A 70,860-nucleotide genomic window follows, 5' to 3' on the forward strand; every position below is an offset into this window, starting at 1 on the left:
CACACCCCCCGCAGCTCCTCCTCACATCGTGGTCGCCTCCTTTACCGCCGGCCGTGCCTCATCGCGCCGCGCCGTCCTCCTCCACCACCGGATGAGCCTCTCGCGCCAGTCCGGTTTCCTGCCATCGGCTGTGCCTCTCACGCCATGCCGGCCTCCTTGCCACCGGCCATGCCTCTCGCGCCTTGCCGACCTCCACTGCCAACAGCCGTGCCTCTCTACGCCAAGCCGGCCTCCGACCCCTCCAATCACTGCCGCACCGGCCAGGTGCGGCCGTCTGCCACGCCCCCGGCTAGCCTTCCGAGACCGCCATGCCTCACCACCATTGCAGCCACTACTGCCGATGGCCACCTCGCCGCTACCGCGACCGTCGCCACGAGCTCCGCGCCGTTGTCGCCGCCGTGAGTGCGCCCCGTTGCCACAGCAGCCGGCAGTGCCGTCTACCAACCACTGTGCTGTCGCCATCGTCCAGCCGCTACCACCACCTTCGCCACGAGCTCCACGCCGTTGCCACTGTCGTTGTCGCGACGTGCTCGACGCCATCGCCGCCGACGCCGTCGCCGCGAGTCCCGTAGCCCCACCACCGCCGTGAGCTTGCCCCGCACTGGATCGGCCCTCGGGGGGGGGGGTGTCCGCCTCCGGAGCGACCGAGCCCTGCCCGCCGTTACCATCCTCGCCGCCGCCTTCCATCCCCGCCGCCACCACCGCCAATCGCCACCGCCTCACCACGCTGACCCATCGCCGGCGGTCTCCCTGCCAGATCCGGTCATGATGGCCTCGAACTGGGCGGCCTTCGCCGTCCCGTGCGGCCCCCACCCCTGGCGGGAGGGAGAGACGAGACGAAGCCCCTCCATCACCATCCTTGCGGCCGTGCGGCTTTGCCGGCGGCCGCTCGGGCGGCGGCGAGGCGGAGGAGGAAGGAGGGGGGGAGCGGGCGACGGTGGTGGTTTCCACCTCCTGTGTCTTCCGTGAGGGAGGACGACGCGGGGGCGAAGAACTGATAATGGACATTTCTTAATTCGAACAATAATGATATCAACGGCATTTCGGTGCCTTGTGTTTAATACCCTGATAGATAAACTTCTATTAAAAGCAATCCCTTCCTTCCAGCAATCAATGCCAGGGTGAATACGTGTTGTTTATTGGCTAGCTAATAATCTAGTGCTATAATTAGCGCACCAATAAAAGCCAGAAGCTCTCGTCACCACCTGTTCGACCGGAGTCAGATTGCGCGCGCCGTCCTCCCCCACCGCCATGGCGCCGCCGTCACGGCATGTGGACGCGGTCGCCGCCGTTCTCCCTGTCCTCCTCACGATCCTTCTGCCTTCCGCCGCCGCAATCGGCGTCAACTACGGCACCAAGGGAGACAACCTGCCGCCGCCGGCCACCGTGGCGAAGTTCCTCGCGAACCGCACCCGCATCGACCGGGTGAAGCTGTTCGACACCAACCCGGACATCGTCAAGGCCTTCGCCGGCACGGGCATCACGGTCATGGTCACCGCCGGAAACGGCGACATCCCGACGCTGGGCACCAAGGACGGCGCCGCCGCCTGGGTGGCGGCGAACATCGCGCCGTACTACCCGGCGACGGACATCTCCCTCGTGGCCGTCGGCAACGAGATCATCAACACGGCGGACAACGCCCTCATCGGCGGCCTCGTCCCGGCCATGCGCACCCTCAGGGCGGCGCTCGTCGCCGCCGGCTTCCGGCGCATCCGCGTCTCGACGCCGCACTCCCTCGGCATCCTGTCCGTCTCCTCGCCACCGTCGGCGAGCCGGTTCCTCGACGTCCTCGACCGCACCTTCTTCGCGCCGATGCTGGAGTTCCTCCGCAAGACCAAGTCTCCGTTCGTCGTCAACCCGTACCCCTACTTCGGCTACAACGGCGACACGATCCCGTACGCGCTGGCGCGGCGCCCCAACCCCGGCGTGCTCGACCCGGGCACGGGCATCACCTACACCAGCATGCTCGAGGCGCAGCTGGACTCGGTGTTCTCGGCGATGAAGAAGCTGGGGTTCGAGGACGTGGACATCACGGTGGGGGAGACCGGGTGGCCGACCAAGGCGGAGCCCGGACAAGCCGGCGTGAGCGTCGCCGAGGCGGCGGAGTACAACCGCTACCTCATCGGAGAGGCCAGCTCGGGGTCGGGGACGCCGCTCATGCCGAAGCGGACGTTCGAGACCTACATCTTCGCGCTCTTCAACGAGAACCTCAAGCCGGGTCCCATCGCCGAGCGCAACTTCGGCCTCTTCAAGCCCGACCTCACGCCCATGTACGACGTCGGCCTCATGAAAGACACGGTACGTACGTCCGTCCGTCCGTCCGTACGCCGCGCCGCCGGCGAGTGCAATGAACGTTGTTGCGTAATGCAGGGGAAGTCATCAGCGTCGGCGCCGGCGCCGGCGAAGGGCGGCAATGCCAGCGGCGCCGCCGTGACGAAGCGTGACTCGGAGTCGGAGGCCGCCGCGCCGGCTGATGAGGCGAGTGCGCCCGCGCCGTCGTCGGTGGGGAAGAAGGTCTCCACGAAGGCCACCGCGCCGGCACCGTCGGACGACGGCTCGGCCTCGCCGGAGCCATCGGAGGGCGAATCGGCCGACGAGAAGAATCCGGTGCGTGCCGCGCGTCCGTGCTCGACACGATCGACGCTCATTGTCGCCATCACCATGCATGGTTTTTGTGGCTGCCGACACTGACTGACATATCGTTGTGAAACTCCTTTGTGGCGCATCTTGCAGGAGGAGGAGGAGGAGGAAGAGGGGGATGATGCCGCCGCGACGACGACGCCGGGGGGCGACGGCGACTCGCCGGAGACGGAAGCCGCGGTACGTACACGCATTATTCATTCATGATCCATGTGTCCATGCTCGTGGACTGCATCGAAACGAGACCATTGAGAAAATGAGAGAGATGCACGCTTGATAATTTCTCTTTGCCACCTATTTCGACATCCTTTTGAATTTTCATAGACATATATATTCAATTTCTATAGTAATGGAAATTTTTCATGGATATCTTCAAGAAACCCTTAGTTCATTAACTATTTTTCTTTTGTTGATCTTGGGCAGGGTGATGATGCTAAAGAGAGCGAGGGAAAAAACAACCCCCATGGCCATGGAGATTCTTCAGAAGCTATCAGTGTTATGTTCTCTGTACCTTCCATGCTTACAATTGCTCTGTCTGCAATACTTCTTCATCTCTAACTTCTCCTCAACTCATGGTGTAACAATAGTGCAAATACTAACATTGGTTTTTGCCAAACACTGAAAAACTGCTTCTGTTATTCTCCTCTGTGACTTCTCCTCTGTTCTAAATTATAGGGTGTCCTTATTTTTAGAAAACTCAAACTTAAAAAAAATTCACTAATAATTACATTAGCTTATTTATACTAAGTATTATGCATGTTATATAACTAGATTTATATTTTAAAATAATTTTATGTGATACTAATTTCGTAGGTGTTTGATAACATAACATGAAATAAATTTAGGTCAAAGCATGTCATTGAAGCCAGTGTAAACTTATAATTTGGGACGAGAGGAGTAGTATAGTGTCCTTTATATATACTCCTATGAAAGACACAAATGATGGTGGTGGTTCTACTGCCATCACCCTCTGCCCAGTGTGACAGTGAGGCCCATATACGGTAAATGTTAGTTAGACATTTTACATGCCATTTTATCAATTATATAAAAAAGAACCAGGCTATAAAAGTAAAAAGAAATCTGTAAGAAAATTTAATATCAACTTTAAATTATGATGATGATTAGCAATCATTTTATAGCTAACCAATAAAATTTGATTGATGAAAGTATAGTTTCATGAATAGACAATGAGAAATGATTTTATAAAGATGAATATCTCTTTTACAACTCTATTGTAACGCATGTGCATTTAGCTAGTGATATAAAATAATTGTAGCACTTATTGTTAATCTATTATATTTTGCAAAAACGATAAGGTCAATACAAACACACATGGTACTAAGTTTGTACATATATAATTTAATTATTATCGAAGCTTTCATGGAGCAATTTTAAATGCAAGCCTTCCTAATTAACTAAACCATCACAAGTTTAGAAGCTTTCAACCTCCATCAGTTGTTTTAGATGAAACACACCAACCCTATGTTAGGGTAACTATCATTGACCATGAAACTCATCTAGTATTTTACTCTACCAATTCAGCAAACTAAAAGCATTTTACCGATAATTTCTATAGGATAATTCGTTCTTGTAGTCTATTTTGATCGGTCGGTTGTTGAAGCATCACCATCGCTACTCAAAATCATATACTAACATACAAAACCATCCAGTCACATTGACCATTACAAATCCAAGAAGCCAGCTAAAAAAAATAATTAAAACATACAAAAATCCCCCTAAAATCCAAAAACCCATCCTCCTCGTGTGCAATTTGACCAGAAGTCAGCCAAAACGAGAAGAAACCCCCACTTGCAAAACCTCCACGTCACTTGGCCCCACCTGTCACCCACCCATCCGAAGCCCCCACAAGGCAACAAAAAAGGGGACGTGGCCCCACCTGACAGCCTCACGCGCGACGCCTCGCCGGAGGTGGGCCCCACGTGACAGCCTCACACGCGGCGCCTCTCACCCGTCGCTACAAAACGCCCCCGAAAAACCTCACGATCCGCACGCACGCACGCTCCCCTCCTCCTTCGCGCCGCGCCGCCGCCACTCGCCACCAATCCCCCTCCTCCACCAACCCCTCCACGCCTCACCTCCTCGCGCTCAAATCCCCCACGATAAATCGAACCTAATCATTCACCGGATTTTGTTCGGAGTTTTCCGCGATCCGTCGCCTCCTCGTCGAGCCGCAATCAGGTGCGGGCTTCTCCGATTTTTTTTCTCTGATTTTTTTGCGGTTTTTGTGGCCATTTCCAATCCAATCTGACCATTTCTGTAGTGGTGCGTGGGTGGGCGAGCATGAGCATGGCGTTCTCGTGCGCGGGCGCGCGGCTGCAGCAGGGGCGGGTCGGCGTGGGGAAATGCCGGGGTGGTGGTGGTGGTGGCGGTGGCGCCGCGGTGGTGAGGCGGAGCGGCTGCTGCCTCTACCCGGGCGGGAGGAGGGGGCTGGGGGTTAGGGGGATCCGCGCCGAGCTGCCGCCGCGGGCCTGCGCGGATGGGGGCGGCGGCGCCACCACCTCCGGTTCGACCGTCGCCGTGCCTGATGCTGGGGAGGTTGCTGACCACGTGAAGGAGGTCGGCGCGGTTGCACCTCCGAGCGTGCTCCCGAAGGGGGAGCGTGGCGAGGTGGCTGATGTTGACGGCTCGGGTGGGAATGGGAAGTTACCCTCCAGTGGCGGCGGCGGAGATGGGGATAATGGTGGTGGCGGCGGTGGTGGTGATGGTGGGGACGGTGGGGATGAAGGGGATGATGAGTTTGGGCCGATCCTGAGTTTTGATCAGGTGGTCCAGGAGGTGGAGAAGCGAGGGGTCAGCTTGCCCAGCTTGCCCGCGGATATGATTGAGGCCGCAAAGAGCGTCGGGATTCAGAAGCTACTGCTGCTGAGATACTTGGACATGCAGGTATATTGTTAAGAACTCACTCATGATGAGATACTTGGACTTGTGTATGATGTGTGTAGAATTGGATTGAGATTGATATTGTTTTTTGTTTGAATGTGGAAGGCATCGGCTTGGCCGTTGGGTCCAGCCATTAGGTCCTGCTCACTTCTCCGGAACAGGATGCTAGTTGACCCTTCATTTCTCTTTAAAATCGGGACTGAGGTAGGTTTTGTTATTTATGCTGACTAGTAGCATTCATTGATATATCCCTATTGGCAAAGTTGTTAATCATTTGTTGTTGGGTTGAATTGATTGCAGATAGTCATTGACACATGTTGCGCGACATTCGCGGAGGTACAGAAGAGAGGGGAGGAGTTTTGGTCGGAGTTCGAGTTGTATGCGGCGGATATGTTGGTAGGCGTAGTTGTTAATGTAGCTTTAGTTGGGATGTTGGCGCCATATGCTCGATTTGGTGGGGGATCTGCATCTCCAGGTCTTCTTGGGCGTGTTAGGCATGCTTATGACTCTCTCCCAAGCAGGTGGGTCACGAAAGATAATAATTTGTTGAGAGAGTGCAGTGTTTATAATATTATTTTCTGTCATTATCTGTTTCAAATACATCTCATTTTAGCCTTCTAATTTTGTTTTTAAACACAGAACATTCTATTATTTTCTTGAGAATTTTAACTTGAGCCCCATCCTTGCTTATACCCTTCCCATATTTGATCACTGCCATTTTCCTTTATTACTTCATACATTAGTTCCTGCACTAGAGTCTAAAATGGCATCTACTTTTGAGTGGTATGGACTATATTATACTGTGGCACTGAATACTTTGTAACATATGTTTCAGAATGTTCTAGATGTTAATGAGTCAATTAATTGCCTTGAACTGCTGTGAAATACAATATTACCAAAAATAGATTGAATCTTTTGATGTTAGCTCTTAGTTTTGAAACACCATACAGAATTTGTTAATTACATCTGCTTATGAGAACTTTGTTCAGTAAAAAATAATAATAGTGCATCTGACCATCTGTCCTAAGTAATGCTGATGAAACTGATGTTTTGCAGCGTGTTTGAAGCTGAAAGGCCAGGATATAGTTTTTCCATTCAACAACGGATAGGAACATACTTTTTTAAGGTAATTTTCTTTTGTGTTTGCTGCATCTCTTTTTTAATTTCACCTCGTGTTTGGATGCTGACTTATATTGTATATTCTAATATCTAAAATACCTTTGCGAACAGGGTATTTTATATGGTACAGTTGGATTCTTTTGTGGTCTTGTGGGTCAAGGAATTGCGAACTTGATAATGACTGCCAAAAGGTATCTCACTTTTCTTTATGTTCTGGTACTTTGACCAGTTTTATGGGTGTAAAAACAAGAACATTTCATGTCCCTGAAGCTAAGAAAACGAAAGACTTAAGCTCCTAGTTTATTGACATATTTTACTGTAATTCCATGCATGGTAAGGTTATATTTATATACTTCTCTAGTTACAATTGATAGTAACATGAAAAATTGTTATGCGTCTAAGTAGAGGGCTCAGAGCCTCAGACAAGGTCTGTAAATCATCAGGAGATATAGGAAGACTTAATAATTACTATGCGGCTGCATTTTGTGATTATCCATCATAACATTTAGATCACGATGTATCACATATTGACATGAGCAAAATTAGAGTTTAACAGAATAATCATATACATTGTATGGATCCCCTTGGTACTTAATTATTAGTTCATAATCTGGAATGGTACTAATAAAAACAATCTCACTAACATATGCAAATGCTCATATTAACACCAACGCATTTCTATCAAAGCTTATTAATTGCTGTGATGCATACATCAGTTATTGAGAAGTTCGTAAGATCAAATATGCAAGTCAATTTCTGTGCACAAGTTCATTTAGTTGTTATTCTTACATTTGACAATCGACACTGGATGTTATACTAATCCTTTTCAAATGCTGGTTGCTGGATATCTAAGTTGAGTTCTGATTTAAATGTACATGATACACTCATATTATTCCTCCCAAAAATGCAGAATATGTTTTTGACCTGATTGTATTTTTGTACTGTTTAGTCTTTATGCATCTCGAATATATTATTTTCCTTTGAATTTCAGGAGTGTAAAGAAGTCAGATGATGATGTACCTGTCCCACCTCTGCTCAAAACTTCTGCATTGTGGGGTAAGCGTATTTTTGTGTTTAGCCGTTTTATTTGAAGTCTATATCATTATTTTTTCCCCTCTGTTGCTGTGCAGTATACTAAAACAAATTAGTTTTTGTACCGGGAGGATGTGGATAAATAGGTAGTCATGCATGTAATGAATACATTGTGGGGTTCATATTTATTTTTCTTACAATGAACATAAGAGTTAACTTTCACCTAGTTTTGTGTTTTGTGGTTAGCATATGATATGGCAATGTGTGGATTAACCTTCAAAGCTGCTTTATATGTGCTATATATATTCTGTTTTCAACGTAAGTTTGTCTGCAATAACTTGTATCATAAGATGAGAAACCATTTACTGTGCTTATTTGTATGTGGCATTAGACATGATTTTCCTAACCAATAGCATGATAGTATTATATAACAGCTATGCTTGATAGTTGATATACACCATGTAATTTATGTGTTTTGACCATGCTGTCCGTAGAAGCTAATGTCAGCATGGGGAAGTATCCGGTGCAATCTCCCCATTCAGTGCAATCATGCAATCTCCATCTTCCACCGTTGGATCGAGAAATGGACGTCCGAGATTCATCCACGTCACCATGAGTTAAAATTTAACTCGCAGATTCACCCATGAGTTACAATTTACTGAGAGTTAAATTTTAACTCATGGTGACGTGGACGAATCTCGGACGTCCATTTCTCGATCCAATGGTGGAAGATGGAGATTGCATGATTGCACTGAATGGGGAGATTGCACCGGATACTTCCCCATGTCAGCATACTGCTATTGGGTTGTTTAAAGTGGGCCTGAATGAAATTGCCAATCGTTAAGATTCTGTTTCTAGCCAAAACCTGCAGTACTTCTGAGCTTAGGTATCTTCGCTATATGCTAACTAACTCAAAAGTTTTTAAGTTCTGCTCACAATATAATATTTGCATGATTCAAAGAATTCTAACTGTTTATTTCTGTTACATTTACGGTACCTTTTAAGTATACTTGATTATATATATTGATGCTCCCTAAACAGAAATCGTGCTCAATGTTTCAGGTGCATTCCTTGGTGTGTCTTCCAACACCCGTTATCAGATTATTAATGGGCTTGAGCGTGTGGTTGAGGCTTCACCTGTTGCCAAGCGTGTCCCAGCTGTTTCTCTGGCATTCACTGTCGGTGTGCGCTTTGCAAATAACATTTATGGAGGAATGCAGTTTGTGGACTGGGCTAGAATGACCGGTTGTCAATGAGGTGAAGGCATTCTTATTTTCATGGTGAGGTGATTTCCATTTCTCACATATGAATGTGATTTTGGTAAATGTAGCCATCTCTTCTCGTTATAATGTTCTGGAAAAGGACTTTCTTTTGAGTAACCGATGGTCAACATAGTTACATTATCAATGGTACGACTAGATGACATGCTTCTAAGAACTATTCTTTTTATTGCAGTTATCATTCACAGCGATGTGGAGTGTTGCCAGCCATAGACTCCCAAAATTTGTCGAATTTGCTCCGTCTCTATTTAAAGATGTGATGCTATTACCAATAATTGCATTGCTGCAGAGCTCCAAAATAAATGAGGTCGTATGTTCTGTTTAGAATGCAACAGGATTCATTGTAAAATCAGGAAAGTTTCAGCATGTCATAGTGCTTAGCCTTCCATATGCGCAAATCAGTAGCTCCAAGATTTAGAAGATTGGATGTATATTGAATTCGGTTGTTTCTCTTGTCGAATAAATTCGGTCATCTTGGTTTGGGCTAATCAAGTCCGAGTCCTGTGCTGGTTTTACATTGCTTCGCCTCTGTTGTTTGCTGTTATAGCTGAAATGGCTGAAAGACTGAAAGTAACTCGTTTCATCAAGCTCTCCTAGAGTGTCCAGTTTTTCCTCGTTTCACCATATCCTTCTCAGACAAGGTAGTAAATATATCATGTCCATGGAAATTATACTTCTCCAACTCAACTAATAACCAGACAAAAAAAAAATTTCTAGACTCTGTAGTATAAACTCTTACTACAGTGGTACAGCCACTTCTAAATTCTGATTTACAGATAGACCTCAGATAACAGCCACTTCTAAATTCTGATTTACAGATAGACGTCAGATAACCTACGGAACCTTATGAATGGATGGCTTAATCATCCACATCTTATCCGGTTATGCCTTTACTCATGCACAGGTATACTGAGAAATATAGTATACAGAAAACAAAGAAACTATATTAATCTGGGAAGCTTGAAATAAAAAAGAGCATAGGATTAATCTAGGAAGTTGGGAAAAAGAGCATTTTTAAGAGAATGAAATTTAACTAAAATCCAAAAAGAAAAGGTCACCTAGATAGAAATTTAACTTAAATCCAAAAAAAAAAAATCGGCTCAAAAGAAGTAGAAAGAAGATAGTGTTAGAAAACAGGGGAAAAAAAAACTCTACTGATTATTGGGAGATATGAGAACTAGTGCTTTGCTCTGAACTCTGGGTCTGCCTGAGTTTTCTTGGTATCCTGTTGAATATCCTATTCGAGTCATGCCACAATTCTTAGTGTTTTGAGCCAGGATGTTTTAGTAGCTGTGTAACTCAACTTGTTTTTTCTTTCTTTCAATCATTTGAAGTATTTTAGTAGGTGGTAAAGAGAGTAACAAGAAACAGAACCATGAATGATGAAAGCAGTGAGATTTCCTGCAGCTGAATCAAACCACAATAAGCTCATTTGCCGACAGAGTAAGTAACAAAAACCAAATATTTCCTGAATCGAAGAATCTGAGCTGGTATCATTTCAACCAGCAGCTGGCACTCAAGTTTCATCACTGCATGACTTCAATCTTCTTGGTACTTGACCAAACACATCACAACAAATCTATCAACTTGCAAGGAAGAAATAAAAAACATCGAACATATTAATTAGGTAATTAGCAGGTAACTCCAAGAACACACAAGCTGCATACACTTGCATAGTTGTATATACAATGTCGCCGTGTCGGCAGCAATGCAGCATCATCTAGATCTCTCAAAATCACAAGCAAAAAATCAATACTAGCATTGCTGCGCTTCAGTTGTTGATCCGGTGGTTGGGCTAGCGGGTGAAGGCGTAGAAGACGATGCCGATGTAGATGAGCATGGCGGTGGGCACGAGCGAGACGAGCGGCACGACGGCGCCCCACGCGGCGGCGCCGCCGGCGCCGCAGCCGAGGCGGCCGAGCTTGACCTGCACGACGTTGACGAGCGCCATCATCAGGAACCCGCACCCGCACACGGAGCCCACCGCCGACGCCAGGATCCCGACGCGGAGCGCCACCCGGTTGATCATGGCCGTGCGGCTGACGGCGGATCCGCCGCCGCCGCCGCTCCGGAGGCGGTAGTGCGGGTGGGTGCGCACGATCTGCTTGAGGCAGAGCGCGACGATGCTGGAGAAGAGGAAGCAGGCGAAGGCGAGGACGTGGAACAGGACGAGGTCGGACTCGACGCGGTCCCCCGCGGCGCAGGCGGAGCCCAGGCGGTCGGCGCCGCCGGCGAGCTCGGGCCCGTCGGCGGAGGGGCGCCACGCCAGGCCGATGAAGGCCGCCAGGGTGAAGAGCGAGTTCACGTTCACGATGCCGTCCAGCGCCGTGATGTGGATGCTCGTGCCCCCGCCGCCGCCGCCGCCACCGCCACCGCCGCCGCTGCCGGTGTCCATGATTCGCGGTGGTTTCTTGGATTGGTTTGGGTGGGGATCGAATCGAGCTGCGAAGCGAAGCGAGGGCGGTCGGTGAGCTGAGCACGTGTGAGCAAATCGAAGGAGGACAGGACAAGGCGTGGTGTGTTGGGCTCTATCACTCTGCAGCTTAGAGCAGGTACAATAACGGGCGATACTGGTTCCACGTAAGATTTTGTGATGATCTGGAGGAGAGAGGGAATGAGAGAGAGAGTGAGCCGGCGACTAATTTGTCGCTGGGCTGCACGCGCCGCTCGAGGAGTTCGTGGGGCCCGCCTAGATGCTTGCGCTGCCTGCCTCCGTCGCCAACTCCCGCGGCCACCGGACCACCGCCCTCGCCGGCGCTGACGCATGGCCACCTTCGTCCTGCGGCCCAGCCGCCACCATCTCCGATGCCCGCCGTCCTCTTCCGCCTCCGCCGCTCGGCCCGGCCGCCGCCGTCTCCGACGCCCGCCGCACGGCCGCCGCCCTCTTCCGCCCGCCGCCGCCCGGTCTCCTGTGTCCGCTGCCGCTGTTTTCCCCCCGCCCGCCATCTCTGTTGCTCAAGAACCAAACAAAGAACAGAAGACATGAACGGAACAACGGATGGGAGAAAGAGAGAGAGAATGGGAGGTAGGAGAAGATGGTGGGTCCCATGAAACAATAAAATATTTGTGTTATAGTATTTCTATTGTAGACATTAGCTATACTGCTTACTATAGATGACATGGCTATTTTTTGGAGCCAACAGCGGGCTATACTATTGACCTTGCTCTTAGCTGTGCTGTGCTACAATCGGTGTAGATGTCCTTTATCTCTTCTATTTTGATGTTCCTCTATCAAGAAATATTTTGAGAGTTTAGGGTGGTTTTGAGTAGTTAATATTTCTGGGGTCCACCGTTTGGTTTTATCAGAATGTTTAGAGCGAAAACGATTTACATAACCAAAATTAGTGAAAGCGATGGAACGAGTTACAAATACTCCCTCCATCTAAAAAAAACCCAACTATTACTTTGATATGATATAATCTAGTATAATGTATCTGGACAGGCAGTCTGTCCAGATTCGTTGTGCTAGATTATGTCCCATCGAAGTGATATGTTGGGTTTTTTTAGACGGAGGGAGTAATATTTTATTATTTACACTCCCATGAGCATAAAAAATCATCTAGAAATTGTTTACTATGAGAATTAGACGTTTACTATGAGAATTAGACGTAGTACGAAACACATAACTTTTCATTATTCTCTTCCTCTCTATCAAGTCCCTTTTATATTTCGTAGGAGGAATCATCTCCTACTATTGTTCTAGAGTTATGTGCTAATGTCCATGCTTTGCTTAGGCAGTGGCGAAGCCACCGTGGGGGCCGGGGAGGACCAGCACCCCCCTCCCCAACCCTTATGCGACCTCCCCTCCCCTCTCTTCTTCTAAGGGTGATTAACCCGTATAATCTAGCCATTAATTACACCATTAGTTGTAGATGAGACAAACTATATAGAACAGCTGCATAGCTATATAGGACTTCTAAAATGACTTAGGCTATGTTATTGGGTGAGGGTTGGGAACCCTCACCTCCTGCACGGAAAACCGAGCGATGGATTAGTGCACGATTAATTAAGTATTAACTAAAATAAACTTAAAAAATGGGTTACTATGAGTTTTTAAAGCAACTTTCCTATAGAAAATATTTTAAAAAATACACTGTTTAGCAGTTTGGGAAGCGTGCGCGCGAAAAACGAGGATGGAAACAGGCAATGCCGAACACAACCTTAGCTAACTAATTCATCATTTCAGAAGTGATTGCAAGACTCCAATTAAAAACATGGAACAAACCGTTCAATCATCCATATATTAAAAATATTACTGGATTTTAAATTGGCGAATCATGATCTATGGGTTCTCGTTCTCTCTTGTAGCTAATCGCTGTAACATGCATGATGCCAAGTTGCCAACCACGCATCAACGCTACAAAGTACTGTTCATCGAACCGTAAGTGAGTTCTCAAATCTCGTAGATGGCACCCCCAATCTCTAAATCCTAGCTTTGCCATTGTGCTTAGGTGTCTCCACCATTTTTTACCAACGGGTCTATCATTATCATGCTCGATTAAGTGAGTTCCCACATCTCATAGATGGCACCCCCAATCTCTAAATCCTGGCTTTGCCATTGTGCTTAGGTGTCTCCACCATATTTACCAATGGGTCCCCCAATCTCTAAATCCTGGCTTTGCCATTGTGCTTAGGTGTCTCCACCATATTTACCAACGGGTCTATCATGCTCGATTGAGATCAGGTGTCTCCACCATATTTACCAATGGGTCCCCCAATCTCTAAATCCTGGCTTTGCCATTGTGCTTAGGTGTCTCCACCATATTTACCAACGGGTCTATCATGCTCGATTGAGATCTTTGGTTAGTAGGTCATTTAATCAAATTGATTAAAATTGCTTACATAGAACTTGATGCATCCGGCCCAGGTGGGGTTGGCCGAGGCCCAACAAATTAAGGTTACCCGGACCCCAACAATTCTTAGGCACACTCACTCGGGGAAATGCCTAATCTCCCTAAAAAATAGTCCAATAGGGGAATGATGGCTTTCCCTTTTAAGGTGGCTTCCTCCTCTCAAGCTAAGCAAGGTGGGATTATTCAAAGGCTCACATGGTTGCCCCTCCTCCCAAGCTAAGCAAGGTGGGATTATTCAAAGGCTCACACGGTTGCCCCTCCTCCCAAGCTAAGAAAGGTGGGATTATTTAGAGGCTCACACGGTCGCCGCCCGACTACAACTGGACCACTTGGCCCCTTGTTGCGTCTTTGCCAGCGGGTAATAGTGGAGGATGTCCTCATCATTCTCACCCCTTTAAACAAGGGCCCAGCTCTGATACCAAATGATGCATCCAGCCCAGGTGGGGTTGGCCGAGGCCCAACAAATTAAGATTGCCCGGACCCCAACAGTTCTTAGGCACACCCACTCGGGGAAAGGCCCAATCTCCCTAAATGACTAGTCCAATAGGGGAAGCTAAGCAAGGTGGGATTATTCATAGGTTCACACGGTCGCCGCCCGACTACAACTGGACCACTTGGCCCCTTGTTGCGTCTTTGCCAGCGGGTAATAGTGGAGGATGTCCTCATCATTAATGATAACGATCCGGCCCAGGTGAGGTTGGCCGAGGCCCAACTGTCGAGGGGTGATCCTCTCTAGCGGGAGGCTGTGAGGCCCCCCTTTCTGAGTTCAGCCAGGGGACTGGGTACAATGCTTAGGAACGTATTCTTGTGCGAGCGAGGTGTATCGGTGGGAATCAAGCTTGCGAGGTGGATGATGAGGAGACAAGAGAGGGAGATTATACAGGTTCGGGCTGCTATTGAGCGTAATACCCTACTCCTGTGTGTGTGATGATCTTCACGTGGTTACAGAGAGTTCAGATCCTGGGCGCACAAACTAGGGCTTGGCCAGCCTCTACCCAGAATCTGGTTTATCAAGAGTCGTCCCCTTTTACCCGCAGGACGAGGTACTCCTTTTCTAGGTGAAGGGGATACCACATGCACTGTCCCTACCCTCTCCGCCCGGGAGAGGGGCCCACATTGCCTACATTAAAGAGCGCCCATGCCTTGGGCTGGAAGCGATCCATGCGGCCGCCCTTAGGTGGCCCCCCACTGAAGTCTTTCGCCTAACACGGGGGACATCCCCGTCATTCCCTATTAAATGCTTGGCGACTTCATGGGCACACGCGCATGGGAGGTGGCGACCTGCACGTCCTTTCCCTGCACATGATGGGACATGCCATACTGGCCCCTACGCCGTCTGACACGAAGTCGGACGTGAGTGCGCTGCCGCCTGTCCCATCCATCCATCGTCGGGTCACAGACCGGTCAAAAAGCGGTCACCGGGTGCACGTCTACCAGCGGGCGGCGCACAACCTGCCACGCTGTATTAAGTGCGACGGGGGCGGTTGGGGCGCCACCCATAAATGGGCCTAGCGGACGGCGCTTCAGCCCGCTCAAGCCCTCAGACAGCCGCCACGTGGCAGCCGGGCGAGGGCTTTGGGGCGATCAACCCCCCAGGCCCATATCATCGACACCAACAAATTAAGGTTGCCCGGACCCCAAGATTCGGCCCGGGGGGGTTGGGGTGCACGTCTACCAGCGGGCGGCGCACAACCTGCCACGCCGTATTAAGTGCGACGGGGGCGGTTGGGGCGCCACCCATAAATGCGCCTAGCGGACGGCGCTTCAGCCCGCTCAAGCCCTCAGACAGCCGCCACGTGGCAGCCGGGCGAGGGCTTTGGGGCGATCAACCCCTAGGCCCATATCACCGACACCAACAAATTAAGGTTGCCCGGACCCCAAGATCCGGCCCGGGGGGGGGGGGGGGGGTTGGCCGAGGCCCAACAAATTAAGGTTGTCCGGACCCCAACAGTTCTTAGGCACACCCACTCGGGGAATGGACCACTTGGCCCCTTGTTGCGTCTTTGCCAGCGGGTAATAGTCAACAGTTCTTAGGCACACCCACTCGGGGAAAGATCCAATCTCCCTAAAAGACTAGTCCAATTGGGGAAGGGTGGCTCTCTCTTTTAAGGTGGCTTCCTCCTCCCAAGCTAAGCAAGGTGGGATTATTTAGAGACTCACAAGGTCGCCGCCCGACTACAACTGGACCACTTGGCCCCTTGTTGCGTCTTTGCGTGCGGGTAATAGTGGAGAATGTCTTCATCAGAACTATTATCGAAAATGATCAACTTATGAAATGTATCTATGGTCCCTGAAAAAGCTTCGTGAATGCATTATTTCTTTCATATATTTGAGAGTTGGTATTGATTTCACACAATATGTGCAACCAACTAGGTTTCGGGATCAAGACTTAAATTAGGATTTTGCCACTAGTACGTACAGGGATATCATGCACAGTTACCTAAGATGAGTTTAAGCTGAGTTCTTTTCAGTAACTCGAAATGACAACTTCCTATTTTTTTTTAGCACACTTCCTGAACCGCTAAATGATGTATTTTGTAAAAAAAAAAATCTATATAGAAGATTTCTAAAAAATAAATTAGATTCATTTTCCAACTTTTTAATATTTAATACTCCCTCCATCCTAAAATATAACAACTTTTAGCACTTAAAATTTTTCCCTAAATCCCACAATTTTTTCCCCAAAATATAACAACTTCTCCACCAATATTTTTTCCTCAACCAATCACAATGGACGTGACTACACAGCTAGTGGTAGAAACTAGCTACCACTTCATCTATAAGAGACACCATCCACCTATACTTCAAATACAATTTTCTCTTAAACTACTCATTTAATCTACGATCCGATTACACCGTTGTGTTCGTAACAATTAAATCTTTACATCAAGATCTCACATGATTATATTTTGATAAAAAAATCACAAATTACTTTTATGATATGTCTAAATTACTTTTAGTTTTCACTTAGTTACTTCTTAGACATACAAAAGTAAATTTAGTAAAGCTTAAAAGTAATTTACATATATTATAGAAGTAACTTATAAAAAAAGAAAGTAACTTTAATTAATACTCTTTTTTCATTGAACAAATTATCATATATATAAGTTACTTTTTTAGATTTGATTAAAATACTTCCTATACATTCATAATGCTCTGAGGTGATTACTTTTATTATTGTTTTTAGTTAATTTCATAATTTGTGCTGATTAATTTAATTTCTAGATAGAGTCATGTTTTTATCTCTACAACGGATTTACTTCAAATGACATGCCAAAGTTACATTCGTTTTGTTCTAAGTTACATTCGTTTTGTTCTAAGTTACTTCTATAATATATGTAAATTACTTTTAGGCTTTACTGAATTTACTTTTGTATGCCTAAGAAGTAACTTAGTGAAATCTAAAAGTAATTTAGACATATCATAAAAGTAATTTGTGATTTTTCATCAAAATATAATCATGTGAGATCTTGTTGTAAAGATTTAATTGTTACGAACACAATGGGTAATCGGATTATAGATCGGATGAGTAATTTAAGAGAAAATTTCATAAGAAGAAAAAAAATATGCACAACCTAATAGCAAAAACTACTTTGCATGCATGTCTGTAACGCTAACGCTACTACTCGTTAAGTCTAAATCGAGATGCCTCTCGAAATAGATTTTACGAATCACAATCCTCCACCATCCTTTTTTCCCACTTACCTCCACCTCTCAACCAATCACAACCTCCCACTATTTAATTCTGCCTATTTTCTTAATAACTATGTCCAACTCTAAACTTCTTCTAGGACGGAGGTAGTACTTAATTAATCATAAGCTAATGTGTGTTTTTGTTTTATGTGTGGTTAAAAAGGACAACAAATTTGCCTTCTTGAGTGAAGCTTTAGTCTAAAGGTAAAATTTGCTATGGGACATTTAATTCATAAGATTTTATAAGATGGTTCATAATCATGGATAGAGAGATAACCAACTCAAGTACCGTACTAAGATGTCATAATGATATTGTAAACTGATTGTACGTACTACGGAGAAATTCTTAGTGAAAAGTCCTGTTTACATTCCCAAATTTTTTATAATCTTAAGTTGATCTCTAAACTTTAAAAGTAACATTCCTCAACTTTTCAAATATATTACTTTGCATCTCTCGGCCTAACCTAGGATGGTTTTAGGCTACATATCACTTATGTGGTATCCTAGTTGTGGTAGGGAAAAGGAAGAAGAATAATGGAAGAGAGAGGATGCAAAATCGGCTATAACCACCTTTATTTGGTTCAAACTAGGAATGCAAAATAATCTGTTTGAAAAGTTGAGGCATTAATAGTGTTTGGTTTTGAAGTTTAAGGATATATTCAGAATTTGCTGAAATTTGAGAATAATGAAACAACTCCATATGCCCCCTATATGGTCAGATGCAAGAGACAACCCTCCACCTCTTAGTTAGATGTAGATAAAAAAAAAAGAATTTGGAGGACTCTAGCAGAAGGGATGATTTGTGCGATCAGCTAAACCCTAGGAACCAACCACACCAGTGCAAGAATGGTGGAAGGTAACTGCTAACACAAGAGGAGCGTCAAAACAAGCGGTCCGCACTTTAGTACTGCTAATCTTCTGGGAGATATGGTAGGAAAGAAACCAATTAAAGGACCTTTCAACACAAAGAGTTGTCGTGCCCCACTTAGTCAACAAGGTGTTGATGTGTAACACGAGGCCTCAGAGATCTGCTTAACTCCAGTGCAGGTCCAAAACTTGCTTTTGGATATGCTAGCGTGCTAGTTGATTTGATCCTACAATTAACAAGAAACAAAGATAAAGAAACCGCGGTTAAATCCATAAACGATAGCCGATCGGCTAGATGCCGATGACATATTATTTATCTTTGAGCCGATGTCATATATGCATCGATCAGCGGTCATTAATAAGTAAGAAAGAACTAAATCTACTCGATCGGCTGTAGATATTAACAATATATAATCTTCATGTCGACATATACTTAAATTAAGTGATTGGGATAGATCGATCGCCATGCCGAGACAATATAAATCACTTAATCGAAATATATATTAACAACAAGACTATATATTCATAGCATAGCCGATCAAATAGATTTAGCATGTATCGGCTAATACTCCGATACTACTATATACTAAGATATTAAAGCAAGTAGAATATATCAAACAAAAAGCCTAATATACTTAAATGCAACAAGATCTTAACATAAAGGGCAGATTTAACATGTCAATAAAGCATACAAGATAAATGTAGTTAAATCAGATAAGATCGGCTGAAACCCCGATAGTACCCTAATCGGCAACCAAAGACAGGCTAGAGATTGAGATTCTAATCACGACTCATAAGATCAAACTCAGCTGATGCAGCTATAAGTATGAAAAGAAAAACAATATCTAGACAATCAAGCCGTTGGAAGTGTCATAGAGTGGTGGATATCTTATATAATCTAAGTCAACATCGGTATTTAACCTAATTGGCTGCTTTCTATTAGCAGATGTTAGCCGATTGTAGGTTAGATAACGATATCGTCGAAGATTATGTAAAATATATGATAACTTGACGAATTACATAAACAAGATTAGAGTATCATAAAGATGGAAGCACTAATCCCGAGAAAGCAAGCCACCATAACAAGTTTTACCTCTTGTTGAAGATCGAAATCGATGCAGCTCAACCCGAAAGCAAGAACTCATCGAAACAAAACGAAAGTAAAAAGGGTGGCGATGCGCCGAGATTGTATTGAACGTGTGTTATTTTTATTACATGGGGCTCGGGGTCTATTTATACCCGAGAATTACAGAATATGTCCATATCGGACATGACTCTTATCTCTAACAAACTCTAAGATATCATAAGTCTTTGCGGCAGACTTTTGCCCAAACATAGCTCTAAGGAAATTACATAAAATATCCTAATTAATAGATACAATTGCCTTCTCAGGACTCTATCCATGCGTGGCAATCATCATGAAGCACATCAACCTAAACCGACAACATATGCCGTGTCATATTGTCGGATTCGGCTCAACCGGCTAACCTCGTCCGACTCGAACTCTGCCGATCTTAGTCGTAGCCGATTCGGATTTTAGCCGATCCTTACTCTGTTTCCGGGACGATTTCCATCTTGAATTCCATCTTGGTTTCTTCTCACCTCTGATCCTTGGATTACCAAATTTGGTCGTTAACACAAGGTAAAGGAGGAGGCCGAAACATAAGCCCTAGCGGGGGTTAGGAATCTCACTGCTTGGCTACCATAGCCGCTACCTGGGCCTAGGGGACTAGCTTGTACATTTTTTTACACTTTCCTTTTGTACAGTTTTTTCATGCTATATTTAATGAAATTGGTAGCTTGTTGATTGGTTAAAAAAAGTTTGAGAATGCAAAATAGTCCTTATAAATCCTTGCCACCAAAATGGGCATCCAATTACCCAAAATGAACTAGGCCCAGTTCATTTCCTCAATTGGAGATGGGCCCTAAGAAAGCATGCACCAATCAATTGATACATGCATGAGGCCAGCTAAGACACGAACAACAACGGGAAGTTAGCATCCACACATCTTTCATTGTTGCAAGGATCCAAAAACAATTACAGATTGCCATTTTTATGCAATCCAAATGAATGCTTCCAACTAATTTAGAATTTTCTTTAATACTGTACTGTACTACTTGCCAGTTGGTATATGCACCACGAGTTTACCATAATTAATGTGTGTTCGCACTTGTATAAAAAAAATAAAATAAGAAATAAACAATCAGCAGAATCACGCTAAAAAATATTCAGTCATAACTCATAAGCAGCGTGTATACGACAACAGATCACTAGGGCATTCCCAACCCAATGATTAGGATGGTGTCTATAGCATTAAATAAGCTGCCATCTAGGATAAAAAATTGATGTGGCAAGTAAATAAATGAGGAAAGAGAAGGAAACCATGTCTTGCATGAGACATGGTTTCTACACAACATCCAAGACATTATGTGAGATAAATAGTATTAAATTTAAGTATGGAATAGTAGTGTTTGTATTGGAAGAGTAGTGTCTAATACTAGTTTCTTAATGATGTAGAGTTTATGGAAACTATATTTAGTGTCTTGGGTTAGGAATGCCCTAGAGCGCGTAAGTACCCAACTGGCTATTGTGTGTGTTTTCCATGAATGGATGAATAGCTGAATAGCAAAATGCATTTGTAATAATTATTTGAGGTACTAATCAACTGTTATAAATTAAAAAGGATATGTTCAAAACAGTATTTTAAAAATTAATACATAAAAGGTATTTTAAAAAATTATGTTGTTTAAGAGTTTAGAAAACATACACGTAAATCCATCGATCCATTCACTGGAAAAGAAAAAAAAGGCTGCTCGGAAAGCAAGCATGCAAGCACAACGGTGCACGCATGATACGCACACATATATATATACTGTGATACTGATACGCATGACAAACGCTTGCAACGACGTACAGTTTTCTCAGCAAATACTCTCCCATCATCTTAAACTCGTAGAATATGACGTATCATAAAAATAGTACTATACTCCCTCCGTCAAAAAAAAAAGCAAACTCTGGGTTTTTGTGTCCAACTTTAACTGTTCGTTTTATATGAAAATTTTTTATAATTTGTATTTTCATTGTTGTTAGATGATAAAACTGTTGATATTATGGGCATATAATGATTTAATTTATTCTATAAATAAATCATGACATTACAGATGAAAACTAGCATGAACGCATCATTAGATCTACACATGTAAACTACGCAGAATAACATGAACAGATCAAATATGCGCAACATATTGAACACGTACCGAGGTGACGAAAAGACCGGCTGCTTGGTCGAAACTTTTCGCAGGTGTCTACGAAGGCACGAAACACGTGAGCGAAGAGGAAGGCGAGCCGTCGCGAACGAACAGGGAGCAGTCGCGCGAAGCGCTTCCCAAAAACCTTATTGCCGCCTTCTCCCGGTGCAGGACGTCAAAGGCAGAGGTTCCGGAGACCTGCTCTCCCGATCGCTGGTGCACGCCGGCGAGCGGGATGGAGTAGTCTACGAGCGACGGCGCAGTACAGAGTAGGAGGCAAACCCTAGATTGATTTTCGCATGTTGCGTGAAGACGGCAGGTCGGTTTATATAGAGAAGGGTCGCTTGATCAGGGCGCCCGCACGATCTCTACTGCGCGTAACCGAACCGGATAAGTCGCGCGTAACTTATCCGGACTCCACGCCGTTTGCACGCACCGGATTTTTCGGAACGTTTCCAAAACAAAAACGAATCCGAATTTGCAGCAAAACAAAACTGCAAAAGGAGGCTGCATCTGCGCAAGGGTGAGGAGCCAATTTTTCGGACCATTCGACGCGTACGTCGTGCACGCGCGCCGCCTGCCCTGCCCTGCCAGGCCAGGCGAGGCGAGGCGAGCGAGCGCGCGCGTGTGTTTCCCCTCTTCTCTCCACCACACATGCTTCAAGTGGCTAGGAGGGCATCCTCCCTTTTAAGGAGGTCCCCCTCTCCTAGAATAAGCAAGGTGGTACTAAACTCCACATGCATGCCATCCCATGAGGTGGGCTTTTGTGATTTTCCAAAGAATTAATCTTCGAGTGGGCTAAGGCCCATTCATTAATTCCAACAATCCCCCACCAAATCTCAAAATCCCACTGAGATTTGCCTTTTCCAATGTACTGTTTATATAACAGCGGTTCGATGGAGACCAATTAAGGTTGAACATCCACCTAGAACTCCAAGCTACACTTACTCACAACTTGAACAATGGACTACGCCTTGAATTGCAAGTCTTGTGCAAGCAAGTTTCACTCAAAGTCTTATCTGGTACTAGACCGTCTGTAGACTACCCCTCGAGTGGAGCGTATAAGTCATACTCCTAGGTCTTTAGTAAGCTTCCTAGCAGATTCACCCAAAATCTTCATAGACTGCGACCAACAGTCAAGCTCACAAAGGTGAGTTCCTTCAAGAATGCTCTGCAGGACAACATCTTTGCTAATTAAAGCCAAAAGAACTCATTAAGGCATAGCCAACCTGCCTTGCAGCTCACGAGAGTATATGCATCTTCACTTGGAGAGGGTATATATATTGGTACTCTCCTCTAGTTTATTAATGGTTTGTTCTTCCCAGGATCTAATTCACGGGATCTCCGATCACATAGACTGGGTTACCACCATAGTATAACTCACATGGGTCTCAAACCCATCTCCTTCGATGCATTGTCTATCACATTTCGTGATAGTCCCTTCGTGAAGGGATCTGCCAGGTTTCTCGCTGTTTGGATGTAATCCAACGTTATAACTCCGGAGTTTCTTAATTTCCTAACAGACTTCAATCGTCTTTTCACATGTCTAGACGATTTCATATTATCCTTAGAACTATTCACTTTGACAATTACCGTTTGATTGTCACAGTTCATAAGGATAGCCGGCACCGGTTTTTCAACAACAGGCAGATCCATTAATAGATCACGCAGCCATTCTGCCTCAACAGTAGCAGTATCCAGTGCCGTTAGCTCTGCTTCCATGGTTGACCTCGTCAAAATTGTCTGTTTGCAAGACCTCCATGAAACAGCACCACCACCCAGTGTGAAAACATATCCACTAGTGGCTTTGATCTCATCCACATCAGAGATCCAGTTAGAATCACTATAACCCTCCAGTACCGCAGGATACCCAGTATAGTGAAGCCCCAATTCCACAGTACCTTTCAGATAGCGCATTACTCGCTCAAGCGCACGCCAGTGATCATCTCCCGGATTAGAGGTAAATCGGCTCAACTTGCTCACAGCAAAGGAGATATCAGGCCTAGTTGCACTAGCCAGGTACATCAACGAGCCAATGATTTGGGAGTATTCCAGTTGATTCCTAGCAATTCTCTTGTTCTTGCGAAGCAACAAGCTAGGATCATAAGGTGTTGGAGAAGGCTTACTATCAATGTAGCCAAAGCGATTCAAGATCTTCTCTACATAATGGGACTGCAAGAGTGTAATCCCATTCTCACCTCTAATTAGCTTAATGTTTAAGATAACATCAGCTACTCCCAAATCTTTCATATCAAAATTTTGAGACAAGAATGATTTAACCTCATTTATCACCTCAAGGTTTGTCCCAAATATCAGTATGTCGTCAACATACAAGCACAAAATAACTCCCTCACCCCCACCATGGCGATAGTACACACATTTATCTGCCTCATTGACTGCAAAGCCTGCAGATGTCAATGTTTTGTCAAATTTCTCATGCCATTGCTTAGGAGCTTGTTTCAGACCATACAAAGACTTCAACAATTTGCACACTTTGCCTTCTTGACCTTCAACTACAAACCCATCAGGTTGATCCATATAGATCTCCTCATCCAGCTCTCCATTAAGAAAAGCTGTCTTAACGTCCATTTGATGAACGAGAAGACCATGTGAGGCTGCTAGGGAAAGTAGCACATGAATTGTGGTCAATCTAGCAACAGGTGAGTAAGTGTCAAAGAAATCTTCGCCTTCTTTCTGAGTATAGCCCTTAGCAACAAGCCGAGCCTTGTACTTTTCAATAGTACCGTCAGGCCTAAGCTTCTTCTTGAACACCCACTTGCACCCCACAGGTTTACACCCATAGGGTCGCTCTGTCACCTCCCAAGTCCCGTTAGCGATAATGGAATCCATTTCACTACGGACAGCCTCCTTCCAGTAGTCTGCATCAGGAGATGCATATGCTTCTGAAATTGACTTAGGAGTGTCATCCACGAGGTACACAGTGAAATCATCACCAAAAGACTTAGCCGTCCTTTGTCTCTTACTCCTTCGAGGAGCTTCACTGACATCCTCCTCAGAGACAAGTTCATGTGTATGTTCAGTTTGTTCTGGTGGTGTAATTAAACTGGGAATTATTTCAGAGGGTTGGTTCGAACCACTATGTGTATCCTTCATTGGGAAAAAGCTCTCAAAGAAGGTAGCATCACGAGACTCCATAATTGTACCAACATGCATGTCCGGTATCTCGGATTTAACTATTAAAAATCTATAGGCAATGCTATGATGAGCATATCCCAGAAAAACACAGTCCACAGTCTTAGGTCCAAGTTTGCGCTTCTTCGTTATTGGTACATTGACTTTCGCCAAGCACCCCCATGTGCGCAAATAAGAAAGTGATGGTTTTCTACCAATCCATATCTCATATGGTGTTTTGTCCTTATTTCTGTTAGGAACTCTGTTTAACACATGATTTGAGGTCAACAATGCCTCCCCCCACCATGCCTTAGGCAGTCCCGCGGTGTCCAACATGGCATTCACCAAGTCAGTCAGTGTGCGGTTCTTCCTTTCAGCAATCCCATTAGACTCGGGAGAATAGGGAGGCGTCCTCTCATGTATGATGCCATGTTCCTCACAGAATAAGTCAAACTCGTTCGAGAAAAACTCTCCACCACGATCAGACCTAAGCCTTTTTATCTTTCTGTCAAGTTGATTTTCAACTTCTGCCTTATAAATTTTAAAATAGTCTAGAGCCTCGTCTTTCGTTTTCAACAAGTACACGTAGCAAAATCTAGTAGCATCATCAATCAATGTCATGAAATATCGTTTTCCACCCTTCGTCAACACCCCATTCATTTCACAAAGATCTGAATGTAGGAGTTCTAGTGGTGCCAAGTTTCTCTCCTCGGCAGCCTTGTGAGGCTTGCGAGGTTGCTTCGATTGCACACAACTATGGCACTTAGAACCTTTGACAATGGAAAACTTAGGAATTAAACACATGCTGGAAAGCCGAGACATCAAGCCAAAATTAATATGACATAAACGTGAATGCCAAACAATAGCCTCATCATCCACACTGCCACAAATATGGTTCACAGACTTATTGCAGAAATCAGAAAGGGAAAAGCGGAACAGGCCTCCGCACTCATAACCTTTACCAATAAAATATCCATGTTTAGACACGACTACTTTATTAGACTCAAAAACCAACTTAAATCCGTCTCTAGTCAGACGGGAGCCACTAACAAGATTCCTGTCGATAGAAGGGACATGCTGCACGTTCTTCAGCTGCACGATCTTTCCCGAAGTAAACTTCAGATCTACCGTGCCAACACCATGAACAGAAGCATGTGACCCATTCCACATTAGAACGGTGGAACCCCGTGCGACCTGATAAGAAGAAAACAATGAGATGTCAGCACAAACATGTACATTGGCCCCAGTATCAACCCACCAATTAGTAGATTGATTAACTGAAAAAACAGTAGGTAAATTACCATACCCGCTTCCATCTCCAGTGTTGCCAATGGTCACATTAGCAGACTTAGAAGTCTGCCCTGCAGGTGCCTTCATCCCCTTGCGCTGTGGACACTTCCTAGCCAGATGACCAACTTGGCCACACACAAAGCAAGTCCTCTCATCCTGATTAGGATTGTTGTTGTTCTTCTTCTGCTTCTTGAAGTTGGTGGTCTGCTGAGCTTTGTATTTCCCCTTGCTCTTGTTCTGGGCCTTGTGCACAACATTGGCACTGGACTGCCCACCATCGCCCTTAGACGCGGCATCTTTTTCCCGAGCTTTCTCCTCAACATCAAGAGACGCAATCAACCCCTCAACGGAGTATTCCTGTCTCTTGTGTTTGAGTGCAGTACCGAAACTCCTCCAAGATGGAGGTAGTTTTGCAATAATGCACCCGGCCACAAATTTGTCGGGTAAGACACACTTAAGGAGTTCGAGTTCCTTAGCCATGGTTTGTATCTCATGAGACTGTTCGACTACAGAACGGTTGTCAGCCATTTTGTAGTCATGAAACTGCTCCATGATATACAGATCATTGCTAGCATCAGTAGCACCGAATTTAGTATTCAGTGCATCCCACAACTCCTTAGCGTCGGTCATATGCATATACACCTCGACCAGACGATCGCCAAGAACGCTAAGAATGCATCCCACAAAGAGAGTAGTGGCTTCCTCGAATTGCTTCTGCTGTTCAGCAGTAAGAACTCCTTCAGGTTTGCCAGTACTCACCCAGAAGCATTTCATAGCTGTCAGCCACAGAGTGACCCTGATCTGCCATCTCTTAAAATGCACACCGGTGAATTTATCCGGCCTCAGTGCATCGGCAAAACCAGCCATAGTAAAATCACAGTGCCTATAATAAGGTTTTTGGATTGTTGATATTATGGGCATATAATGATTTAATTTATTCCATAAATAAATCATGATATTACAGATGAAAACTAGCATGAACGCATCATTAGATCTACACATGTAAACTACGCAGAATAACATGAACAGATCAAATATGCGCAACATATTGAACACGTACCGAGGTGACGAAAAGACCGGCTGCTTGGTCGAAACTTTTCGCAGGTGTCTACGAAGGCACGAAACACGCGAGCGAAGAGGAAGGCGAGCCGTCGCGAACGAACAGGGAGCAGTCGCGCGAAGCGCTTCCCAAAAACCTTATTGCCGCCTTCTCCCGGTGCAGGACGTCAAAGGCAGAGGTTCCGGAGACCTGCTCTCCCGATCGCTGGTGCACGCCGGCGAGCGGGATGGAGTAGTCTACGAGCGACGGCGCCGGTGCAGGACGTCAAAGGCAGAGGTTCCGGAGACCTGCTCTCCCGATCGCTGGTGCACGCCGGCGAGCGGGATGGAGTAGTCTACGAGCGACGGCGCAGTACAGAGTAGGAGGCAAACCCTAGATTGATTGTCGCCCTGCCAGGCGAGGCGAGGCGAGCGAGCGCACGCGTTTCCCCTCTTCTCTCCACCACACATGTTTCAAGTGGCTAGGAGGGCATCCTCCCTTTTAAGGAGGTCCCCCTCTCCTAGAATAAGCAAGGTGGTACTAAACTCCACATGCATGCCATCCCATGAGGTGGGCTTTTGTGATTTTCCAAAGAATTAATCTTCGAGTGGGCTAAGGCCCATTCATTAATTCCAACAAAAACATGATTAATATTTTATGCGTGACTTGTCTTTTTAATTCTTTTATAATTTTTTCAAATAAGACGGTCCAACATTGGACACAGAAACCAGGGTTTGTCTTTTTTTTTTTTGTTTGACGGAGGGGAGTATGCCACAGGTTTCCTTTACAGTCTGTGCAGCGCAATCCTCGTGACACTGACGAATATGAATAGTTGAACACGACACGATGTGACAAATTTGCATCCGCAGTTAACTCGATCTTAAATTCGAGACGACCGATCAATACGCCATCAACGTCTTGTCATCATGTGTAAGACGTACGATCCAAGATACTCCCTCCGTCCAATAATATAAGGGATTTTAAGTTTTTACTTGCAACGTTTGACCACTCGTTTTATTCAAAAATTTTTAAAATTATTATTTACTTTATTTGTGACTTACTTTATTATCTACAGTATTTTAAATATAACTTTTCGTCTTTTATATTTGCAAAAAAATTTGAATAAGACGAAATTTGAATAAGACGAGTAGTCAATAAAAAAAACTCAAAATTCCTTATAATATGGGACAGAGGGAGTACTATATTATTGATCCAAGTTTTCATCGGGTGCCGTTCTAAGTTCTACTAATTAACACGTCGTCGTGGTTCATTTGGATTGACTGTGGCTCTCCATTTTTCATCGTGGTTCTTCGTCCATAAGAGTCCCATATTATTCTCAAGTTAATTAGATATGGTGTATGCACAGGATTAAAGCAAGCAAGCAAACCAAGTGGAGTAGTTTATGTTTTGGAAATAAGGGCAACACTAATATATATGGTTAAAGTAGTCCATATAGATGGGACTTACATTTGTGGACTTTAACTATTGCAACATTCACAATGTATATAGTTAGTAAGTAGTAGGAGGAGGAGAGAGGAAATAGAGACAAATGACATATTTTATTCTATATGGACAGCCCATATGCTTATGGATGACTTTTGCTATTTCTCTCCTATGAACTACTTCCACTGTGTGGTTAGGTAGCTGAATGTATTATTTTATTGACTATGGACTGTTTTTGAAGTACATTGTGGATGCCCTAAGTACTCCATTGAAAACTGTAGGGTTCATTAAAAAAAGGGCCATTCTCACCCCAGTCTAAGAGGCAAGGGGCCCTCTCATTTTTAAAAAAAAGAGTTATATTGCCCTTCTAACTACCAATGTGGACTCACGGAGTCAAGATGAACTAAAACAAATTAGGAGTGAAACTTAACTGCTTTACTCTGCTTTTGATCAAATATAGCTTTATATGAGTGTCTGAATTTATACTAAGTGGTGGAAACATACGAACTATAGTTAAAAAAATATATCTTAACCAAGTTTGTGGATGGAAGCGGGTAGCGTGCGTTCCAACCCAACCCACACAGACAAAAGTCTAATAGATTTTTAGTCTTAAAACTGTTAGATTTTTTTAATTCTTCTAAGCTGTAATATTAATTTTGAATAAAAAACTTTGTACATATGTATAATACTCATCATTAGGAGCACATGTCTAAGTTTTTTTTAAAAAAACAATTATGACGTTTACTAATTAATGTGTATGAAGAGTGTGCAAAAAACTCGTGGGCATAAAATACGTTTTCGTATATGCCACGGTACAACACGATCAAGCATTCAAAAGCTAGTAGTGACGTGCTTACTCCATCCGTCCCAAAAAAAAGACAAACCTAAGTTTTTGTGTCCAATTTTGATTGTCCGTCTTATATGAAATTTTTTTGTAATTCGTATTTTTATTGTTGTTAGATGATAAAACATGATTAATATTTTATGCGTGACTTGTCTTTTTAATTTTTTTCATAATTTTTTTAAATAAGACCCAGGGTTTGTCAAACGTTGGGCACAAAAACCAAGGTTTGTCTTTTTTTTTTTTTTTTACGGAGGGAGTACGTGCGTTGCGTAGCACCACAAGAAAATAGGCACACACCCTATACATGCACAAGATAGGTAAGTACCTGCGCAGGCCTACCTACAGGAGTCATGCAGTGCATGCACGCGAAGCTGTCGTCGTGCCTGCCATCACACACAACAATCATTACAACAGATCGACATGGAAATGGCAGCTAGCCCCAGCTTTCGCCGCAGCAGCAGTCACAAAAGTCATTCACCTCCTCCACCTGTCTGTTTGCCGTGGATCACCCCCTAACGATATGCACACATATTGGCTTGTGCCCAAGCAAATCACGCATTTCCCAAACCAAACCACCTCCACAACCCAAATCCCCCATGACATCAACCTATTGATCCTACCATTCAATGTGATCGATCTACACACTCTTGCTAATATAACTCCAATATTCCCCCTTAATTCCGTCCTCATCCATCCTAACCACCACCTTCTTATAAATTAATTAACACAAATCATACTGATCGTTCCGCACAGGAAGATAATCATCAAGATTGATCCAAGAAGGAGCGAGAGCTTAGCTTATCTGATCAGATCAAAGATGGCGGCGATCTCTCCGGCGAGCGATGGCGTGGGGCGGCGGCGGAGGAGGGTGTTGATGTTCCCGATTCCGTTTCAGGGGCATGTCACGCCGATGCTGCAGCTGGCCGACGTGCTCCGCTCCCGCGCCGGCCTCGCCGTCACCGTCTTCCACGCCCCCGTCAACGCGCCCGCCGCCGCCGAGCAGTCGGCGGCGGAGGAGGACTACCGCTTCGTGACCGTGGGGGCCGGAGTGGCGGGGGAGGCGGCGGCGCTGATGCCCACGGGCGGCAGCGGCAGCGACTTCGCCGGCGCGCTGATGCGCCTCGACGCGCTCCTCCGGGCGCCGTTCGACGACGCCCTCCGCCAGGCGCTCCTCGCCGACGACGAGGAGGAGGCGGCGGCGACGTGCCTAGTGGTGGACTCGAACCTGCGCGGGGTGCAGGAGGTGGCGGAGCGGCGCGGCGTGCGGACGCTGGCGCTGCGCACCGGCGGCGCGTGCTGCCTCGTGGCGTACATGGCCTTCCCGGAGCTCTGCGGCAAGGGCGTCCTCCCGCCGCTGTCGCGAGGTATACAACCCCGGCCGGCCAAGTGGGCCATCGGAGATTTCGATTTTGATAATTAATTCTGGTTTATCCGAGCCCAGATCCGTAATTAGCTCATCACTAATTAGTAATTATTAAGCTCGAACGGCCCACCAATTGTTGGCAAGTTTAGTATCACCAATTAAAGTACCAGGGCCCTTGCGTCAACTTATTACTATATACCCCCGCAAAAAAAAACTTATTACGAAGTACTATATACATATATATCCCTCCTATCACAAATATTTAATAATGTTTTAGAAGTTTAATCAAATCTAATCCTAAGCGATAGAACTATTTTCATGAAATCGAATTATTCCTTTTCTAATATAGTAGTAGTTGTCACACGTGAGTGAATTATATCAATTCTATTGGCAAGGCACAATATTAGAACTAAGGTATTCCCTGTACTTTGCTGCGGGAATTACTAAGTAATTTTAATGTTATTTTTTTTACAATTTAGCTAGGAGTAAAAAGAAAAAAAAATCAAATCTAAGGGCTTATCAATATTTATCAAATTTACACTTTAATGTAAAACATATTGATAAGTATATATTAAATATTATAAAAATGATAAAGAAATTTGTAAAACTATTGTGGAAATGATGTGAGGTAATGATTGAATATGCTTGCATGTTGACGGAGCTCGTGGCTCCTCACCGGGAGACCGCACAGGCCCCCCTTTGCCGGTTCGGCCGGGGGCTTAGGGTGAAATCTCAAGCTCTCTCGGTATGTGAAAAGATCGCCAGCTAGGAAGAAACGCGAGACACGGGTGATGTATACAGGTTCGGGCCGCTGGGAAGCGTAATACCCTACTCCTGTGTTTTGGTGGATTTGTTCGGTATGTGGAAAGATCGCCAGCTAGGAAGAAACGCGAGACACGGGTGATGTATACAGGTTCGGGCCGCTGGGAAGCGTAATACCCTACTCCTGTGTTCTGGTGGATTTGTGTATGAACAAGTAACAAAGTGTCAACCAGCCCCCAATCGCCCTGGGATCGGATCTGGAGAAGGCCTTGTGTCCAAAAATCCTCTCTCTATCTAAGTGGGCAAGGTCCTCCTTTTATATCTCAAGGGGATACCACATGCCCCTCTCCCTCTCCAAACTGGACTATTCTTCTCTTCATAAATGGACGGAGATCGGTACGGTTGCTGTCCGGGTGCCCTTCTGACGGGACGGCCCATATCTACCCCCACTTCCGCCGGAAACAGGTGCGACGTGGGATTATGGCTGTCTGTTGATGACGCGACCAGTGTCAGACCGGTCACAGATCAGTCATCCTTGTCCACCACGTGTCAGCTTAGCAACGTGCATTTTTGCCCTTCTTCATATAGCATCTTGCCTGTAATGGTTGGGATGAAGCCTGGTATAAATCTAACCAGGGCTAACGTGCCATCTCTAAGAGATTACACGCTAGCTCCGGCTTGAGACGAGTGCCTAGAGGCTTTCGTCTTGACGGGATGGGGCAAGGCGTGCGTCAGACCGCCAGTCGCCACCTAACCCGTGATCTGACCGGTCTGTGACTGGTCACAGACCGGATAAAGGAACGCGCTGCACTACGCTGCATGCAGCGTGACACGTTCGACCAGACCGCAATAAATGTAGTTAGGTGAGGCTTACCGTGTTCACCCAACCCATTCATGTGGCGCTAACTCCACAAGGGGTCGGGGCGCCTCGGCCCTCGGGGCCGGGGCAGGAGTCACCCGACCCCCCCTCGGGGAAATCAGGAGGAGGGCGGACACCTCACCCTCGGGCCCGACGTCCCCGAAGGTGCCAGGCCACGTGGGCGATTGTGTCTGCCTCAAGCCTCTGGTCACGATACTCCCGGTCCCATATCACCGACAGTAGCCCCCGGCGTTATGCCAGGGCGATCGCCCTTCTCAAGGGAAGCGGTCGGGCGTGACGCCACTCCTAAAGCCTGGTGACAGGTGGGACCGGTCTCCATGGTTGGGCAGAAACCCAACGGTCTCAAATCATGCACATCGGTAATGGTGACTTGGCTGTCCATAATGGGCGGTCTCTTCAAGACTGCCACATCACTTGAGCGGCGTACGAATCTGGGTGAACCGATTTGCTTCGCCTGGAGATATGGTAACGTCGCTTCGGTCAGCGAGCGTAATTAACGCGCGCACGATACGATCTATCTCGACTGCCACAACCGCATATCCACCTCATGCGCCGCAAGCGGGCGAATGGGATTAGTGGAAACGTGGGCACGAGAAACGAGGGAGCGAGATAGTGAGAAACGAGGGAGCGAGATAGTGGGCGCGAGAAACGAGGAGCCGGGCACAGCGATGGCAAGGGTATAAAGACACCGAGGAAAGGATTTGCTCCCTTCCTTTCGCCATTATTCCCCTTGCCTTCGCTGCTTGAGCCCTAACTCTTTCTCTGCTGCGCCTTTCCTTCGCCACACGCGCTCGTTCTCAATCATCCCTTCCTCCGGCGCCATGGCACGGGGTTCCGCTCTGCTCGACGGAAGCGTACTTCCGCCTTCTCGCATCGTGAGCGAGAGGCATGCCGGGCTGCCGCGCCGCTTTATGCCGGAATCTGCCACCGGCCGGGAGATAGTGATGCTGGGCGAGGGACGCCCGGCACCAGACTACCCGGGGCGGTCCGTCTTCTTCCTCCCCTTCGCAATGGCAGGGCTGGTTCCGCCATTTTCTTCTTTCTTTATGGATGTTCTGGATTTCTACGATCTCCAGATGGCGCACCTCACCCCCAATGCAGTGATGACATTGGCCATCTTCGCGCACCTGTGCGAGATGTTCATTGGGGTGCGCCCATCTCTTCGGCTGTTCCGGTGGTTCTTCACCGTGCAGTCGGTGTCGCCGCCGTCGGTGGTTGGTGGCTGCTACTTCCAGCCGCGGGGGCCGGTGTTGAACCACTACATCCCCTGCGCCCTCCGCAAGAAGTGGGACGACTGGAAGAGCGACTGGTTCTACACCCCCCTCGCCAACGAAGCGCGCCTCCGACTTCCAAGTCAGCCCCCGGCGCAGGTCTCCAGCTGGCGGGCGCCGGTAGATCTGGGGGATGACTATGACGCCGTCCTCGACCGACTGGCGGGCCTGCGATCCCAGGGGCTCACAGGGGCCATGGTGTACGGCGACTACCTCCGTCGCCGGATTGCGCCGCTCCAACGGCGCGCCCGGGGCGCCTGGGAGTACACCGGGTCCGAAGACTACATGCGGACCCACCAGGGAGTCAGATGGGATTGGGCTCCCGAGGACTTCAAGATCGTGGTCCAAAGGGTGCTGAATCTCAGCTCCGTGGAGGCATCTCTCATTCCTCAAGGAATCCTCCCCCTCTGCAGCGATCCCGACCGCGCCTCCATTCTGACCATTATGATGGGGGTCGGGGCCTCAGAGGAGGAAACTCCTAAGGGCCACGACAGCGCGGGCGAGAGCCGCCGGGGGGAACAATCTACCCCAGGAGGGGGTCGTGCTTCTGGGCCCCGCGTCGGGGGCTCGGGGAGCAGCCGCCCTGCCGACGCCCAGGGGAAGAGGAAGCTGGGAGGAACACCTCCCCCATCTCCTCCCCGAGGGGGCGGGGCGGTGCGTGCCAGCAGTCGGCACCCGGAGGGGGCCGCGCCGACATCGCAGCCCGAGGGGGAGCGCAAGAAGAAGCGGCTCCGCAAGATGGGGGAGACGGAACCATCCCGGGGAAACCTGATTTCCCCTCCAAGGTGGTCATTTAACCGACCCCCTCGCAGGTTCGTCCCACTCTCATTGCGACCGTCTTTCTTTTATCCCAAAAGCAAGTTTTCCCTTACCCATCTTGTTTGTCTTCTGGTTTTTTCTTTTGCTTCAGCGATGTCCCGTCACGTTCCTCCCGCCATCCCAAGTCCGGCCAGTCCGAGGCCGAAGATCCGGCGGCCGCAGAGGAACGGAGGCGAGAATCTGACCGGCGAGAGGCCGCAGATCGCCTTCGGGAAGCCGAAGAGGCCGCCCGGGCTCGCCATGCAGAGGATACCGCTCGGGAGGAGGCCGCCCGGGCTCGCCAAGCCGAAGAAGCTGCTAAGGAGGAGGCCGCCCGGGCTCGTCAGGCTGAGGCGATGGCGTCTTCCGAGGCAGCTCACGACAAAGCTGCTGGCGCGTCGCTTGGGCCCACTCCCTCGGGCGACGCTCAGGCGACAGCCTCCGGGGCGGCTCGCGACGAGGCCGCGGGCGGATCGCCTGGGCCCACTTCCCCAGGCGACGCCCAGGACCAAACGGGTCCGGGGGACATCCCCGAGCCCAGTGCGTCCTCCGGCGGGCCGAGCCGCGTCGCATTCTCTCCAAGGCGGCTCTTCTCCTCGTCTTCTGTCGCCCCGCTGAGCGCCGAGCCCCTTCTGCAGGCCTTGGCCGCCGCAAACACCGCGGTGCTAGATGGGTTCAGCGCCCAAGTGGAGGCCCTGCGAGTGGAACGAGCGGAGCTCGAGGCCGCATGGGCGCGTGTCGAGGAGGGGCGGCGCTCGGTGGATGTCATGGTGGAGGTGGGCCGTAAGGCTCACCGCCGTCACGTCTCGGAGCTTGAAGCCCGCAAAGCGGCGCTGGCAGAGATCGCCCGAGAGGTGGAGGAGGAGCGGGAGGCCGCCCTCATTGCCACCACCGCGATGATCGAGGCGCAGGACACCCTCCGCCTTCAACACGGGAGCTGGGAGGCGGAGCTAAAGAAAAAGCTCGACGCCGCCCAAGGGGTCCTTGACACCGCCGCTGCCCGAGAGCGGCGGGCAACGGAGATCGAAGCGGCGTCCCGGCGGCGCGAGGAGGCCCTTGAGGCCCATGCTATGGCATTGGAGGAACACGCCGGCGTCGTGGAGAGGGGCTTGGCGGACCGCGAGGCCGCCGCCGCTATCCGGGAGGCAACGCTGGCGGTGCACGAGGCCGCCTGCGCCGAAGAGGAGTCCGCGCTCCGCCTCCGCGAGGACGCACTCGCTGAGCGGGAGCGAGCTCTCGAAGAGGCCGAGGCCGCGGCGCAACGGTTGGCGGATAGCCTTCCCCTCCGTGAGGCAGCGCTGGCGGAGCAGGCACGCCGCAATTTGGAATCCGTCCGCGCCGAGAGAGCCGCACTGGAGCAGCGGGCTGCCGACCTCGAGGCGCGGGAAAAGGAGCTGGACGCGAGGGCGCGTGTCAGCGGGGCGGCTGCGGGCGAAAGCGACTTAGCCGCCCGCCTCGCAGCTGCCGAACTCACCATCGCCGACATGCAGTGCGCGCTAGACTCATCCGCCGGGGAAGCCGAGGCCCTCCGCTTGGCGGGCGAAATAGGGCCCGGCATGCTTTGGGATGCGGTCTCCCGCCTGGATCGCGCCGGTCGGCAAGCGGGCCTCTGGAAAGGCCAGACAATGACGCACCCCACCAACCTGGAAGGCCTCGCTCCGCACCTCACAAAGATGGCCTGGGCTTTCCAACAACTCCCCGAGGAGCTCGAGAAGACCATCAAGTCATCCTCGAGGGACCTCGCCCAAGGAGCGGTTGAACTCGTACTAGCGAGTTACCAGGCCAGGGACCCCAACTTCTCTCCATGGATGGCGCTGGAAGAGTTCCCTCCCGGGACCGAGGACGACGCGCGCGCGGGTCCGGGATGCCGCCGACCACATCGTCCACAGTTTCGATGGGTCGGCCCCTCGGCTCGCGTTCGCCCCCAACTCCGACGAGGAGGGCGATGCCAGCGGTGCAGACGACCGTAACGACGAGGCCGGCGACCCGGGCGCATCGGACTGAGCCCCCAGGCCCCCGCCAGACTCCAGTTTTTTCTTTTTCTTTCTTCTAAGGCCTTCATGCCTCTTTTTTGTATAGATCAACTTAATCTACAATCAAAAATGATGAAAAAATTCGTGTCAATTTTATTTTGCTATGCGTATGAGATGAGGATGATCTGTGCTGTGGTCCTCTTTTGTGTCTTAGCTTGATTTAAGGGCTCGTGCCCAAGTCCCAGTCCTCTAATGGCTCGGGTCGGGGCTAGTGCCTGGGGAGATCCACATGTCGAGGCTGGCCAGGCCGGGAACGTGGTGACCGAGGGTTATGGGTGACCCGATTGTGGGTTTTTGCCGATTCCCCCCCGAAGTTCACCACGCCCCGGGGCACGGCTCGGTTCTGGGCCCCGTTTGGCGATTTTAGCTGACCGAACCGAGCCCCCGAGGGCAAGGTTGAGCACGAGTGACCTTATTTCAAGTCAAGATTCTTCAAAAGGAAAAAACGGCACAGACACAACCTTTAGGAAATTGAAACTGCTTTTATTGAAATGCTGAAATAAGAGAAATAAGAATGTGCATGCGTGGTAGCCCCCGGCCAACCCTGCACACCCGAGGGGGGTGCGGGGTTGGCCCGAGCCAAAACCTGACACTCGACCCCCCCCTCAGGGGTAGAAGCGACGAAGGTGTTCGATATTCCACGGGTTAGGCAGCTCCGTGCCGTCGCCCGTGGCCAGCCGTATGGAGCCCGGCCGGGGGACACCGATCACTCGATACGGACCCTCCCACATTGGTGAGAGCTTGCTCAATCCAGCACGCGTTTGGACGCGGCGTAAGACGAGGTCATCGACGCAGAGTGATCGGGCCCGGACGTGGCGCTGATGGTAGCGCCGCAGGCTCTGCTGGTAGCGCGCGGCTCGGAGGGCCGCGCGCCTCCTTCGCTCTTCCAAGTAGTCGAGGTCATCTCTGCGAAGCTGATCTTGATCAGCTTCGCAGTACATGGTGGCCCGAGGAGACCTCAGGGTGAGCTCGGATGGGAGAACCGCTTCTGCGCCGTAAACGAGGAAGAAAGGCGTTTCCCCGGTTGCTCGGCTTGGTGTGGTTCGGTTTGCCCAGAGCACCGCTGGCAACTCCTCGATCCACGAATCGCCATGCTTCTTGAGAATATTGAAGGTCTTGGTTTTAAGGCCTTTGAGGATTTCTGCATTGGCGCGCTCCACTTGGCCATTGCTTCTGGGGTGGGCAGGTGAGGCGAAGCAGAGCTTGATGCCCATGTCTTCGCAGTAGTCGCCGAAGAGTTCACTAGTGAATTGGGTGCCATTATCCGTAATAATACGGTTAGGCACTCCAAAACGGGCCGTGATGCCCTTAATGAATTTAAGTGCAGAGTGCTTATCGATCTTGACGACCGGATAAGCCTCGGGCCACTTAGTGAACTTGTCGATCGCGACATACAGATACTCAAACCCGCCCGGGGCCCGCTTAAACGGTCCCAAAATATCGAGCCCCCAGACAGCAAATGGCCACGAAAGTGGTATGATCTGCAGGGCCTGGGCCGGCTGATGGATTTGCTTGGCGTGAAACTGACACGCTCTGCATCGCCGGACCAGATCAACTGCATCATTGAGAGCTGTCGGCCAATAGAACCCTTGACGAAAGGCCTTGCCAACCAAGGTGCGCGAGGCGGAATGGGCTCCGCACTCGCCTTCATGGATATCGGCAAGAAGCTCAACGCCTTGTTCCTGAGGAATGCACTTCAGGAGGATTCTGTTAGCCGCGCGCCGATAGAGGGTCCCTTCTACCAGCACGTAGCGTTTGGAAATGCGTTGGACGCGTTCACTCCCTTCACGGTCCTCAGGTAGAGTCTTATCTGTGAGGTATGCTTGGATCTCAGAGATCCAAGCAATCAATCTAAGGGAGCTTGGAGCGCTCCCTTCGGGTCCCGAGGCCTGGACTCCGACGGGTCTCGGGGGCTGGTCAGGCGCATCCGTCTCCCCTAAGGGGTCGGGTCGCGCCGACGGCTGGGTAAGCCTTTCTTCAAAGGCGCCCGGTGGGGTCTGGGCTCGCGAGGACGCGAGCCGTGAGAGTTCGTCGGCAACCATGTTATCCCGTCTGGGTACATGCCGAAGCTCTATCCCGTCAAAATGGCGCTCCATACGCCGCACTTGGCGTACGTAAGCGTCCATCTGTGGGTCAGAGCACCGGTACTCCTTACAGACCTGGTTAACGACCAGCTGGGAGTCGCCTAACACCAAGAGGCGGCGGATCCCCAGTCCAGCTGCCACTCTGAGTCCGGCAATGAGTCCCTCGTACTCTGCCATATTATTAGTCACTCGAAAGTCGAGACGGACCAAGTATCTGAGGACGTCTCCGTTCGGAGAGGTCAACGTGACCCCCGCACCGGCGCCCTGGAGAGACAGAGAACCGTCGAACTGCATCACCCAGTGGACGGTGTGAGGCAGCTGAGAGGGGTCCGTGCTGGCCTCGGGGATTGAGACGGTCTCTGGAGCCGGGGTCCACTCTGCCACAAAATCGGCGAGGGCCTGGCTCTTGATAGCGTGGCGTGGTTCAAAGTGCAGATCGAACTCAGAAAGCTCGATTGCCCATTTTACCACTCGTCCTGTACCCTCTCGATTACGCAAGATTTGACCGAGGGGGTAAGACGTAACCACAGTGACCCGATGCGCATGGAAATAATGGCGCAGTTTCCTCGAGGCCATCAGAATAGCGTAAAGCATCTTCTGGGCCTGAGGGTATCGGGTCTTGGCGTCCCGGAGGGCCTCACTAACAAAGTAGACAGGCCGCTGCACCTTTCGGCGGGGCCGATCCTCTTCGCTAGGGGCCGCATCCCCGGGGCGTTCTTCGTCCAAGTGGCCTCTCGGGGCGCACTCGTCTTCTGTGCCGATGACCTCGGGGTCGGAGGATGACAGGAGCGGCCTTCCCACAGTGGCCTCGGGGCCGTCCTGGGGGTCGGGGGCTCCTGGCGTCGTCGGACAAGCGGGCAAAGGGCCTACTCCGGTCGTCAGGGGCCTCAGGCCTCCGTTCGGCTCGGGGGCCTCTTCTCCCTGCTTTCTCCCGGGTCGAGTCAGCACAGGGTTAGCCTCGGGGCCAAAGGGCGATAGGTGCGGCCTTCCCGCAGTGGCCTCGGGGCCTTCCTGAGGGTCGGGGGCACCCAGCACCGTCTGACAAGCGGGCAGAGGGCCGACTCCGGTCGTCAGGGGCCTTAGGCCACCGTTCGACTCGGGGGCTTCTCCTCCCTGCTCGCTCCCGGGCCAAGTCAGCACAGGGCGGGGGTGCGCGAAATGAGGATTGTCTTCATCGCGCTCCACAACCAACGCTGCACTAACTACTTGGGGGGTCGCCGCTAAGTAGAGTAGTAGGGGCTCATTTGGCCCCGGGGCGACTAGAACTGGGGGAGAGCTGAGATATGCCTTCAACTGAGTGAGGGCACGTTCAGCTTCCTCCGTCCAAGTAAACGGCCCCGAGCGCTTGAGGAGCTTAAATAAGGGTAGCGCCTTCTCTCCCAGCCTCGATATGAAACGACTTAGGGCGGCAATGCAACCGGTGACGCATTGCACATCCCTAAGTTTGCTGGGGGGGGCGCATCCGCTCTATAGCTCGTATCTTCTCGGGGTTGGCCTCGATGCCTCGGGCAGAGACCAAGAACCCGAGAAGCTTGCCCGCAGGTACACCAAACACGCACTTATCGGGGTTCAGTTTTATGCGGGCGGAGCGGAGATTTTCAAAAGTTTCCGCTAGATCTGAGAGTAAAGTCTCTTGGTTGCGCGTCTTTACAACCAAGTCATCGACATAAGCCTCAACATTACGCCCTATTTGGCTACCCAAAGAAATTCGAGTAGTACGTTGAAAAGTAGGACCTGCATTCTTTAACCCGAAGGGCATTGATGTATAACAATAGGTTCCTACGGGGGTAATGAATGCAGTTTTTTCCTCATCCTCCCTAGCCATGCGAATCTGATGGTAACCAGAGTATGCATCTAGAAAACACAAAAGGTCGCACCCCGCGGTGGAGTCAACAATCTGATCTATGCGAGGCAGGGGGTAAGGGTCCTTAGGACATGCCTTGTTAAGGTCGGTGTAGTCGATGCACATCCGAAGCTTGCCATTCGCCTTTGGAACGACCACCGGGTTCGCCAGCCACTCCGGATGGATGACTTCACGGATGAATCCGGCCTCCAGAAGTCTCGCCACCTCCTCGCGGATGAAGGCTTGACGTTCCGGGGCCTGCCGCCGCACTTTCTGCCGGACCGGCCTTGCGCCCGGCCGCACGGCGAGACGGTGCTCAATCACCTCCCTGGGGACCCCGGGCATATCCGCCGGTCTTCATGCAAAGACGTCAGCGTTTGCCCGCAGGAAGGAGACGAGCACGTCTTCCTATTTGCCATCCAGAAGACCACCGATCCGTGTGGTCTTGGATGGGCCGTCGCCCAGGGCAACCCCCTTGACCGGGACCTCGGCGCATGTGACAATCCGCTGCCTCGGGGCGGTGGGGGCGGAGGTGCCAAGCCTCTCGTCACCACCCTCGGGCTTGGACGCAGCAGCGAGGTGGTCCGCGCGCTGCTCCATGCAAGCGAGCGCGACTTTCAGGTCGCCATGGACAGAGATGGGGCCACCGGGGCCCGGCATCTTCATCTGGAGGTAGGCGTAGTGGACCGCCGCCATGAACTTCACCAACGCGGGCCTCCCCAGGACCGCGTTGTAGGGCAGACTGAGGTCCGCCACATCGAAGTTCACCCGCTCCGTGCGGAAGTTGGCTGATCCACCAAAGGTGACCGGTAGGTCGATGTGACCCAACGGCCATGTGTGCCCCGGCGTCACACCGATAATCGGTTGGGACGGCTGGAGCACCATCCCCGGGGCCTTGATGGCATCAAAAACCGCGGGGGAAATGATGTTGAGGGCCGCTCCCCCATCTATGAGGACACGCCCCAACTTCACGTTGCAGATGGTGGGGGAAACCACCATCGCAATCTGCCCTCCCCGGGCGACGCACGGTGGGTGGTCGGTCTGGTCGAAAGTGAGGGCAACCTCCGACCACCGCGCCCGGCGCGTCGCCTCATGAGTAGGGGCCGCGGCCAGAAGCTCTCGCTTCATGGCCTTGAGGCTCCGGCGAGAGACGTGAGCACACGCTCCCCCATCGACAGTGGCAATGGTGGCCCCAGGTTCTTGGAAACCTAGGTCATCATCACCGTCATCGATGTCAACAGCGGGGGCCTTCTGTTTGGCCTCACTTCGCCGTTTACCGGAGGGAGTTGCCGGCGACTTGCCCTCACGGCGTTCCTTCCTCCTGTCCTCCTCCCACTTCCTCGTTCGCTCAGCCAAGTTTTTGACTGCGCGACAGTCCGCGAGATCGTGGAGGGAGGTGTTGTGGACGGAGCACCACTTGCCGGCTGGGCGCTCCCTGGTGGGAGTACCAGCCTCTTTCTTTTTGTCGCTCGCAGGCCTCCCCTTTCGGGTGGCCCGCGGAGCGCCCTCGACGGCGAGGACATGACCCTCGTCGCCGGAATGGACCGACCTCTTCTTCCTCCTCCTGTCACGCCGCCCTGTCTGAGCGGCGGATCCGGGGGCGGCCGAAGCTGCCACTCCGGAACCGGAGGGGTTCCAGGTCCATGCTTCCTCCTTACGAGCCACTCGGTCTGCGAGCTGAAAAAGCTCCGCGGTAGTCTGGGGCTCTTTGGAAGCGATCTTTTCGAGCATGCGGTTGTGCCGCACACCCCCCCTGAACGCGTAGATCACCGCGTGTGCAGGGATGCATGGTATGGTATTGCGGACTTGGCAAAACCGCTGAATGTACGAGCGAAGTGACTCATCATCCCCTCGCTGTACCGCGTGCAAGTCCGCTTCTTCACCTGGGCGCGGATAAGTGCCTTGAAAGTTCATAGTGAACTGTTGGCATAAATCCTCCCAAGAGTGGACCGACGCAGGTGGCAGGTTCATTAGCCAACCCCGCGCCTGTCCCTTCAGGGCCATGGGAAAGAAATTCGCCATGACCCTGTCGTCACCCCCAGCGGCCTCAATCCCGGTCGTATAGACCTGGAGAAACTCGGTGGGGTTGACACTCCCATCATACTTCTCGGTGATGGTGGGCCGGAACCTTGGGAGCCAACGGACATTCCGAAGACTCGCCACAAAGGCTCTACAGCCGACACCACCAGCCGGGGGCACGGAGGGCTGGTCCTCACGTCCATGTCGAGGTGACACTCTGGACGAAGAGGCGCCCTCCGTTGCGCGGGGAGTACGCCGGCTATTACGCCGGCGCTCGATGTCGAGGCGGGCATCCGGCTCTCCATGCTGATCCTCCCGAGTCGGAGGTGCCGACGAGGGAGTGGCAGCCGAATGGCGTGCAACAGCCGCCGCTCGCCGCGCCCTCCGCCTTGACGACACGGAGCCGGTAGTGGCGGCGCCGGAGGTCTTGGTGGTGGCGGACCATCCACCAGCACCCAGGCGCTGCTGTGCCGTCATGACCAAGTTGGCCACGTCGTCCAGCCATCGCTGGGCTGGAGACTCCGGGTCAGGGACGACGGGCGGGTTACGTAGGAGCGCGCCAACAGCCTGAAGCGCGCCCTGAGGCGTGTTGCCGTCGCCGTAGACGAGGAGGCGACGCTCCCCATCTCGCCGTTCTCCTGCATCACCCGCGACTGGCGATGCTGCGGATTTTTCGACCCTCTCGAGTGCCTCCCCCTGCTTAGGATTTTGGTGTGGAGGAGGTGGGGGAGTACGAGCTCGACGGCGTGGGTTTGGCTCCCCGTCGTCGCCGCTCACACTCGGAGAGAGGTCGTGCACCTTTGCTTGCTCGGCCATTAGGCTGAACAAGAAAAACTTGGCGCACACGGAGGAGTACGAGAGCTCAGAAAACACACGCTGAGCCCCCTACCTAGCGCGCCAGATGACGGAGCTCGTGGCTCCTCACCGGGAGACCGCACAGGCCCCCCTTTGCCGGTTCGGCCGGGGGCTTAGGGTGAAATCTCAAGCTCTCTCGGTATGTGAAAAGATCGCCAGCTAGGAAGAAACGCGAGACACGGGTGATGTATACAGGTTCGGGCCGCTGGGAAGCGTAATACCCTACTCCTGTGTTTTGGTGGATTTGTTCGGTATGTGGAAAGATCGCCAGCTAGGAAGAAACGCGAGACACGGGTGATGTATACAGGTTCGGGCCGCTGGGAAGCGTAATACCCTACTCCTGTGTTCTAGTGGATTTGTGTATGAACAAGTAACAAAGTGTCAACCAGCCCCCAATCGCCCTGGGATCGGATCTGGAGAAGGCCTTGTGTCCAAAAATCCTCTCTCTATCTAAGTGGGCAAGGTCCTCCTTTTATATCTCAAGGGGATACCACATGCCCCTCTCCCTCTCCAAACTGGACTATTCTTCTCTTCATAAATGGACGGAGATCGGTACGGTTGCTGTCCGGGTGCCCTTCTGACGGGACGGCCCATATCTACCCCCACTTCCGCCGGAAACAGGTGCGACGTGGGATTATGGCTGTCTGTTGATGACGCGACCAGTGTCAGACCGGTCACAGATCAGTCATCCTTGTCCACCACGTGTCAGCTTAGCAACGTGCATTTTTGCCCTTCTTCATATAGCATCTTGCCTGTAATGGTTGGGATGAAGCCTGGTATAAATCTAACCAGGGCTAACGTGCCATCTCTAAGAGATTACACGCTAGCTCCGGCTTGAGACGAGTGCCTAGAGGCTTTCGTCTTGACGGGATGGGGCAAGGCGTGCGTCAGACCGCCAGTCGCCACCTAACCCGTGATCTGACCGGTCTGTGACTGGTCACAGACCGGATAAAGGAACGCGCTGCACTACGCTGCATGCAGCGTGACACGTTCGACCAGACCGCAATAAATGGTGGTTAGGTGAGGCTTACCGTGTTCACCCAACCCATTCATGTGGCGCTAACTCCACAAGGGGTCGGGGCGCCTCGGCCCTCGGGGCCGGGGCAGGAGTCACCCGACCCCCCCTCGGGGAAATCAGGAGGAGGGCGGACACCTCACCCTCGGGCCCGACGTCCCCGAAGGTGCCAGGCCACGTGGACGATTGTGTCTGCCTCAAGCCTCTGGTCACGATACTCCCGGTCCCATATCACCGACACATGTTAATTTGTAGAATTAAATAGATTGTAGATGCTCTTGCATGCTTGCATGAGGTTGAATATGTAATTATGGTTAGTGGGTGATGATGTGGTATGGTTGCATGTTAAGCTTTAGAGTTAGTGGGCTATAAGTATAGATAAGAGATATGCAAGCTAGGGTTGTTTATTTTGTTTGTCTTTTCTCACTGTCCTCAGAAGCAAATGTATAGGAAGTTAATTCGTAATATTTTCAAATTCCAAAATTGAATATGTCAAATTGCATAATTTTAAATGACTGGAATCATATCCGCACGTTGCAATGGCTCCCATCTAAATGTACTAAATCTATAAATATCAAATGCAACAAATAATTATTTATGTACAAATTATAATATTTATATTTACGCTATGTAGGAGACCAATTCATCACCTATAAATGTACCATCACCGCCAACTCCCTCCTTTAAAACTAAGACCAAGTAAGAAGAGCCATGGAAAATAGATATGACATTGATAGGGATAGTATATATAATTATATACGGGTTGTACATAAATTAAAGTAAAGTTGAGCCCGAAATTTGGCCACTATTTTCAAGTCTGAGACATACGGTTAACCTTTTTCCTTCTGAAAATCAACGTGTAAATCAAACCCTAGCGAGGCATAAGTAGCTAGGCTTATCGAATCTATACTATATATATATAGTTGATACTCAGTCTACTTAATCTCAACATTTAAGTATGCCACATTATCACCCACTAGCAATTAGTATTATCTAAAGTATTTAAAATCACGTACAAGCGTGCCACATCATCACCAAGTAGCAATTATTATTTAAGAGTATTTTAAATATTATACAAACATGACATATCTTTTACAATTTTGTTGTATTTTTAGAACTTAATATCAAATCATTATCTCCACATCATTTTAATATTATTTAAACATATACATATATCGTTTTTATAATGTATAATATGTATTTATCCACATATCCCACGGCAAAATGCAAAGTATATAACTAGTTACCTCATGATGGTTTACAATTTGGAAGCATCCTGAGAGGCTTATTTAATTTTGTTGTCAAAAAATAAAGGAAACAAAATTTCTAAATACATGCATCTTTAGTTACTTCTGTCCTCTATAGCTACAAAAAATATATATGCACTCAGCTGATCCATCATCCATGCATTCGCATATAATTGCATCCAATGACTGATCTCAATTCATTTCCATAAAATTCCAGATCAGCTGCAACTGGACATGCCATTGGATGAGCTTCCACCACTTCGTCTGCGAGATATGATGTTCTCAGCAACCACCACACATGGTACAATGGCTACCTGCTTAGAACGTCTATTGGACTCGGCACGGTGTTCTTCAGGTGTCATTCTCAATACCTTCGATGACCTTGAGAATTCTGACCTCCGAAAGATCGCCAATGGCCTAAGTGTTCCGGTTTACGCGATCGGTCCACTTCACAAGATCTCCATAGGCCAAGAGAGCAGCTTGCTAACTCAAGATCAAAGCTGTTTGGAATGGTTAGACAAGCAGGAGGCAGAGTCTGTTCTTTATGTGAGCTTTGGGAGCTTGGCATCTATGGACTCTCAAGAGCTTTTGGAGACAGCGTGGGGATTGGTCGATAGCGAAATTCCGTTTCTTTGGGTGATCAGGCCTAACTCGGTCCAGGGATCAGAGCAAACATGCCTTCCAGATGGCTTTGAGGAGGCGACACGTGGCAGGGGTATGGTGGTTTCCTGGGCCCCACAACAAGATGTGCTGAAGCACCGAGCGGTTGGTGGTTTCTGGACGCACAATGGGTGGAACTCAACCCTAGAAAGTATATGTGATGGTGTTCCGATGATCTGTAGGCCTCAGTTTGCGGACCAAATGATTAATGCTAGGTATGTCCAAGAGGTATGGAAGATAGGGTTCGAGCTAGAGGGAAAACTGGAGAGGAGAATGATTGAGAGGGCTGTAAGAAGGTTACTGTGCAGTGAAGAAGGCAAGGAGATGAGGCACAGGGCAAAGGATCTGAAGAACAAAGCGACGACCTGTATTGAGAAAGGAGGCTCTTCAAATACTGCAATTGATATGTTGGTGAATCTCATAATGTCATTTTGAACATTATCTTATATCAATAAACTGTTTCATAAAATCCATAGAAAACATAAACATCTTCTGAAGTTACTATTAATATATTGGGTGAAATTTACAATGGCACAGGGAACTTCTCATGACTGAGCTTCATTCTTGCTCTTCAATTAGAATGGTACTTTATTTCCTGATGGAACATAGGTAGCATTTCCTGGTGCTAGCAAACGTGGAATATTGCATAAGCGAAAGTATGACTTTGGTTGTACAAATAGAACGATCTGTGATAATTTTAGTTATAAACAGTTTTCAATCAAACTTTTTTAATGCATATCCTTGAGGTAAACTCTATTAAGTGATCAGGAAAGTCATTCATGAGTTCTTGAAGCCGGACTGGGCGCTGTCATATCCTTAGTTGTGAGCTTTGTCCGTTGCATGTAGCTAGGGAGAAATATAACGGAGCCAAATGCTGATGCCTGCGAATTAACCGAGTTTTCTTCATCACATTTTCGTCACTTTCATCTAAATGTTCTCCATTAATCACGAATGGAAAATGTTCAATTAGAGATATTGGATGTACAGGAAGTCTTTCCTCACTGAATATGATGTAAAGTGTCGCTATTGCCTGCAGTTGCCTTGAAATCGATCAGTCTTTACTCGACGATAGCCCCAAAATTAATCTGGGGAACCCACACCCACCTGATACTACTGACTTGGGTCATTCAGTTTGTTATCAAGTCCACATGCTAGAGACTATTTTGGACCTTCTCTTTCTCTGTCGTTCTCTCTCTGCCCTTCCAGTGAGTCCACCAAGTCTCTTCTCTCCCCCAATTTCTGTGAAATCAAAATATGTTTTGATTATTATTTTGTGATAAATAATTATCTTATGAAATAATTGGTTTTTATTTGCTAATATTTGATAAAGTGGTTTTGTTCTAAGGCCGGTCTGACCGGGGGGTGTGCACTGGTCAAACCGGGTGGTTACGATGAATAGTATTTCTGACGATGAACAGGTTTCGGCTTGATGGAGCTGATCAAAGCAGACATAGTGCGCCGGTCTGATCGGAGTTGTGGTGGCGGTTAGACTAGCCAACCCAACGGTCTAACCGGTTGAATTTGTGTCGGTTTCGATTTCTAGTTATTTATTTACTCGTGATTACCTCATGTTTATGACTACTAGCTAGATGATTACTATGTGTATGTAATACTGGTTTGTGCTGATTTAGAGTTAAGAGGTAGAAGAACTTGTGCTCGGATATGATACGTTTGTTGTTTATTAATGTGTAGGTGTATCTTGATGCCCCGGGAGAGCATTGTCGGTGCTGAATCGGGAGTCAACTTGGGAGAATATGATGTCCGGACGAACAGGAGATCAAGTGGGATACTTAGGCTAATTAAAGAACAATGCACGTGGTGGTGAAGATTTCATACAACATACAAAAGGAGATTGTATGTGTATGGGATGCGGAATTGAATTTGAAAGGATATGGTATGTTTGGAGTTTGATGAGTTCGATAGAAGATTTCCTAGTGGATTATGACATATTCATGGCTTTTGGGCAGCCAACTCTGGTATAAATAGAAGAGTGGTCAAGTTCTCTCAGTATCGATTGTGTGTAAGGAAAGTTGAGAGAAAAGTTACTGATTAGCCTGGATTACGAGTTTAGTCGAAAGTTGAGAGAGAATTAAATGCTACTGTTGTGCTTTGTAAATACAGTTAGAAACAATCAAGTTGATCTACTTTCAGAGTGTTCTTTGATTTGTGTTTTTTCCTATCTCGGTGGTTAGAACGGCAAGGCACAGGCGGTCAGGCTAGAGGTTTTGGTTCAGTCAGACCAGCGGCCTCAAGGCGATTGGACCAATGACTTTAGGAGGCTATAGTGACAAGCAGAGCGGTCAGACTGGCATGACAACACCGGTCAGACCGGGCAATAAGGCGGTCAGACACATTGTGATCAGACTGAACTTCGTTGGATTTGATATAACTTTTAATTCCTCCAAAAGTTTTGGTTTTTGGTGTTCCTACCATTCACCCTCCTTTAATAAGCTTGGTTTTTGTATTTCGATCCTACAGTTTCGCCCTTCTTCACTGCCTCAAGCGCCTCAACGGAGGCCGGCGAGGAGAAACGAGACTATCATAGTCGAGTCACTCATCGTTGTTTTCCTTTTTGTTTTCTTGTTCTTTCAAGAAAACCGCATGTTCTAGATGTTTTAGTCACAAAGGAACTCAGCCATGGAGGCTTTCACCGGCGACTCCTCCGGTGTTGGTCCCTAATCTGGGATACTTTTCATTCATACCCTTTTGCTCGGATTTAATTTTTTTTCTTAATAAAATATCTATTATCTATCTAAACAAAATAAATTAAAGTAAATTACTTGTTTCCTCTCTCTCTCTCTCTTTTTGAGAGGGACTTGTTGCCTCTCATAGTCAATAGTTTGATGCATGGAATTCATCCATACGTTTTGCAGCTGTCATCCTGCCCATATGTGCATGTAATTTTGGCCCAAAGTTACTCGTAAATGTGGCCCAAAATTGATTGAATGTTTGACCCAAATATGTAGGTAAATTCGGCCCAGAAGTTCGCATATCCAAGCAGAGGAATCTAACACAAAATCCCTGCCAAGCTATTGGCTGTTGTCTACCGAGAAGACCATTGCGCGAGCGGTAGCGTGCCACTCGCTTACGCGATCAGCCAAATTTCCATTTTTGGGCATACAGTAATTTCCATTCGAGCTTAGCCTATCTCCTTTTCCTTTTTTAAAGGAATAGGTCCACTTTGACTCTCTTAAATATAGACTGGATCTGATTCATATCCCTCAATGACAAAACCGGATAAAACGACTCCCTAAATTGATAAAACCGGTATAGATTGACTCCTAAGACAGTTTAAGGGTGGTTTTGGATGATGTGGCACGGTCAAGAACGCTGAGTCAGTAAGAAAGGTGGAATTTTTTTTTGTGAGACCAACGTGTCATGCTCATTCTCCATCCTTCCTCCTTTGCTCTCTCTCCCCCACATCTCTCATCTCTCTTCCCCTTCAGCAGTGGTGAGCCTTGAGCTCCCTTCGGTGGAGGCAGTGGTTGACGAACCCCGTCGAGCTCGAGCGCACTTGCTCGTTCGTGGGAAGGGAGGAAGCAGCGGTGGAATTCGACGAGTCTCCTCAAAATTGAGCTCGTGCTCGTCATGGCTGGCGAGCGTGGCGTGCGCATGACGGACTGAGGAAATTAGCAGCATGGACGAAAAGGAGAGGAGGTGGAGAGTGAACCAGAAGCATGCTGTGCATAAGGGGAACGGAAGGGGAGAGTAAGAGATAAGGGGGAGTGAGAGGGAGGAGGAAGAAGAGATATAGAGTGAGGATGACATGTGGGCCCTCAAATGATGACTCAGCAATTGAATTAGGTCAACAAGCCACGTCAGCGAAAACCACTCTCAATAGTTGAGGATTTAAGAAATCTGGTATTACAATTGAGGGATATAAATTAGATTGGACATATATTTGAGGGAGTCAATGTGGACTTATTCCTGTTTTTAAATAGGCCGAGTCCAAAGAGGAGAACATCCAAGGAGTACGTCCGCGGCTTACACATACGCTTTGTTTTGCCTTTTGAATTCGTTTTTTAGTGTGTCATGGTAAGAAAAAAAATTGCAAATATACTTACTTTTTTAATAATTTACGTTTATATACTTGCATAAAAAAGAATTGAAAAAATATATCCGTCCCACAATGGTCCCGCAGCACCAAAACGCAGGACCGTTAGTCTCGCGAGATGGTTGCGTGGCACCACAACGGTCCCGCCGCTACAAGACACGGGACAGTCACGGTCCCGCGCGACCAAAATGAGGCACTGCGGCAGTAGCAATTTTATTATGCATTCGGCACTGTTTGACACTGTTTACCACTATTCACGAGACATTCCCACGGTTCTATTGCGTGGAACCGCCCTATGAACAGTGCCAAACAGTGTCTCAATAGTACCAATCACTGTAGTGACAGTGTCATCACATTGATAAAATGGCTACTATCGTGGTGCCGCGTTTTGGTCGTGCAGAACGGTCACGGTCTTGTGTTTTATAGCTGCGGGACCGTCGTGCGGCAGGACCATCGGTCCCGCGTTTCAGAGCTGCGGGACCGTTGTGGTCCCGCGTTTTCACCCCGCGGAACGGGTATATTTTTGTAAATCCTTCCCTTTATGTTTATAAACATAAATTATTGAAAAAATAAGTATATTCGTAATTTTTTTCCTTAAGATAAGTACCTTTAGATAATCCCATCAAATGGTTTTTTCCCAAATCACAAAAACATTTTTTAGCGGATCACACAATATGTTGATGTGAACATGTTTTAAAAAAGGTGCAAATTATCTGTACAAAGGGCGGAAAAAAAAGATAAATGGAGCTAGTTGATTAGATACTACTCACGCTAAAACTAACGAAAAAAACTTATACGGACTATTTAGTTGGAGGGAGTTATTAGAAGGGATTGGGAGTTTAGAGGGATGAGACTATTAAGTGTTTTGTTTGGTTGGGAGACATGGCAATTTTGTGGGATGGGGATGAGGAATTGAGGAAGGAACTCCCTCCTTTTCAATACTTAGGTAGGGGCAGGTAATTGGGAGGGAATTCCTCCTGTACTTTGTCTAAGAAAATCTCAGCCATCCGTTTTTATTAATGATCTAATCTCCAACTAAACTCCCTATCAATTTCCATCACCTCTACCAAACAAGATATTGGGATTAAAAATCAAATTACCATCTTAATCTCATAATCAATTCCCTCGTGTAAACTCCCAATCCCCTTCCCTCAAGTTACCAAACAAGCCCATACTAGGGGTTTTGCCTTTTTTATGTGCATCTCTGTGTAACCCTTACGAGTTCTCACGTTACATATAACATATTCTCCTGCAGGTATCCTCAAATCCTAGTACAATACAAACTAGTGTAACAGATGAAAACATTAGTTAATCCTAATTCATCGTGAAACTTTGGGCCAAAATATTTGTAAAATTTATTATTCAACTTGTTAAGACCAGTGGTGAGAGTTTTAGAGAACCGACGAAGAAAAATATTGAACCTCCATGAATTGGCAAAATTGAGTTTGCAGTTTGCACTCGTGGAAACGTATCACGTGGTTACCGCTGTCCCACAGTAAAACTGGGAAAGAAATTGACAAGTGGCCCTCTTGAATGCAAGTTGTGAGCCTCTGGTGCACTTACTCTGATCCAGTGAGGGAAAATTACGCTACTAGGACCAATTTTCCCGACGATGGCATTTTATTTTTGAAGGCGGGTAGACCTCTCGGAACTAAATGACCGCTTACGAAAATAACAACCGTGGGGTGAGATGGTTGTCCACCTGCGAAAATCTATTTTCGCAAGCGGACCACCTAAGCAGTGCGTCTGTAAAAGAACCCTTTATATCTGCAGGGTCCGCCTGCCAAAATTGATGTAGCATATAAATAGGCGCCAAATCGCACAATTTTTTTTTCTAAGTCTTATCTCCTCTCTTCTCCCTCACAGCCCCCAGCTCTCCTCTCCCTCCCCCTTAGCGGCCGTGGGCGTTCGGCGGGGATGGCCACGGCGACGGCGACGCGCGTGCGGGGATGGCGAGGCGCAGGGACGGCCACGGCGACACGCGGGGTCGGCGACGACAACGCGCGGGGCGGCGGTGGCGGCACACGGCGCTGCTCCCCTCCCCTCCCCTCCCAGATCCGGCCAGAGGATTTTCATAGGCGGGTGACTGGGCTGCTTGCGAAAATAGGCGTTTGTATACAGGCGGACCGTTCCCCCGCATAGAAAAATGATTTTTGGCCGGCTGAAAAAATGATTTTTCTAGTAATGTTAATCGCAAGGTTATTGTACAAGTTTTTAAAACTATAGTTTATCTATTTTCATCGTATATACATCCCACTCAATTTAAACTCATACAGTCGTATTAGCCTATAGCCGTATTAGCCGTATTACCCACTCCGTTTCATTGCTTCACCCCGTAGTACATGATTCTCCATCCATTCGCAGATGATCATCACATAATTTTTTTCAATGTTATTCAGAAACGATCAACATATTTGATAATCTTCCATGTGACTTTTCATTTTTCTGTGTGGTGCTAAATTTTAAATGATCATTTTGCATGCATTGTTCTATCTATCGTTCAATTAACTGCAATTACGGTGCGTGCATGTATGCAAGCGATATCATTGGCATAAACTGCCATGGATGTAATTAATGCGTAGGACACACGAAATAATGTTGCATGTTGATCGATGCCGATTTAAGTGACATGTGAGAGTGTAACGGTGTCGCTGCACAAACTATATACGCTGATTATTTGTGATTGGAAGGAGTATTTTCCCTTTTACAATGGCAACTTGCATTGTCAGTTCGCCGCCCCGCGTGCTCCGAGACTCCGAGGTGGTCCGTGCACAGCACATATGCCGGCATGCGCACATGAAAATTAAATTTGAAAATCCATCGTCTTCTACTTCATTTTAGAGAGAATCGAAGCCAAATATGAATTACAAGTAGCAACGGATTCTTGTGAAAAAAGAGCTAGCTAGCCATCTGCTATTGGTCATTCCGATCCATGGGCACGGAAGCAGTGCACGCCGCTGTCGCCGCCGGCGCCGGCCACCGTCGTCGCCGCGTCCTGCTCCTCCCGCTGCCGCTCCAGGGCCACATCAACCCCATGTTCCACCTCGCCAGCGTCCTCCACGCGCGGGGCTTCGCGGTCACCGTCTTCCACCTCCAACCGGCCGGCGTCAACGCGCCCGACGCGTCCCTCCACCCGGCGTTCGACTTCGTCCCCGTCCCCGCCGACGGCGACGGCGACGGCGCCGGCGGCGACTACCTGGAGGCCACCCTGGCGGGCATCCTCGACGTGAACCGCCGGTGCGAGGCGCCGTTCAGGGAGCGACTCGCGGCGCTGCTCGAGGAGGCTGCTCCTGCCGGCGGCGGCGACGTCGCGTGCCTCGTCGCCGACGCGCACCTCCTGACGCTGATGGACGTCGCGCGGCGGCTCGTCGTGCCGACGCTGGCGCTGCGCACCGGCAGCGCCGCCTCCTTCCGCGTCTTCGCCGCGCATCGTATGCTCCGCGACATGGGCTACCTCCCCGCTCGAGGTACGTATACGTGTTCGCGCCATAATGCTCCTCCATGGCTCGATCTACACGGACATGAGCTTTGTGATCTGCGCGCAGAGTCGGAGCTGGACGCGCCGGTGACGGTGCTGCCGCCGGCGCCGTACCGCGTCCGGGACGTGATGCTGACCGCCGGCTTCGGTGGCCACGCGCAGGACCAGATCTACGAGCTGGTATCCCGGGCCGTCGAGGCGGTGAGGACGTCGTCGGGGCTAATCCTCAACACCTTCGACGCGCTCGAGCACGACGAGCTCGCCGCGCTGCGGCGAGACCTCGACGTCCCGGTGTTCGACGTCGGCCCGCTCCACAAGCTCTCGCCGACGGCGCCGCCGAGCAGCCTGCTGCGCCAGGACCGCGGCTGCCTCGAGTGGCTAGACTCCCAGGCGCCGGCGTCTGTGCTCTACGTCAGCTTCGGCAGCATCGCCAGCGTGAGCGCCGGCGAGCTCGTCGAGGCGGCGTGGGGCATCGCCAACAGCGGACACCCGTTCCTCTGGGTGCTCCGCCCGGGCCTCGTCCGCGGCGCCGCCGCCGCCGCCGCCCTCCCCGACGGCTTCGACGCCGCGACGCGCGGCCGCGGCGCGGTGGTCAGCTGGGCGCCGCAGGAGGAGGTCCTGGCGCACCCGGCGACCGCCGCGTTCTGGACGCACTGCGGCTGGAACTCGACGCTGGAGAGCGTCTGCGCCGGCGTGCCGATGCTGCTCCGGCCATGCTTCGGCGACCAGCCGGGCAACGCGAGGTACGCGGAGCGCGTGTGGCGAGCCGGCCTCGCGCTCGACGGCGGCGGCGGCGAGATGGAGAGGGGCAAGGTGGAAGCCGCCATCAGGAGGCTCATGGAAGAGGACGACGCCGCCGGAATGCGGCGGAGAGCCGGCGAGCTGAAGAGCAGAGCGGCGGAGTGCATCACCAAGGCTGGCTCTTCTTGCCTCATCATTGACAAGCTGGTTAATCACATTTTATCCATCTAACTAATAACCATTGTTACTGTAATAATTAATAACACCACTAATACTGGTGTTTTTATCTGTGATATTAATTAGTGAGCACTGAGCAGATTAATTAGATTTGCCTGCACTATATATGTGATGTTCTAACAATAGTGATAGTGATGAGATTTGCTCACTACTATAGAATATTAAATAGGTGTCGGCGCTATAAGTGCCGGAAGTACTAAAGCCGGTACCTATAGGCATTTTCCTACTTCCGCGGGTTGAGATCGCAAAAACCCAGCACCTGTAATTGATAAAGGTACCGGTTTTAAAGAAAAACCGGCAGCTATACTATAGATGTCGTTTTTTTTAAAACAAACCGGTGTCGGTTTTTTAAAAAAGGGCACCTATACCAAGCCGATAGAGCGGCCTTATCCTCTTGATCTCTCTCGCCCTCTCTCGCCCGGCGGAGTGGCAATAGCGGCGGCCGGGTGGCGATGACGGCCCTGCGGAGGGGGCCACGCCCTCCTCACCGATAGATCCGGCTGGAGGGGAGGCGGCGCACCTCAGCAGCGGCGGTGGCCGTGCCCCTCCATCCTCCTCGCCGTACCGCGCCGGATCCGGCTGCCTAGACATTGGGGGCTGCTGGATCCGGCCTTCTGCAGGCGGCATCAGTGGCAATTTGACAAGTGAGTCTTCAATTTCTGTGATTTGTGTGGGGATTCAATTTCTGTGATTTTTGTGGGATGCTGTGCTTTGTGTGGGGATGCTGTGGTTGATGAATCGATGGTGATGTTGATGAATTAATGCTGATGTTGAATTTCTATGATGGTGAGATGTTAATATTGATATTGATGAATTGATGTTGATAAATTTCTGTGATGATGAATCATGATTTGTTGTATGTGGGATAGGGAGCTGCTCGATCCCGAGCTGATGCATCGACCTGGTTTTTTTTGGCTCCTGTGCGCATCAAAGATGCCGGTTATGGAACCGGCACCTTTGACCATGGCTAATTAGTGTCGCCTTCCGGGTGCCGGTTGGGAAAACTGGCACCTAAGGGGTTTCCCAATCGGCATAATTTAGGATTTATGTAGTAGTGGCTTTGATGCGGGCATTGGAGGAGCTAGAATAATGATTTGTTGCATTTGTTAATTTGCTCGGAAAATTGGTTCTATACAAACCAAAAAGTTTATAACATTTTATATATGCTTAGCTTTATAACATTGGAACTTTCAGTACACTTCTATACCATCGATTTATAATTTTAGTTCTCAAACACACGGAACTTCAGCAAGAAACCTTGATCAGGATGCTATTAATTAGATCTGAAGAGGAGATTGAAATTTGTTAGCTTCCCTCCTTTGGGAGCGTTGTTTTAGAATCACGGTCTCATAGGCTCTCTCACATGCTCTGCCTGGTCAATATAATAGATCTACGTACTCTATCTATTTCATATTATAAGTCAATCGACCTTTTTGTCTAGTCAAACTTCTTTAAGTTTAACCAAATTTATAGCAAAATATAATAGTATTTTTAACAAAAAAGACATGTTATCAAAATATACTCAATATTAGATTTAATAAAACTAATTTGATATTTTATATGTTGCTAATTTTTTCTATAAATTTGGTCAAACCTAACAAAGTTAACTAGGAAAAAAGCCAAACGACTTATAATATAAAACGGAGGAAGTACGTATAAACGAGCCAGAATTGGTAGAATGTGTTGGACGATATGTGATATATGTGTTGATCCTTGAGGATGAATATCTCTACAAAGCAAATAACTTGAAGGACACATACTCCTAGATACAAAGAAATGGAAATTACAAGTACTAATGTAGTTATTTTGTTTATTTTAGGTTGTTAATAATCAAATCGGCTGCACCGACTTTAGGATCCAGTGCTTCAACGTATACGGTGTTTGCTTATCTATAATAAGATTGATGATGTTGGCCAATATTTGTTCATTTGATTTTGCACGTGCTGAAGTTGATCGGCTTTTGGCGCGCTCATCGGCTCATATCTCTTGTGCATTTCAAGATGTGTAGTCCTGCTGTGACAGATCTTATGTTTCTGTTTCTTGTAACAATATGATAAAAAATATAATGTATGACAAATATATTCTAGACTTATCTCTACAATTAAAACAGGAGCACCTTACCAAAGAGAACTACTATAGGACGGAGCTTATGCCAGCATCAGTGAAAGGACTCGATACCAGATTGGTACTAGGTTTAATACCGATCGGTAACAGACTTGGTACCATCCTATAGAACACAAGCTTGATACCCACCCTATAGGACAGGAGGACGGGATCCCGCCCTAATCTCTCCAAACAGTACTCGATGTTGGACCAGTACTAGATTTGATATCGGTCGGTATCAGACCTAGTACCCCTGATATCCATCGCTACCAGGGCGATATGTGCGGGCATCAATCCTGATACCTAGCTACTAGCTTGGTACCTATATGGTATCAATCAGGCCTAGTACATGCAGATCCACAAAAGAAAAAAGAGGGGTTGTTGTGGAAGGGGATGGAGAAGGGTTTTGCAACGACGGAGGGTTAACCGTTGAGCCATGACTAGACTGTAGAGGGGCCTGGTGGTAAATGGCTTGGCCCATGTCACATAGTGCCTATATGCCAATCTCGCTCAATGGAATAGGGGGATGTTAGACACGATGGCTTTGCTTTGACAACGTCGTCATACGATGAAGACAAGTGGCTGACATAGCTGGTGCTGGGTACAAAGATGAGCCGTGAATTTCGTTTGGGTTTCCAATTCTTAAATGTGGAGCGGCCAATGTGATAGGGGTGAAAACCATACAGAAATTTCAGACCAATGTCGTTTCCGCAAGCTATTATAATAATAATATCTTTACCGATGGTTACTGTTTCAGAAATTTAGTTTTTCTAATTTCTGTAAGTTTCACGTTGAAGTTGACACTAAAATAAAAAAAGTAATATCATTTCTGACTGTTTTCACCCCCTAGTGCCAGACGATCCTTCAATACTTGGGTGTCCTACAGTGGATGGTAGTGCAATTTGTTGAACCATACTTAGGGTATGTTCGTAAGTTTGGGGTTGGGAACCCATCTCCCTGTATGGAAAACGGAGCAATACATTAGCGTGTGATTAATTAAGTATTAGCTATTTTTTTAAAAAATGAATTAATTTAATTTTTTAAGTAACTTTCATATATAAACTTTTTGTAAAAAAAACACACCATTTAGTAGTTTGAAAAGCGTGCGCGCGGAAAACGAGGGAAGGGTGTTCGGAACTGATATGTCCAAGCCCCGAGTATTTCTAGTTGGTACAATGCATGTTACTGTGCAGGAAGAAATAACAGAAAACGGAGGGAGTATTGATCTGGAGACCATGAAGAGCAATGTATCAAAGCAAGGTTTCATGTCAGCATAAAGCAGGTGTATATTTAATTATCTTGATTAGCAAAGGTAATTAGCAATGGTGCCGGAATATTTAATATATATTCCTGGACGTGTGTTCTTTGACTAGTTTGGGTTAGCAACTTATTAGTTTTATTTTTTTCTTTGGTATTTTGGATCTGGACCAGTATGTCGCCGAGTCTGGTTTAGAGAAGGGCCCATTATGTTTACTATGCCTGCGTGAATATAAATAGGCCGTTGGCCATGTAAGTAGAAGATTAGGTTTTGTTTTTGTTTCGTCGAGATATATTTGTTCTCTTGGAAATAGCTTATGGCGCTCCCATCTGCTATGTACTGAAGAATCGCTGCCACCGGCTGATGTTTGGAGAGTGACGTGATCAGGAGATCCATCTCCTGGGGACGTGATCTGGATTTCATCTAGGAGTCCACTTACTCTGATCGTCTCTCAGGTACACGGTACACGGGTGGAGTACTACTGTCCAGGGTTTGGTTTTTGCTACTGTAAGCCAAGACCAGTCCTTTTTATATTTTGCTATTATTAAGCTGGATTAATTTGGTCGCTCTGCTTGATTTGCTATCGTGTGCATTAAATTTGCTGTTGTCTAGGAAAATTCAGAATTTTAATTATTTGATTATTATTGGTACCGTGAAAGAGAGGGATAAATTAGGGCATTCGCCGCCGGGTGCTCATCAGGAACCCATAACACCGAACACACCCTTACGCAACATACTACCTCCTTTTCAAAACATATGACGTCTTTAATTTTTGGTACAACGTTTGACAATTCATCTTATTAAAAACTTTAGTATAGATATATAAAAGTATAAGTTAAGATTATATTTTAATTAATGATAAAACAAGCCACACAACAAAATAAATTATATTAATACAAATTTTTTTAACAAAATAAACGGTCAAACGTTATGAAAAAATAAACAGTATCATACATTTTGAAATGGAGGGAGTATTAAATTTTTACACTCACTTCACGCAAAAGTTCAAATTCGGGATCATTAGCCAACGGGTTCTTAACCTTACAAAGTAGTGCTCAACAACCTAGCTAGCCGATGTGAGACTAAACTCTTACAGCATCTCCAAATTAGACTCTCCAAATACTTATATAGCCAACTTTTCAACTGATTTGGATAGTCAAACTAGGTGTTCACTCCAACAGTCTCTAACAAAGGGACCCACATGTCAGCCTTCGTTGCCTTCTTCCTCCTCTTTATCTTGTACTGCATCGGCCCATCAATCCATAATTCCATCCTTGAGTATGCGTGCACGAGGCGGGAGGCGACGGCGGCGGCAGATCCCCGCGCGCGTGAGGTGACGGTGATCACCTCAATCAGTCACCGGAAGAGAGTGTGGGAGGGGAGAGAAAGAGGAGGGAGAAAGCATCTCATGTGGGGCCCACAATTGGCAAGCCAATTTGGACGGGCCAAATTTGGCCATTGAGCGAGCCAGTTTGGCTAGCCAGATGGTTTGGCCATCCGTTTAGCAAGACTGTTAGAGCTCGTTTTTAGTCTATAGTTGCCAGTTTTTAACTTGAAGAGTGGGAGGACCACTCTGTTTAAGGAGATGCACTGGTTGCTGCCTCTTGCACCGCTTATGCTCGCTATTTGCTGCCCTGCTAGCTACTGCATGCTGCTTGCTTCTCGTTGCTTTGGTCAAATCCCATGGGCTGCCGCTGCATGCACTGCTAGCTAGGGCCAGTGTGCCACTGCCACTGCCGCAAGCAAATGCATGGGCCAAGGCCCAAAACCAACCAGCAACCACTGCCGTTGCTTGCTCTCTTCATTTTTTTTTCTTTTTCTTCTCCAATTATTCTCGGGCGTCACACGTATCCTGTCCCGTTCCGTCACGTCAGAACAAATGACGTTAACATCTATACTCCTTTAGAAAAGAGTAAATTACACACATGGTACACCAACTTAGCAAGTGGGTGCGATAACTTGATAAGTGATATCTTGTAGTATAAGAACTTAACAATTTAGTATTTTGATGCATCAATTTAGCTAAGCATATGCTAGGTGATTTTTTTCACGATATCAATACACCATCATAGTAATCCTATAGATATTACCTTATAATATTAAATTTAATCTTTAAAAATTATACTGCACATACAATTTACATCCAATTACCTTTTAAGAATTTTTTGTTTTCGTCACTTCTCAAATATCAACCAAATATAATAATTTCTACATACAGTTTAATTGAATTTCAGTTATTAGAATAAAAATATAAATATGCTTCAAATAATTAAGTTGCCGCATAACTTCTTAATTTATTTATGGTATCAAAATCGTACTTACCTTGTAAGTTGTTGTATTTATGTGATCACTTATAAAGTTCTTATACTAAATTGCACCTACCTACCAAGTTGTTGCATTAGATTGCTCATTTCTCAAGTTCTTGCACCATATTACACCTACATGCCAAGTTGATGTACCGGCGGTGTAATTTACTCTTTAGAAAAATTAGCGATGATGGCAGTGAATCTGTCACTTACACACAATCACCTCACCACCACTCTTGCAATTTTATAAATTAGCTCCTGTTATTTTCTAGAGAAAATCCCTTCTATGCCTCTAAAATTATATCTAATCCCTTCTATACCTCACCTTACTTTTTTATATAGTTATACTTGCATACCCTTAAAATTTGCTTTCAATCCCTTCCATACCCCTCCTGTCAATTGATCGTCTAATTTATATATAAATGATCATTTTACCCTCACACATGGATGATTATAGAAATTTATGAATTATATTTTTGAAAATGTAAAAGTTTATCGCATAAGACTATTATAGTTATGAGTTTGTTGTGCGACACATTGTTTATAACAAAATTTATTTTTAGATAATAAAAGAAAAACAATATGTATTTATTTTATTGGATAATTTCATTTATACTCCTCCTGTTTTGATGTCCAATACTGATTTTACCTATACATTTTAGGGTTTTAGTTTTTACCCCCACCTTTTTTATCTGAACGAGGCGTTTACTCATGGTTTAGATGGAAGCGAGTCAGACCGAACTTATTGCAGTAAAGAAATAAAGAAAAAAAATGAAATACAAATATTTTGAATTATTGATTGACCTTTTACCACTGTGAAATATCCAAGTAGGGATAGCCCTCAAGCTCGCACATGGGCTTCCTCTCCCGAAAGAAATCCCATCCGGCTAGGCGGCGATGTCGGTGAGTTTGCATTGGAAGGCATGGGCGAGCGTGCGTCGGCCAGGTGGCGGCGACGAGCGTGCAAGAGGCTGTGGTGCAGGCTAGGCAGCAGCGCAAAGGCGGCGGCCGGCAGCAAGCGAGGAGCTGCAGGGAGGATTTGTATTTTGTGCAATAATGTAAATGGGGGAGATTTTCTTGGAAGAGGCTAGCAAGTAACACCTTTGTGCTATTATTGTATTATTGTGAGTGTAGTTGTCTCTCAGTTTGGTTCGTACAATAAATTAGGAGAAATTGTTTCTAGGCAACAATTAGCTAAATGTGTTTTTTTTTCTGTGATTTGTAGGCCAATTCACAGTGAGTCGAAATTAGTTGTTAGCGTCCTATCATTTTTTAGCTTTCCAAATGGAGGGCCAAAGACCTATGTCCCTAATAAAACGTTGCCAAACCAATATGTTGACATGCATAACTATGGTTTGCTAGAATTAATTAATTTCATAGTTGAGCACTTCATATGATGTTATAAGCAGTACATGACTTTGTGGCGTTCTTTGAATAGTGACTCTGGTAAGATTAAATCAGATGAACAAATGCTATATTGGTTTCAACTGAACCTACGTAAGGGGGTTGTATGCATTGATGCACAAATAATTGATTTTGATGGTTATTTTGCAAATTGCACTCATAAAACCGAGCTGTCATCTTTCAGTGAGAAATAGGGCATCCACAGCCTCCAATGAGAAAGCCACTGCAATTATGCTTTGGCTTTCATTGCGAGAGATACAGATGGATGATTTTGTGGATAAGTGCTTCTTTGTTGAGATGTTAAAAAAGGCATATGCTTGAAGGTTCAATTTTTCAATGGAATCTAAGTATGGGTGGACACACGTTGATCTAGGCTATAAAATCAAGAAGCCTAGATTGAGAAAGAAACCGGGAAGATCAAAAGTGGCTAGGATAAGGGTTTTTTTTTATAAAGATGGCACTAGTAAAAGGAAAAAAATACAGTTATTGTCATGAGCTATACCATACAACCAAGCATTGCCAGGGAACTCTCTCAGCAAGTCAAATTGAAACAGGAGAGGGGATCAATGGCCCAATTGTTGCACCCACATCAGTGTGAGTCATTCATTGCTACTCGCATTTATCCTTGTTTTTAACTAATTCTTAAAGATTTTGTTTATTTTATTATTGCTGATTTATTCATTTGCTAGTGCAAGTGGAACTACAAGTGAAATGGGAGGAGGAATACCCTGAGTGTGTAGATTATGGATACCCCATATCTACGTGACAGTTATAATTTAGTCGGATATATGGTACCAAATATAGATAGAATATCTATATGAGGACTCGGGTTAGGTTCTAAACTTGTATGTCAAGAAAATACCCGGGATCCTAGTCGGTTACGATTGTATTTTATCTATAATCCCATATTCCGTTAGGATATGGACGGTACTTTGTAAAGCGGACTCCTTCCCCTATATAAGGAGGGTCCATGTGCCTCTCGGGGCGCGATTCTTTTTCTAGTTTATACAATCAATAACACACTCGGCGGAATTATCCTCGGACAGGAGTAGGGTATTACTTCTTGAATAAGAAGGCCTGAATCTGTATAAAATTCTTCGTCTCCAAACCCATCCACTTTCCTAGCTTGATAGCCACCCCCTTTTATTATTGTCGAAATCTTGTTTCGACAGTTGGCGCGCCAGGTAGGGGTAGCGTCAAGTTTTTGCCGACTAAGTGCGATGGGTTCCGTTTCTGGCATCGACGACTTCGCCTTCCCTCCCGGGCAGACGTTCCGGTTCGGCAGCCTCAACTTCATCACCAACGACTTCGGCAAGATCTCTCTCCTTGACTCGGATTCAAACCAGTCGGGAAGAGACCAGGTCCCTGTGCCGTTCGGTATTCCGAACTCGGCCGAGGCCTACTCCAAGATCATCTCTCCCGAGTCGGCTTCAAACCACTCGGACGAGATCTAATCTACTTTTCCGCGACCAGATCAAGACGATGGGTCCTATCCCTCAATCTTGATGAAACTTCCTGATGATTTGGCCGCTGTCTTCACAGTCAAGACATCTCCCACTCGAAGATCTAGGCGAGCTCCGGCTTTGGCCCCGATCCGATCTAGATCCAGGGAGGTTGGCGTTATACTCCAACCTCTTGGGACAGTCTCGACGGAAGAGTTGGATGGCTACCTTAGCTCCCCAGGCGTCAGTTCTCGATCAACCGAGATCCTCGACTACGACGACTTTGGCTACCACTACGACCACGGTGACCTCGACAACTTCGACGACAGCTATGAGGATAACTACACGCCCCTCTTCTTCGGCGTATTCATGGCTGACAACGAAACGGAGGAACAGCGCCAATCCCGAGAAGCGGACCAAGATCGCGCATGACAAGAAGCTGAACGTCGCCGACTGGAGGAAGAGCGACAGCGACAGGAGCGAGAACGACTACAGCGTGAGCAACAAGATCGCGAACGGATTGCAAAGGAGGCTGAAGATCGACGACAACGCGCCTTGGAATCTGGGCGGCGAGCGAGAGAGCTCATTGGGCAACAAGACGTCGATGGGACAGCGGTCTTTCGCACCCTCCAGCAGAACGCGGTTGCAGCAATCACTCTCCTCGACACCCTCCTCAAGGAAGACGCACTCAACCAAGCCGATCATGTTGTCAACATCTTGAACCAGACGAAGACCATGATCGCTGCCTCGGTTCCAGCCAACTCTGCAAGCACCCGCACCCCGACTGGTAGCCGAGTCCCTCATCTTCGATCTCAAGACTATCACCAGCCAAGCCTCAGCATTGCCGGCGCCGGATCTAGTCGCAGGAGCAGGGGACACGATGAACGGTCTGTTCATTCGCCTCCCGAACGATACAGGGAGCGCCGAGTTGAACGACCACACCCCCCACATCGAAGGCGCCCCATCGATCTTCGCGACACCATCAACCAGCGCCGCGCAGCAAGAGGCCATCATTCACCAGATCGCTACGACGACAACGTGGACGGAGTGGCTGCCTTCACAAGCGATCTGCGTCGAGTGGATTGGCCAGCCGGCTTTAAGCCGACTGGAATCGAAAAATATGACAGCACCACCAACCCTGAGTCTTGGCTCACCGTCTATGGTCTCGCAATCCGCGTAGCAGGAGGAGACAGTAAAGCCATGGCAAATTATCTACCTGTGGCCCTAGCGGATTCTGCCTGGTCATGGCTCCACGGGCTACCCCGCGGCACGATCGGATCATGGGCAGAGCTACGCGACCACTTCATCGCCAACTTCCAAGGCACTTTTGAACGGCCTGGCACACACTTCGATCTCTACAACATCATTCAGAAGTCTGGAGAGTCTCTTCGAGATTACATTCGACGCTTCTCTGAAGCAACGCAACAAGATCTCCGACATCACCGACGACGTCATCATTGCCGCCTTTACTAAAGGCATTCGCCACGAGGACCTAGTCGGCAAGTTCGGACGCAAACCTCCCAAGACGGTCAAGCAGATGTTTGAAAAAGCCAATGAGTATGCCAAAGCCGAAGATGCTATCACGGCGTCCAAGCAGTCGGGCACCACTTGGAAGCCAAAGAAGGATACGCCGACCGCAGGAGGGAGTGGAAGTAACAACCACAAGGATCGCAAGCGTAAGCCCGAAGAACTTGTGGCGACCACCTCTCCGTCTTCCTGACAACGTTCCCGCGTCAACACCTTCGACAAAATAATGAACTCCCAATGTCCGCATCATCCCAACTCCAACCACGTGGCCAAAGATTGCTTCGTCTACAAACAGTTTGCGGAGCAATATGTCAAGAACGCGCGTAAGACGTCAGACGGAGATCAAGGCACATCAAAGAAGAAAGATGATGAAGACGATGCCCCGACTGGTTTTCAAGATCACTACAAAGAATTCAATCACATCTTCGGCGGACCCCTGGCTTATGAATCTAAGAGAAAGCAGAAGCTAACAGAACGGGAGATCAATGCGGTTCAGCCTAACACGCCCCAATACCTTCGGTGGTTAGAGATAGCAATTAAGTTCGACCACTCGGATCATCCCGACCGAGTGGTCCACCCGGGGCGGTACCCTCTGGTACTAGACCCAGTGGTTCGCAATGTCAAGCTCCGACGGACTCTCATCGATGGTGGCAGTGCACTTAACATCCTTTTCGCTAAGACCCTGGATGATATGCAGATTCCTCGCACAAAATTGAAGCCGAGTAATGCACCCTTCCATGGTGTTATCCCAGGATTGTCAGCTACACCACTCGGCCAGATCACTCTTCCAGTTACCTTCGGCACTCGGGAGAATTTTCGCACAGAAAATGTTTGCTTCGAAGTTGCTGATTTCGAGACAGCATATCATGCTATACTCGGACGACCGGCTTTAGCTAAATTCATGGCCGTCCCACACTACACCTACATGATGATGAAGATGCCTGGTCCTCGAGGAGTCATATCACTACGGAGCGACATCAAGCAGGCCGTCACATGTGACAAAGAAAGTTGCGAGATGGCCCAAACCCACGAGACTACTCTCGCCCGCGAAGAGATCCGACTGGCTGCGACCACGGCAAGCGAGGGAGAAGTGCCTGCAACCAAGCTGACGAAGACCGAAGAAGGTGATTCCAAGACAAAAAAAGATTCCCTTAGATCCCTCCGATCCTGATAAGACTGCTGTAATAGGCGCTGAGTTAGATTGTAAATAGGAAAGCGCGCTCATCACCTTTCTTCAAAATAATAAAGATATCTTTGCGTGGAAACCATCCGATATGCCTGGTATTCCCAGAGAGGTGATTGAGCACTCTTTACATGTTAAGCAAGACGCCAAACCCATCAAGCAATGACTCCGCCGTTTTGCACAGGACAGGAAGGATGCGATCAAGGAGGAATTAACCAAGCTGTTAGCAGCAGGCTTCATTAAGGAAGTCCTTCATCTCGACTGGCTGGCTAACCCAGTCCTGGTTTGGAAAAAGACGGGGCAATGGCGCATGTGTGTCGATTATACCGACCTCAACAAATCTTGTCCCAAAGACCCTTTTGGGTTACCTCGCATTGACTAGGTGGTTGACTCAACGGCCGGCTGCGAGTTACTCAGCTTCTTGGACTGTTACTCGGGATATCATCAGATCCGACTAAAAGAATCTAACTGCTTGAAGACCTCGTTCATTACACCCTTTGGGGCCTACTGCTACATCACCATGCCCTTTGGATTAAAGAACGCAGGAGCAACCTATCAACGCATGATTCAAAGATGTTTTTCAACTTAGATCGGTCGCAATGTTGAAGCTTATGTTGATGATGTAGTCGTCAAGACCAAGCAGAAGGATGACCTGATTGCGGATTTAGAAGAAACTTTTACAAGCATTCGTGCTTTCAAGATGAAACTAAACCCGGAAAAGTGCATCTTCGGAGTACCGTCAGGGAAGTTGCTCGGATTTATGGTATCTCAAAGAGGCATACAGGCCAACCCGGAGAAAATCAACACCATCCTCAACATGAAACCGCCAAGCTCCCAAAAAGACGTCCAAAAGCTGACTGGTTGCATGGCGGCGCTCAGCCGGTTCGTCTCACGACTCGGCGAGCGGGGGATGCCCTTCTTCAAGCTGCTGAAGAAGACTGACAATTTCCAGTGGGGACCCGAAGCACAAAAAGCCTTTGAAGACTTCAAGAAACTTCTCACCACTCCACCAGTTTTGGCCTCGCCACATCCACAAGAGCTGCTACTGTTATATGTGTCGTCAACCTCCCAGGTGGTGAGTACGGTCCTGGTCGTCGAGCATGAAGAGGAAGGCCATATTCAAAAAGTCCAACGTCCAATTTATTTTGTTAGCGAGGTTTTAGCCGACTCCAAGACAAGATATCCTCTAGTTCAAAAGTTATTATATGGTGTCTTAATTACCGTCAGGAAATTATCTCACTATTTTCAAAGTCACTCGGTCACGGTGGTCACATCGTTTCCACTCGGAGATATACTTCATAATCGCGAAGCAAATGGACGGATTGCGAAGTGAGCCTTAGAGTTGATGTCTTTGGACATATCGTTCAAGCCACGAACTTCGATCAAGTCACAAGCGTTAGCTGATTTCCTTGCCGAGTGGACCGAGTGCCAAGAAGACATGCCAGAGGAAAAGATGAAACATTGGACTATGCATTTTGATGGGTTAAAGAGGCTTACAGGCACTGGAGCTGGGGTCGTCTTGATTTCCCCGACTGGAGAAAGATTGAGCTACGTATTGTGGATACATTTTTCTGTGTCCCATAACGTGGCGGAATACATGGCGCTACTCCATGGATTAAGGATTGCAATCTCTCTAGGCATTCGCCGACTAATCGTCCGTGGAGACTCTCAGTTGGTTGTTAATCAAGTCATGAAAGAGTGGTCTTGTCTAGATGATAATATGACTGCTTATCGACAAGAGATACGCAAGTTGGAAGATAAATTCGATGGACTCGAGCTCACCCATGTCCTCCGACATAGCAATGAGGCAGCCGATAGGCTGGCCAATTTTGATTCAAAACGGGAAGCAGCTCCTTCAGATGTGTTCGTCGAACATCTTTATGAACCAACCGTGCCCAGAAAAGAAACACTTGAAGCCATGGATACTCAAGGCGTAAGCATGATTGAAACCGACTAGAGAGAACCTCTCATAAAATTTTTGACCAAACAAGAACTCCCTCAAGACAAAAATGAAGCCGAGCGGATTTCCAGGCGCAGCAGACTTTACATTATTCATAAGACTGAGTTGTACAAAAAAAGTCCATCAGGAATACTGCAGCGCTGCGTATCTTTGGAGGAAGGGAGACAATTGTTGAAGGATATACATTCTGGTATTTGTGGTAATCATGCTGCTGCACGGACTATTGTCGGCAAAGCTTACCGGCAAGGTTTTTTCTGGCCGACAGCTGTGTCTGATGCTGACAAGATTGTGCGGACATGCGAAGGTTGTCAATTTTTTGCCAGACAAATTCATCTGCCAGCCCAAGAGTTGCAAACCATCCCGTTGTCCTAGCCGTTTGCGTTCTGGGGGCTTGACATGGTCGGCCCGTTTAAAAGGGCAGTCGGCGGTTACACGCATCTCTTTGTGGCTATCGACAAATTCTCCAAGTGGATTGAGGCTAAACCGGTCATCACGATCATAGCAGATAAAGCTAGAGATTTTTTCATCAACATTGTGCATCGGTTTGGGGTACCTAATCGGATCATCACTGATAATGGCACTCAATTCACTGGCTGAGCATTTAGAGACTTTTGTGAAGACTTTGGCATTAAAATTTGTTACGCCTCTGTGGCACACCCCATGAGTAACGGACAAGTCGAGCGCGCTAACGTCATGATACTTCAAGGGATCAAAGCACGCGTTTTTGACCGACTACGTCCCTATGCTGGCAAGTGGGTAGATCAGCTGCCGTCCGTACTTTGGTCTTTACGCACTACTCCCAGTCGGGCTACCGGCCAGTCGCCGTTTTTTTTGGTTTATGGTGTAGAAGCAATGTTGCCGAGTGAAGTGGAATTTGAATCACTACGATTTCGGAACTTCAACGAGGAGGGCTATGAAGAGGGCCGAGTAGACGACATCAATCGACTAGAAGAAGCCCGAGAAGCAGCTTTAATTCAGTTGACTCGATATTTGCAAGGGTTGCACCATTATCATAATCGGAATGTTCGATCGCGAGCCTTTTTAGTCGGTGACCTGGTTCTGAGGAAAATTCAAACCACACAGGATCGGCATAAATTATCTCCCTTATGGGAAGGACCGTTCATAATTGCTAAAGTCACTCGGCCAGGTTCTTATCGACTAAAGCGTGAAGACAGTACTCTCATCAACAATTCTTGGAATATTGAACATCTTCGTCGATTTTATGCTTAGGCATTTCGTTTGTATCTTTCCTCTTTGACTGCTAACTTCAAGCTTTTCCTTGAAGTTTTCAGTCGGGGGGCTACTATGATAATAATGGAGTGTGATTTTTATCAATTCAATTTGCTTACTTGATTTATCATTGCCCTGTTTGGTCTTTCGACTTAGTCAATGAGGACTGAAGGTTTTTTAATAGCTTTTGCGGGTTTTAGGCTCAATAAGGCTTGACAAAGGCCTTTAAGAAATCAGAAGCTAAGTATGGAACACCAAGCATAGCATAAATTCATCAGTATTGTACAAATTGAGCCTCCATTATCATTAATCATCAAAATCATGGGTACATCAATCAGTATCAGTTTTTTCATCATCTGAATTATCAGACCCAGTCGGCCGAAGGTCGACATCTTGGAATCTCTCAACCACGTCAGCAGCGATTTTGTCAGCGGCTTTCTGCGCATCATTAATGAGGTCAAGAGCAGCTTCTTCGCTCGTCCCGTTTGCAAAGCCATCAATGGCATCCATATCAACTCTTGGATAAAGCGATTTGGTCATCGCCAACGCCAGACTTGCTCCCATACTTCCAGCTTCTTTGATGTTCTTGAAGTAAGTATCTGGAGCGACTCTCAGCTTGTCGAAGATTTCGGCAGCATCAAGTGTACTCGAACCGGCGTTATTGAAAAACATGGCCTGGATGAGTGGAGTAGCGGCATTAGCGACTTTATCCCTGGCTCCTTCAAGCTTGTTGATCTTGTCAACTAAGACATCAAACTGTGCTTGAGACTTGATCTTGCGGTCTGCATCAACAGATTCACATTAATGAATCAGCATATAGAAGATAATGGCTTTTGAGGTATTGATTATTGGTACCTTCAACCTCCTTTAAAGCCGAATTCCTCTGTCTTGCTAGCTCTGCCTTGTCATTTTCCAGAGTTTGGATCTGCTCCTCTAGTTGAGATATCTTGGCAGCTTGCACTACATTAACTTCGGTTAGTCAAGATTACAGAGATAACAGCACAAATCAGTTGGGCAGAGTTTGCGCGTACCTTTTGATGAGCCATTCAGTTAAAAATTGGATTCCTGGAGCTCAGCAATCCGATCCCTCAGATCGTGTTCATTCTTCTTGGCAAGTTCTCTGGCCTCGTGCAGTTGACTCCTGGTGGCTTCGAGGGTTCCAAGATGAGGAACTAGTTTCTCTAGGGTTCCAGTTTTCACCTCGTTCCTAAGATGAATCCTCTACAGAGCAGTTTAATCAGCGCTCGAGCCAGATGGCAAACAAGATGGCTAAGGCCAGGCGTCAAGGAACTTAGATTTACAATGCGGGTCGCTTGGTTGAGTGCCTTTTTCAGTAGGCATACCTCTTCGTCTTCTTTTTGCCGGTTTATTACAATTCCTTGAGGTTGCAAGTTGTCATCCCACCACTTGAACAGAATGGGAGGGCACGAATCTTCGGCTGCTTGTATACGGGGAATTTCTTCTTCATCACTGATCATTGGCCCTAGTGTATCCACTGACAAAGGTTAGACAATTGATCAGAGTTATTTGGGTCAACATGGTTTCAGACAAAGTGTTTACCCTTAATGATTTCTGGACGAGGATAAGTGGATTCGGATGCCTTTAAAGGAGATTCAGATCTCCGGTCATTGCTGGTGTCTTGTCCGCAAGGGTTGTTTGCTTGGGTTTCGACTTCTGGAATCTCTTGGCTTGGCCCTGCGTCCGACTGGTTTCCAGTCGGAGGCT

The 70,860-nt window shown here is 47.9% G+C and overlaps 5 protein-coding genes across 6 annotated transcripts; 4 read left to right on the forward strand and 1 right to left on the reverse strand.

Moving 5' to 3' along the window:
• The first annotated feature begins 1,126 nt into the window (after nucleotides 1-1,126).
• LOC4342805 (glucan endo-1,3-beta-glucosidase) lies at nucleotides 1,127-3,278 on the forward strand. Its single transcript, XM_015790753.3, has 4 exons — nucleotides 1,127-2,298; nucleotides 2,371-2,607; nucleotides 2,734-2,820; nucleotides 3,064-3,278. Exons 1-4 carry the CDS (start codon nucleotides 1,252-1,254, stop codon nucleotides 3,196-3,198), a joined length of 1,506 nt encoding a protein of 501 aa, XP_015646239.1. The 5' UTR covers nucleotides 1,127-1,251; the 3' UTR covers nucleotides 3,199-3,278.
• Nucleotides 3,279-4,647: 1,369 nt separating this feature from the next.
• On the forward strand, nucleotides 4,648-9,460 carry LOC4342806 (protein RETICULATA-RELATED 1, chloroplastic). 2 transcript variants are annotated; one of them, XM_015789102.3, is made up of 9 exons: nucleotides 4,648-4,839; nucleotides 4,922-5,544; nucleotides 5,647-5,745; nucleotides 5,842-6,062; nucleotides 6,598-6,667; nucleotides 6,772-6,851; nucleotides 7,652-7,716; nucleotides 8,755-8,977; nucleotides 9,148-9,460. In XM_015789102.3, the coding sequence occupies exons 2-8, from the start codon at nucleotides 4,942-4,944 to the stop codon at nucleotides 8,946-8,948; spliced, it is 1,332 nt and encodes a 443-aa protein (XP_015644588.1). In that variant the 5' UTR covers nucleotides 4,648-4,839; nucleotides 4,922-4,941; the 3' UTR covers nucleotides 8,949-8,977; nucleotides 9,148-9,460. The 2 variants fall into 2 exon arrangements, with proteins under 2 accessions (XP_015644588.1, XP_015644587.1); XM_015789101.3 differs by having other exon boundaries at nucleotides 8,755-8,972.
• Nucleotides 9,461-10,573: 1,113 nt separating this feature from the next.
• On the reverse strand, nucleotides 10,574-11,475 carry LOC4342807 (uncharacterized). The gene has a single exon (XM_015790206.3). The coding sequence runs from the start codon at nucleotides 11,365-11,367 to the stop codon at nucleotides 10,768-10,770; it is 600 nt and encodes a 199-aa protein (XP_015645692.1). The 5' UTR covers nucleotides 11,368-11,475; the 3' UTR covers nucleotides 10,574-10,767.
• Nucleotides 11,476-29,748: 18,273 nt separating this feature from the next.
• Nucleotides 29,749-46,748, forward strand: LOC4342808 (DIMBOA UDP-glucosyltransferase BX8). Its single transcript, XM_015789918.3, has 2 exons — nucleotides 29,749-30,746; nucleotides 45,770-46,748. Exons 1-2 carry the CDS (start codon nucleotides 30,200-30,202, stop codon nucleotides 46,645-46,647), a joined length of 1,425 nt encoding a protein of 474 aa, XP_015645404.1. The 5' UTR covers nucleotides 29,749-30,199; the 3' UTR covers nucleotides 46,648-46,748.
• A 6,331-nt stretch (nucleotides 46,749-53,079) lies between these two features.
• LOC4342809 (DIMBOA UDP-glucosyltransferase BX8) lies at nucleotides 53,080-54,899 on the forward strand. Its single transcript, XM_015790332.3, has 2 exons — nucleotides 53,080-53,733; nucleotides 53,812-54,899. Exons 1-2 carry the CDS (start codon nucleotides 53,199-53,201, stop codon nucleotides 54,714-54,716), a joined length of 1,440 nt encoding a protein of 479 aa, XP_015645818.1. The 5' UTR covers nucleotides 53,080-53,198; the 3' UTR covers nucleotides 54,717-54,899.
• Nucleotides 54,900-70,860: the final 15,961 nt, after the last annotated feature.

Source organism: Oryza sativa, chromosome 7 (assembly GCF_034140825.1).
Source record: "Oryza sativa Japonica Group chromosome 7, ASM3414082v1".
Lineage (NCBI taxonomy): Eukaryota > Viridiplantae > Streptophyta > Magnoliopsida > Poales > Poaceae > Oryza > Oryza sativa.

Bases quoted from the DNA above. Each gene is read 5' to 3' on its own strand.
- LOC4342805 (XM_015790753.3), top strand. From the start codon at position 1,252: ATGGCGCCGCCGTCACGGCATGTGGACGCGGTCGCCGCCGTTCTCCCT. The intron at 2,299-2,370 runs GTACGTACGTCC...TGCGTAATGCAG, and splicing joins TCGGCCTCATGAAAGACACG to GGGAAGTCATCAGCGTCGGC. The intron at 2,608-2,733 runs GTGCGTGCCGCG...CGCATCTTGCAG, and splicing joins CGGCCGACGAGAAGAATCCG to GAGGAGGAGGAGGAGGAAGA.
- LOC4342806 (XM_015789102.3), top strand. From the start codon at position 4,942: ATGAGCATGGCGTTCTCGTGCGCGGGCGCGCGGCTGCAGCAGGGGCGG. The intron at 6,852-7,651 runs GTATCTCACTTT...TTTGAATTTCAG, and splicing joins TTGATAATGACTGCCAAAAG to GAGTGTAAAGAAGTCAGATG. The intron at 7,717-8,754 runs GTAAGCGTATTT...TCAATGTTTCAG, and splicing joins CAAAACTTCTGCATTGTGGG to GTGCATTCCTTGGTGTGTCT.
- LOC4342807 (XM_015790206.3), bottom strand. From the start codon at position 11,367: ATGGACACCGGCAGCGGCGGCGGTGGCGGTGGCGGCGGCGGCGGCGGG.
- LOC4342808 (XM_015789918.3), top strand. From the start codon at position 30,200: ATGGCGGCGATCTCTCCGGCGAGCGATGGCGTGGGGCGGCGGCGGAGG. The intron at 30,747-45,769 runs GTATACAACCCC...ATAAAATTCCAG, and splicing joins CCTCCCGCCGCTGTCGCGAG to ATCAGCTGCAACTGGACATG.
- LOC4342809 (XM_015790332.3), top strand. From the start codon at position 53,199: ATGGGCACGGAAGCAGTGCACGCCGCTGTCGCCGCCGGCGCCGGCCAC. The intron at 53,734-53,811 runs GTACGTATACGT...ATCTGCGCGCAG, and splicing joins GGGCTACCTCCCCGCTCGAG to AGTCGGAGCTGGACGCGCCG.